We start from the raw sequence: 60,948 nt of genomic DNA on the forward strand, positions 1-60,948 counted from the left end.
TCCGGCTCGTTTTCAGTTTTTTGGGGCTAGTGGTGCAAACTGTGCCACTCGCTGGCACGCTCTCACCTTCCGTGCGTGCCCCGGTCTGCGTAGAACATTTCTTCAAACGTCCTGGAGGAGTCGGCCGTGTCGGATGACGTGCTGTCGCCCGACGAGGAGGGGATCTGCACGGGGAAGTACTTCACCGAGTCCGGCCTCGTTGGCTTGCTGGAGCAGGCGGCCGCCTCCTTCTCCATGGTGAGGGAGGTCGCCGCGCCACGAAGCGGCGTTCCCACGCGCCGCTCGGCGCAAGCGTTTTGACGGCAACCGCGGGCATGCGATCGAACGGGCGGGCGTCTGACTGGGTGCGCACGTTCAGGTGGGCGCATGCCCACTTCAGCCTCAAATGAGTGCCTGGTGCGGTGTGTAAACATTGCCACTGGGGAGACAAAGGCGGCCGGGCGTGGTGCTGGCCATCCACCTCATGTGCCATGCCGGCCTTCATAGATGCTCGCTAAGAGCACTTGCCCCAACAGTTTGTTCAGGCTATACGGGGGATCTGTTGTCTTGCGCAGGCTGGCATGTACGAGGCCGTGAACGAGGTTTACAAGATCCTAATCCCCGTCCACGAGGCGCATCGCGACGCCAAGAAGCTGGCTACGATCCACGGCAAGCTGCAGGACGCCTTCAGCAAGATTGTCCACCAGGTGACACAGCGCCCGGCAGGCGGCACGCAGTCACGCTGACAAGGACGTGGGGACGTGGAGCAAGGGGCCGTGTCGGACGGGACATAGGGACACAACACCTAGCCTGTGCTGAGCAGTACACGGCGTTACATAGGGAGTTGGGAAACATGAAGACCAATGGTATTGGACCTGACTGGGTGGGAAACAGGAGACATGGACGCTTGGTGTAAGATATCGAGTTTTAGGCTGTGTACCACCAAACAGTGGAGGACTTAAGACGAGGAAGGTTTGTGATGAGCGGTGTATGAATTATACGAGCCCTACCAGCCTACCAGTGTCATCCCCACAGCTGGACACGAGTAAAGACTCTCACGTAGGTGAAGACACATGCACGGTGGGGCGCGAGACACGGCGAGTCTCCCGCACACACGGAGGGCAGCGCGGGACAGGGTGCGGAGTCGGGCGGGCCGCGCCCGTGCGTTACTGTGTGCTTAACAATCGACATGTCGCCCCTTTCCCCTGTGTTAAAACTGTTCTTTGTGCAGAGCACCGGTTGGGAGGTAAGTGCCGATTTTGGAGAAAGGGTGTTGAGCTCACGCACGCACTCACGCCCAGCGTGGCGTAGCGGCGGTGCTCTTGCGCCGCGTGGTTCTCGAAGGCACGCGCCACGGCCGTGCCTTCCCCATCCTCTTCGGCCTGGTCAGGAGTGCACCAGCCTGGCTGTCGTGGCGGCCGGCAGCGCGCGGTGGTAACATTGATCGCGTTTGGCTGTAAGGCGGTTCATTTGCGCCAGGCTCCTTCCTGCCACCAGCTCTTCATCTTGTCATGCCTTCTGCACGCTCGCTCACTCACTCGCTCACTGTCCAGTTCTTTAATTCACCACGCAGCCCACGTGGATTTTACTGCCTTCGTCAAAGCCGCGCTAGTTACACGTGTCAGTGGAGTAGTTTGTCACTTTGTACTTCCGCGGTGTGATATTTTTAAGTTACCCTTTAGTTGATACGACTGAAGCTTGAAAAGTATTTATTCTACAATTGAAAATTATAATTTAATGTCAATCTTAACGAGGTGAGTGATTTCCAGCACTGGGCTCTTCATTAACACATGATACACGCGAGTCATAATCCTATCCATAATCATCCCATAATTCACCACGGAATAATCCTCTGCTCGTTCTCATGCCAATAAAACGGGCAGCACTTGCACCGAGTGCTCAATGCCGGCGCTCAATGAGTTTCGCGAAAGGGGCCGATCAGTCTCACCGACGGGCCTTAGCAAGGCTGCTGTGTCGGTAGGCACGGAGGGGGCACGGTGGTGGGCATGGTGCTGGAATCATCACATCGGCGGGTCCAAGACTCGGGACGCCTGTGTCTCTGATTATCACGTCAATGGTGTCGCGTTGAACCCAAGTCCCGATCGTAGTGCTTCGACCCCGGGCGTTTCAATCCCGTCTTTAGTTGTCGCCGTTTCTTACACCCCCTGTTTACCATTATAGTTTTACCCCCCCTCCCCCCCAAAATGCAATTATTTGTTTAATTTTATTTTGCAGCACAGGCGTCTTTAAGCAAGCAGACACAACAAAACTTTTACGTGGGGCATTAAACTGAGCCTTAACGTAAAGCTTTTAAACCCCACGTGTGCTTAAAGGCTTTGGGTAGCCTCCCGGCCGTCTGCGACGCTTCACGCTTGGAGTTTTTCATGCCCTGATTGATGCTCATCATTTTGCATGGAATCTATCCCTCACTCCCCCATCCCATTGTCTTTGGGTCTCTGTGTGTCGTGAGTATTTTATGTTCTTGCTGTGGCCCTTTTGTCTCCTGCATGCCGCGCGCTTGATGTGAATCCCTTGAGGCTGCCATCCACAAAAGTTGTACACGTTCCCATTCATTAACTGACATTTCCATTCTTGATGAACGTGGAACCCAGAGCTGCTAGACGCTGATTATCAGATCGTTGGATTAAACGCATGACCGTGAGCCTCGCAAAATGTCACCAAAACAGTACAGTACCATTACAGTTCGCATTCATAGAGGATTAAAATGCAACCGCGTCTCACGACGGCATACGGTATCTTGGGGCGCGTGCACTAGCACAGTGCTGCCATTTCTAAAACCGTTTTCCGTCAAACTCGTCGCTGTGTAAAGCGGAGCGAGCACCTACGCCGGCGTGTCTGCATAACGGCTGTCCAGCTGCTCTGTGGTTTTTTGATCTGTGGGTTGGACAGTCACTCGATTCACGCAGCCCCAGAGGCCTTGTTTATCTGTCCTGGTGTGTCATGCCAAAGCCAGCGGCTGCACAGAATAAGAGGGAAACCGGCCCACCCGCCCTCCCGCCTGCGGGACGGTCACGTCCATCCCCCCTTCGGAGGGGCGGGTGAGCTTTATCAATTAATGCCGCCATAAACCTTTTAATGTCCTCCATGGTACACAGTGTGTGCAGCATAGCGTAGCGCACGCTGTGTGTATGGTCGACTGCAGAGGCAGCAGCAGATTCGCTCGAGTTGAACCATTGCCGGCAGACACCTTGATGATCAAACATTGCCACCAATGGGATGCTTTCTTGTAGTCGTTACGTTGTTTTTAACATAGCCTGGCTTTGTGAATTATAATGTGTATAACCCCTTGTCCTGATTTGAAATGACCTCTCTCTTTTGCTCCCACCTCCCGGTCCCCAATCCGTCCCTGATCCCCTTCCTCCTCCCCCTTCCCCTCCCTACCCCTTCCATGGTGACCCCAAAACCCCCACTTTTGCTGTCTCCCGTGGTAAGTCCCTATTTTTGGTTTTACCCGTTTTTTTGTCCCAACCCTCCTTAACTCCTTCCCCAAAGTAACATGGTTGTTTGGGAGCCCTAAGCCCTCCATGATCTCACACGTGTTGGCGTCGGTCCCGGCAGTCCCTACGAGCGCTGTTAGAATTGTGTCGTCGGGGTCTCTGCGTGTGCTCATCGTGTACAATTTTGGGGGGTGGGGGGGTCTGCACTGTGCTGCGTTGTCGCAACTCTAGCTCCAGCGTGGGTCACAGTGGCCGTGTCATTGTCTTCCCGCGTGTCCACTCCCGCATGCTCTTCCCACAGCACTGAGTCGGCGCAAAGCCTCTCGTGGTTCCGGTGCGCCGAGTGAATATAACCCCTGACATTGTGTGTCGTTATGCGAGAAATATCATTTAATATGCATGTCTGATTCCAGGAGCTTTGACTCTTATCACTTGATTCACCACACCCTCCAGATGTGTTCCCGGTTTCAAGTGACAATCCAAGCCTCGTGTTCAGAGTTACCTCCCTGACTCCTTGACTTAGACCGACCTAATAAGATCTCGAGGTCGGGATGGCATCAGTTCCTGGATGCTGCGAGGGAGCAAATAAAAGTTAACCCTGCATTAACCTGAGGGTATAACCAAGTAATCTTTCAGAAATATTCCAACATTTATTAGAAAATGGTTTAACTACCGCTGAGAAGTCACTCTGGCGAGCAACGAATGCCCTTGTCCGTGGATGGATGAGTTTGGGCAGCGGTCTGGATGCTGGGCGAGGCCCGAGCGATTGGCCAAGTGTAGCGGACGGAGCGGTGTTGGTGCCCCGTGCCGCTCGTTACCGCGCCTGCCGCTCATTAATCCTCGCGCCACCGCCACCGCCGCACCCGCGTCTCTTCCTCGCCGCAGGGCGGAAAGCGTATGTTCGGGACGTACTTCCGCGTCGGTTTCTACGGCTCCAAATTTGGAGATCTCGACGAGCAGGAGTTCGTGTACAAGGAGCCGGCCATCACCAAGCTGGCAGAAATCTCTCACCGCCTCGAGGTGACCTCACACGCCAGTGGGCGCTGACCCTGGCGGCTCACGAAGGGGGCCCCTCGCACACAGTCTGATCGCTCACTCTCAGCCACTTTCATGATAATAAACCTGACTTTATGCAACATTTTTTTTTATCCTATTTGCCGACATAACTCATTGGCCGACCTAATAGCCACCAATTAAGCGAGTGCTAAATGTACCCATGTGCCCACACTAGGTAAAACATTTGTTGAAAGCCCCTTTTTGGATCTCACAACTAATTCCGTGATATATCTGCTTTCACGGGCCATTGCCGAACACGTGGGGCGGAGCGCTGGTCTGCGAGGATGGGTGCTTCGACTCGTGGCACGGCCCTTGAGTATAACTGGAATACAATTGGGAAAACGCATTCTTAAAGACTCCCTCATGGCCTGTCCAAGCCACACGGCATCCTAACGTGGTGTCCAGTTCACCCCTATAGGCACTGCCCTCAATCGCTCGTGAAGTCTGTTTCGTTCCGCACGTGATTGAGACGATGTTTTGTGTGTTTTTCAGGGGTTTTACTCTGAACGGTTTGGAGAAGAAAACATGGAGGTGATTAAAGACTCCAATCCGGTGGACCGGAACAAGCTTGATCCCAACAAGGTAACTGCGGAGAATTGACACGGTGCTCGTTTGGACTCCATTGTGCGCTGGTGTGGCTCGCATTCCCTAGGATTATGAAGGTTCTGAGGTCTTTCCCTAAGTGGCTCAGGGGCCTAAGTCGGCATTGCTCAGATCTTGTGTTTGAATCTGGTGATTAAACCGGGTTCATAAGTGTAGCAAGTTGATTGTCTCTATCAGTGGTTGTCCAAAAAACACATTAATGTTCGTTTTTTTATTTAAACTTTTTCGAATGCTGAGAAGTACAAATGTCGGCTTCATTGACATGCGTTAAACGCTGCTTAGGTCTCCTGAAGAAATTCAGAAATAGTTCTGTTATGTCAACTTCCAGACCCATTTCCTGAAATCCATCATCTCTGTATGGATATGACTTGAGTCTCAACCATGGTGTCTGTTTTGTGAATCCACGATGTGCTGTTACGCTGCTGGTTGTGAGAATGACGAATGAACGTTTATTGCCCTGACGTTGCTGGCTCTTGTGACATAATTTGTAAAACATAATCAGGATGGAATATCCCCAAAAGAAGGAGTGCTGCGGGGGTTCAAGGTCAGGGCGTCTCTCCAAGTTAATTTGTCTGAGTACACAATCAATGCTTTTTTTTGTATCGTTCTACACTTGATGAATGCCACCGTTCAGACGACCACTTTAGCTTCTCTCTTGTTCGTCTAATTTTTCATTATTTGTCAATGTACATGCAGTTGTTAACCGAGCGCAACTGAAACTGAAAGTGACTTAATACCATCATGCCCACTGCATAACTGTTAATGGTTGTGCTTTGTGCGTGCGGTGTTTTCCTGCCTGTGGGCTAGGAGACTGAAGCTTCGCCTCTTGGTGATTCGATGAATTGTAGCGATTAATTTCAAGAATTGATAATTTTTTTACAATCGCGGTGAATGTATTGGGTCTCTAGCGGCTGCGTGGGTCGCCTGAAGTCTACAAACATCGTATAGGAACTGACATTGATTCTTACACAGTCGATTCTATGCACATATATCGTGAGCAGAATCGGTCCTACCGCCAATGACTGCGATGAAAAAAACCTATCTCGTAAAATTTGTTTCCGTACTTAATTTGGCTGAATTCCAGCTGTGACAAATATAATAGGGGCTTGACTGTCATGTGACGAAAATAACTCTCATGTGGCAGGGTGGGCCCCACAATGGCGAGATGTTAAATACCTCGCCTGGTTTACAAGGGGTCGTGGGTTCGATCCGAATCCTGATGCCTGTGTGTTTGGGGTTTGTGTGTGCTCCTCGTGGTCGTGTGGATTTTTCTCCGTGTCCTCCGGTTTTCCCTTCCACATTTAGAAATGTGCGCTTACAGTATTTGACTGAGATACGTTTCCACGTGATGAGCCACTTCGTTGAGCTATCATTTGTGGCCAGGTCGCTTCTGAAAAATCTCTCTATAGCTCAGTGGGCCTTACCCGGTAAAATAACATTTAAAAAAAATACAAATTCTGCCCTCTGCTGTGTGGACCAGAGTTCAGTCGAAGGGAGTGACCTCGGAGGTAGCTCTGGTTTCCGCTTCCGAATGACGTTCTCGAACACAGTGGGTCCATTGCTCTGCGCCAAATCTGAATGGATTTTTTTTTTCAGGGCACGATTGCCGATAGCTCAATCAGGATACATTTGGGAGAGAAGTTAGAAACCTTTTAGAGAATCGATATTAATGGATTCACCAATGCGTCGTTATGCCCCCCCCCTCCCCTGTCACAGGCCTACATCCAGATCACGTACGTGGAGCCGTACTTCGACATGTACGAGCTGAAGGACCGCATCACGTACTTCGACAAGAACTACAACCTACGGCGATTCCTGTTCGCTACGCCCTTCACGCTGGACGGGCGTGCGCACGGCGATCTGCACGAGCAGTACAAGCGCAAGACGGTGCTCACCACCTCGCACGCCTTCCCCTACATCAAGACGCGCATCAACGTGGGACACAAGGAGGAAGTATGACCCCCCCCCCACACCTCCTAACCCCCCCCCCATCCTCTGAGCAACTCGTCACGGCCGCCGCTAAACTGCAAGTTGCGACATGCGACACGACTTTGTTGTACATTTTCAGAATGCCAGCTGCTCACTGATGCTGCTGCTGCTCACTGATGCTGCTGCTGCTGCTGACGATGAGGTTGGTGGTGACATTGATGGCGGGTGGGTATCGTTGCGATGGCACTAACGATGGACGCGGTGGGCGTGCGCTCCAGATCATCCTGACGCCCATGGAGGTGGCCATCGAGGACATGCAGAAGAAGACGCAGGAGCTGGCGTTTGCCACGCACCAGGAGCCGCCCGACCACAAGATGTTGCAGATGGTTCTGCAGGGCTCCGTGGGTACCACCGTGAACCAGGTGCTGCCTCCTCCCTCGGTCCGCCCGCATTCGCACCTCTAGCGTGATCACGTGCCCAGCTGGGATTCTCTCGAGGTCTGGGCCCTTCTTGTTCATACCTCGTGGCGCTGGTTGTAATCTGCAGCGAAACTTTTATACAAAATAGTAAAAACTAAAATTGTCAGTTTTAAACGTAACCGATTTGGTGAAAAACAATTAATTGACACTCTCTGCCATGTAATTACTTGATTCCATTGTTGTTGTGTCATGCAGTGGAGGGTTTTAGCTCTAAATAACATCATTCCCACACGATCTAACCCAAACAAATATAAATTAGCGGAGATTTTGTTTAATTTCTCTTTTAGTGCCCTACTCAGTGTTAAAGTTTAAAGTCATTGGTTGTTTAGTTTACATCAATCTGTTGGTAAGGGTTTTGAGTAATTTGGTGCGGTGGTAACAAAATAAGTTGGACGACCGAAAATGATGTATTGGTCAATTCCACGAACATGTCACGTAAATTACGGAAACATCAGTACATAGACAATCATTGTATGAGATTAAAATCGATAATCTTGTGGATATAGTTGCCATGAGTATGAAACCATTAATATTTTAGCATAATTGCCATGTCTACATCCTTCTCCCGTAACTGTAACCGCAGCATGCTCATGGAATTTTCCGTTCCCCCCCGAAAACGTTATTTATACAAGAAAACGTCATTTATTTAGACAAAAAAACGTCATTTATTTATACAAGAAAACGCAGAGCACCGCTGACTTGAGGCTGTGCGCGGCGCGTGCGCTTGGTGCCACCAACACACACAGGGCCCCCTGGAGGTGGCTCAAGTGTTTCTCGCCGAAATTCCCGACGATCCCAAGCTGTACCGCCACCACAACAAGCTGCGGCTCTGCTTCAAGGACTTCACCAAGAGGTGAGCGTGCGAGGCAGAGCCACGTCGCCTGGGGGCGCTCCTTGGCGAGTCCGGGACGGACAAGTGCTCAGTGTGGCTGTTGTGAACGCACTTTGCGCTGTGCCCACCCACCGAACCCTGAGTGTGTCACAAGGTTCTTTAGAACTGCTTTTCGTGTTTAGTTGGTTGTCCATTCCCCGCGGAGCTCGGATCAGCACGGTCGGATACGTACGGTGCGAAAGAAATTTTGCATACATTCGTGCCGCTTAGGTCGTATCATGGGAGGAAAAATATCTGACAGCACTGGAAGAGGTTTGGTGTATTAGTCGCGATGATAGTCATTTTTACACAACTGACAAAAACTTTTAATATCCCGGGAAGCGTGATAGATTTCTCACGACAGTAACCTCAACAAGATGATCCTGGGAAAGCGAGGACAGCTGGCGATCCTCGCGGTATCCACCAGCCCCAGGCTTCATTCAGCCTTTGTTTGTGTCAACGGCGCGAGTGACGCACGTGTTTGTGTCGCCGCGACGCGTGCAGGTGCGCAGACGCGCTGCGTAAGAACAAGGCGCTCATCGGGCCCGACCAGAAGGAGTATCAGCGAGAACTGGAGCGAAACTACCACCGGCTGACGGAAGCGCTGCAGCCCATGATTAGCCAGAAGATTGCACAACTCTACAAGCCACTCACGCCCACGCTGAGCAGGTGACAGCACCCTCGTTGCCTCTGTTGTTTAATGGCCGGCCAGATGAAGTTGAATTCGTAGTGCAGTTTCTGCACCTCTGCCCCTGGCCCTTCAGTCTCTTCGTTGATGTTCTACTTACTGGTTAATGTTGGTTGTGTTGGAAGGTGTCTGCCAAGCAGGCGCTTACCATATTGTTGGTTTCGCAGTGTGCATAACATTTGTGTGTTGCTCTTGTGCCATGCGGTTCAGGGAGTCTATCAACCGCTCCAGCCTGCGGAGGGTGGAGGCGTGACAACCCAGCTCGCCGGCCGGCAAAACTGCCAGCCCCAGTACACGTGCACACGTGCACAAACACACACATTCACCCACCCACACAAACATTCACCCACCCACACACAAGTACCATAGCTTCTACCTACACATTGAACAATCCCTCCTTACACCAACACACACACAAATCGTCAACACACACAATCCTACTCGCATGCCACCTCATCACATGCCAACCTACGCACACGCGGACACATCCACACACTAGGCCACCTGCACGTCCACCCATTCACTTGAGTAAGTTTTATAGATGTGCCAGGCTGTGAGCGTTAATGCTCGTCACACTCAAACGCACGCATCTGGGGTAATCCGAGCCCCGCATCGACGACTGTGATGATGTGACACGACTGCATACCGAGTCACTATGAGCCAAACCCCGTTGTAATCGAGGCCTCGGGCACACCGACTGGGGTTCAGCAGAGGCCGTCGAGGAAGCGAGCGGTGTGCCACTTGCACGTCCACACGATTTCGTCGCAAGCTTGGAATCGCATCGGTCGTTTTTCAAACCAAACTGTTTAACCGCGGTCTTGTTTACTCTGCGACTTTACACACTCGATTAATTTTGCACCTACGTTTTATTTGATCTCCTTTTTTAAACAGTGTTAGTGAAAACAATTTAGCATTCGTGGCAGAACACTAATTTACATGACTGCCTTATAGTAGGCCACCTAATTATTGTATGCACATGAATATTATATTTCTTTATCGCTTAAATCACTTTTAAGTACCGTGTTTAGTCGATTAACCTTTTTTTAACTTTATTTAAGACCTGGAATTTCCTGCATGAACTGTAACTTTGTAACACTTGACGGAGATTGCGATACAGCCGTAACACACGTGGGCAGAGGCGAGCAGTGTTATTTGATTTCTAAATTATTATTTTTTTATTCGAGTTAAAATTATTTTAAATGTCATTTTATTCGCTTGTTCATAATGACGGTTAACACGATAGATTTTGTTTTCCACTTGGGTCATAGGTCACGTAAAATAACACCTGGCAAATACGACCAAAGTGAGAGCTAACGGTTCCAAAAAGTAAAAGCACTCGCGCAAAGTTTTATTTATTTGCTACCAATACACGCCAAGGGGCAGGAGGAAAAATACTCGATTGGAAATTTGCGGGGGAAACGGCGGTTACATGATTAATCTCGCACGCCGGTCAACTTCCTTTTAATCTTCAAAATAGTTTTCAAGAGCGTCCGTTTGCAAGCGAGAAGAAGTAAATAGTGAATAAACAGCGTGGGATCGTTTTTACCGTCATGCTTAAGATACATTATGGGAGCGCGATGTCGGTGGCAGGGCAAGTTGTGGGGGCTGTTGGGGGGATTGCCGACGGTTGGTTCTCTGTGGAACAGGAGGTGTGATGATGGCGGTGGGCATTTGGGGACCTGGGTGAGATGGGGAATGGAATTTGAGAATCGATCTTGAAGAGACTTGGATAAGTTGACGGAGCTTGGGAATTGAGTTAAAGTTGGAACATTTGACGGATTTTTAGTAAGTAAATCCACAAACTTGAGTACTAAATTATAACTTGAGCGTGGAGACAGAGATTTGTCCATCTGGAATAGACGCATGCAGGGCTATGAAGTGTCTAAGGCATGTGTTGAGAGCCACTGTGGAAGTTAGAAAGGGAGTTTCCAATTAGTATTTTTTTTATATAGAACCTAACGTGTGAAGAGCTGCTTCAGTAATTTTGCTGTATGAGAATGTGCTACATGCAAATCATTGATGTATTAGCATGCCAGTACTGTATACTTTCTTTGAAAATGTTTTCTTTTTAATTAAACATTCGAATGTTCGTATATTTAAATTTGATGCCAGGTGGTCTAGTTTTAATTCAGGCTGCACACCTCTACAGGCACCCCGGCTCCAGGGATGCGTGCCAACACTAGCGTGCGCCCAGCAAGAAACACTAAGGGTCGTGTTTTAATCGGAAATGTCATGTGCTGGTTGTTATTAAAAAATAATATTGTTTAAATGCTTTTTTGTTCAATTCCTTTTTTCGTCACAGTTGCACGCGTTTAATACCTCTCGTTAAAGAAAGTTACGAAGTCCACTTGTGGCAACTGCTGTCCAAGTGCTTGTCCATTTGTCTCACCATGGATATTTTCACGTTTTATTGGGTCCCTCTGTGCCTGCCTCTGATGATGGCTCTGCGGGGTTAGGTTGCCCTTATACTGGTAGGAACCTCCTGGTTGCACCAGCCCACGGGATTATTGTGTCCGTCCATCCTGCATTAAAAATGGGAGGGGTGGGGCTGGGTGGGGAGGGGCTGGTCACCCTGTGGTGCCCTTATAAACTCAACGTTTAACCTACTCATGCCGGCTTGTGCCCGCCCTCAGTCGGCCATATTTGCGGAATACACCACGCCGCCGTTGACCCTGGCCATTGACCGAGCAACCCAACGTTCCTACCAGCTCCCTCCGCAGGAATGTGTTTGATTTTCGGGCAGTCGCCATGAATCATGAAGTCAGCCATTATCTCAATTGCTCAGGGAAGGCTTCCTCAAATCATTGCCATTTCTCAAGTTCATGGAGTTTTGTGAATTAGAATTGTATTTTCTGTGAGAAAAAACGCATTTTAAACACAATACGCATCACCGACACACATCTCGCATTTCAGCTTTATACGACTAGTTTTTTGACAATGTGATATTTTCAACATAAACACGTTAAGGCTCTTATCATAGTGTTACAATGATAAAAAAAATCTAATACCTGTAGTAAAAACATAGTCCTACGTAGATGTCACCTTAGGGTCACAATATATCAATATTTTTATATTTCAAATTGTACTATATTCATCATAATTTAGACGTTGTTTATATCAAAAGATAATAGCAAAAAATGTTTGGCCAATTTTAACACGAGTCCCCAAAAGTTAGCGCTGCACATTGTGTCCAAGTCACCCGATGGGTTGACTCCCTTTTCTCAAACACAACATGGGTTTTGAGACTCGCCACCAGTGCCTCCGAGAATCACCTCGACCCGGAGTGCGGACCCAGAGTGCGGACCCAGGGGCAATGGAGGGGAAACGCGCTCCCAGCTCGGCTGCGGAGGTACGGCATGGATACAGACGACCTCCGACCCGTGGCCCCTGTGCCTCACGAGAGACGCACCATTTTGCTGACGTAAATGGGCCCAAAGTTGGCGGCGACGTGCGGAATCACCGTCTCGCCAAAACGGTCCTCCTCCTCCTGGAAGGTGAATGCGTGCGAGAAGAGCGCCCGCATGCCGGACAGGTCGCACGCCTGCGCGTCCACGTTGTGATTTGTCGTCGCCAGACTGAGGGCCGCTTCCACCACAGAGCTGTTCTGCAGCTGCGACAGGGAGCAAGTGGAGTACACCACCACCCCGCCCGGGCGGCACGCCAGCAAACCCGCCCTGCAACGTGACAGACAAAGACAAAGATCCCCCGTATAGCCTTAACAGACTGTTGGGGAAAGTGCTGTTAGCGAGCACCTATGATGGCCGGTACGGCACACGAGGGGGTGGGTGTCCAGCAAACACGCCCGGCCGCCTTTGTCTCCCCAGGTTACTCAATTGAGGCTGAATCGACCTAGGGCAGGCTCAGGACCGGTTCAGATAATCACCACTGGTGTTGGCCGTGAGTGGGAATCTAACGCGCGTCGCTGGGTTCGTAGCGCAGCGTAGCGCTAACCGCTACACTACCGCTACAGTGTGACAAAGACAAAGATCCCCTGTATAGCCTTAACAGACTGCTGGGGCAAGTACTGTTAGCGAGCACCTATGATGGCCGGCACGGCACATGAGGGGGTGGGTGGCCAGCAAACACGCCCGGCCGCCTTTGTCTCCCTAGTGGCGATGTTTACTACACACCGCACCAGGTACTCGTTTGAGTCGACCGAGAGGAGGCCCATGGGGCCATGACCATGACTCACACACACACGCCCCGAGTCACACCCCACTGTCAAGTTATCTCCTTTAGAAAGACAACCTCTGCTGCGACTGTCAAGCAACCTCCATTAAAGCTGGGTGCGATTGCTTGAGAAATCCATTACAAATGATTTGTTCGATTAACTAGACGCATCAGATGACGCGAACAAGGCTGTAAAAAGTTTCACCTCTTCCCCGATGCGACAATGTGAGGATGACCACAATTACAACAATGTTTAGTCGACTCAACAAACTGTTCAATATCTTAATTGCCCACACCGCAGGCTACGGCTCCACAGTGGTCGGGTTCTTACAGCAGCAGCTGGGTCTGCAGCGCCGGCAAGTGCTGACGCTCCTTCATCCTGGAGCGGGAGAAGATGTTGTTCTCCTCCTCGTGCAGGGAGTGGCGGTCGTTGGTGCAGGGCGCGTCGACGAGCACGCGGTCGTACACGCCGCGCTCCTCCGTGGACTTGAGCCAGAAGATGCCGTCGCGCGTCCTCACGCTCACGCCACGCGCGGGAACGCCCGCCTCCCCGGCGTCACGCGGGACGTAGGTGCGCAGCACGCGCTGCAGGCGGGCGGTGCGGGACGCCGACACGTCGTTGGAAGTCAGGTGGTCTGCAACGCACGGGTGCCCCGTCTCGGTCAGTTTGGGTGAAATGCCGTTCGTTTTTGGCGGGGGAGGAGGGTTTGAATGTAAGTGTCTGTCGCGTTTAACGCTCCACACTCAACAGCTGGTGTGGTAATGCTGTTCTCGTAATTTGTGTTCGGAGTGGAGCAGTGGTTAGCACACTATTATGAGCCCGGCGAGGTGCGATTAATTTCCGGTCGGTGACGAGCGATATTCAAATCAGGTCCTGACACCACCTTCATTAAACCCGCACTGACCAGCGTGACGAAGCCAAACAACCCCCAGGACTCGCATGCGAGCTGTACATGTGCACAGGGTAGAGTCACACCATGTGTGTGTGCGTGCGTGCGTGTGTGCGTGTCATCTCGGTCAGTCGACCCGTGGCAACTGGGTCTGCCCCGTGACCTCCTGCCAGCGGGCGTTCGACACTTCACGTGGCCTCAAGGTGCACATGGCCTGGCGCAAGCGTCGTGGTGACGTCACCGCCACTTAGTGGCGAATGGCGGTTGTTGTTGTTGTTGTGTGCGTGTGTGCGTGCGTGCGTGCGTGCGAACGACGGGGTGTCCACGGTGCCAGCTTACCGCAGCACGCCGTCTGCAGCAGCGCGAGGGTTTTGCCGCCGGGAGCGGCACACAGGTCGAGCACGCGGTGCCCGAGCTGCACGTCCAGCGCCAGCACGGGCAGCAGCGACGCCGCGTCCAGGAGGTAGTGGCTCAGCAGCCGCAGCGCTCCTGCGGGCCTGCGCAGGAGCGCGGTGCAACAAACTTGGGTCAATTGCAAGATAACTGCATTGTGCTTTCAGAAAGAAATCCACTGTAAATGTCGTTGTAGTTGAGACCCCAGGCCTGCACAGGACAACAAGCATCATGACCACCGGGGGTGTAACGATGCAATCGATTGATATCTTCATATCGATTCAAAAGCTCACAACACATGCATTACATTTCCGAAGAGGTAATGATTTGAGAATCATAAAAATGTGCTGTTCTTAATCGTGTTGTGCCTGGACAGCGACCTGCACCGGGGCATCCCCTCACCTAGGCTGTGGGAACCGGGAAATATCGCCGCGGGGAAAAGTGAAGCATCTGATGTTGGGGCTAAGCCGGAGGGTGGACAAAACGCTGCCCTCCAGCAGCAAGGACTTTCCCAGCTCGCCCCCTTCATCAGCAGATGGAACAGATGGACACGGAGCGCTGTCTTCACGACTCTCTCGGCCGCCCTCATCACGCGGCCTCTCCGCAGTCGGCTCCACGGTGTCTCGCCCGGCGAGGCTCCTCGTCACCACGTCCCGCACCAGGTCGACCGCGCCGAGGCGCCGCAGCTCGTCGCCGGTGCCGTCAGTGTCGGCCCAAGCGTTGACGAGGGCCCCGTACTTGCGCTCGCACAGCAGCGCCAGGCGCGCCGGCTCCCACATGTGGCCCAGCTGGAGCCCGTAGGTCGCATCCATGAGCTGTATGGCTGCCTGCGTGTTGGGCACCTTGGTCCTCGTCGCGGCCTGGACATTGACGAGGCAGACGTTGCATTACGAATCAAATCGGTAAATGACGAGAAAAAAAAAACATTGTAACAGAATGTACGTATGTATGTGTTGAGCTTCTTTCGCACCGTACGTAGCCAAACGTGCTAATCAGAGGTGCGGGGGAAGGACAACAAACTAAACACACACAAAAACTGTTCTTGAAGAAAATGTTACCAATACGACCTGAGTTTGATTCCAGGCCACTACGAACATGATTGTGATTGACCTTTTCTCTCCACCTGATGAAGAGCGCTTTTGTTGCGATCGAAACGTCGTGGGGTTTTTTTGCTTTTAATTTAGATTTTTGTTTTCCATCTACGTGAATTTAACAAAAGAACTAAGAATATGAAGAGCGATACTAGAACCGGTCCGGGATCTCCCTGCTTTCACTAAACTGCACTGAACTGTATTAATCCACTGCTGGATCAAGGCCTCCCCGCGCTGTGCAGGGCGTGGGGGGGCGGTGGTGATTTAACCATACTTCACCAGAATGGTAAGTGCCGGGTCGGTGAATGCTGGCACTATAGACGTTGGCGCATCGTACTGTAGAGTAAAACAATGGAAATGTCTGCACTGCCCTTCTGCCGTCTGCCAAATCCCCCTTAGCCGCCTATGACAAGCTTGCATGCACGGTGGTTATGTATCCCAAGCACTATCCAGTCTCAATCCTGCTTAGCTTCTGAGAATTGCAGAGTCAGCAGCAGTGGCTGAGCTATAAACTGGTCGGGAGGGCTTAATTTCAGCCGGAGCTGTCCGTAAAACATGTCCCGTACCCGGTACATCACATCCAGTCCACAGTTCGCTACAGCCCGTGGTTTAGAGTGGTCACGGCGGCTATACCAGTTATAACAGTGGTTATACTCGTAGCCGTGCGACTACTGGTCAGCGTGAGTGCAACTAGTTACAGTGGTGAGTGTAACACCGATTACACTGTGTAACACTGGTCACACCACACCAGCCACACCACACCAGCCACACCACATCAGCCACACCACACCGGCCACACCGCACCAGCCACACCGCACCAGCCACACCGCACCAGTCACACCGCACCAGCCACACCGCACCAGTCACACCGCACCAGTCACACCGCACCAGTCACACCGCACCAGTCACACCACACCACACCAGCCACACCACACCACACACACCACACGAAGGCCACCACATCAGTCACACCACCCCAACCACACCACACCGGCCACACCAGCCACACCACACCACAGACACCACACCAGTCACACCACACGAGTCACACCACACCAGCCACACCACACCAGTCCCACCACACCACACCAGTCCCGCCACACCACACCAGTCCCACCACACCACACCAACCACACCACACCAGCCACACCACACCACAGACACCACACCAGTCACACCACACGAGTCACACCACACCAGCCACACCACACCAGTCCCGCCACACCACACCAGTCCCGCCACACCACACCAGTCCCACCACACCACACCAACCACACCACACCAGCCACACCACACCACAGACACCACACCACAGACACCACACCAGTCACACCACACGAGTCACACCACACCAGTCCCACCACACCACACCAACCACACCACACCACAGACACCACACCAGTCACACCACACCAGTCCTACCACACCACCCCAACCACACCACACCAACCACACACCACACCACACCAGTCCCACCACACCACACCAACCACACCACACCAGTCCCGCTACACCACACCAGTCCCGCTACACCACACCAGTCCCACCACACCACACCAGCCACACCACACCAGCCACACCACACCAGCCACACCACACCACACCAGCCATACCACACCAGCCACAACAGTCACACCAGCCACACCACACGAGCCACACCACACCACACCACTCAGCCACACCACACCACTCAGCCACACAACACCACCCCAGTCACACCACACCACCCCAGTCACACCACACCACCCCAGTCACACCACACCACACTCACCCACTTGTTCTTGACGCGGTGCCGCCTCTGCTCGTGGTCCCAGCCTCTCGCGGCGCGCGGCAGCGGCCGCAGCAGCAGCGGCCTCGCCAGCGGCCACATGGCCCACAGCGTCTCTGTGTTTATTATTACGATGTCGTTGTTGTTGTTGTAGATTGTTGTTGTAGATTGTTGTTGTGGATTGTTGTTGTAGATTGCTGCTGTTGTTGTTGTTAACGCTCGGCGTGGGCGACTGTACAACACTGCGATCTATCCGAGGGCCTTGGGGCCTCCCTCCCGGGTGACGTCACTGCTCGGCGCTGATTGGCTGCGGGCGTCATCCAGCGTGGGGAAGGCGACGCCGGGCGACAGCGGACGGTGGAGGAGAGGTCACGTGGTGGTGAGGTCACGGTGGGGGAGAGGTCACGTGGGGGAGAGGTCACGGTGGAGGAGAGGTCACGTGGGGGAGAGGTCACGTGGTGGAGAGGTCACGTGGTGGAAGAGAGGTCAGTGTAGTAGAAGTCACGGTGGTGGAGAGCTCACGTGGTGGAAGAGAGGTCAGTGTAGTAGAGGTCACTGTGGTGGAGAGGTCACGTGGTGGAGAGGTCACGTGGTGGAAGAGAGGTCAGTGTAGTAGAGGTCACGGTGGAGGAGAGGTCACGTGGTGGAGAGGTCACGGTGAAGGAGAGGTCAGTGGAGGAGAGGTCACGTGGTAGAGAGGTCAGTGGAGGAGAGGTCAGTGCAGTAGAGGTCACGGTGCAGTAGAGGTCACAGTGCAGTAGAGGTCACGGTGTAGTAACGGTCACGGTCGAGGAGAGGCCACGTTAGCAGCTGCATCATCGTCGTCAACAAAGATCCCCGGTATAGCCTCTAACAGACTGTTGGGGCAAGTGCTGATAGCGGCACACGAGGGGGTGGGTGGCCAACACCACACTCGGCCACCTTGATCTCCTTCAGTGGCTATGATCACACACCAGGCACTCATTTGAGATTGCGTCGACCTAGAGGAGGCGCAGGACCGGTTCAGATAATACCGGACGGAGTCACTGATGTTGGCCGTGAGTAGGAATCGAACTCGGATGGTCGGGTTTGGAGCGCAACGCACTACCACCACCGTCATCATCAACACCATCAACACTGAGAACGCTCATGAGAGACCACGATAAAGTCTCGTTCCCAAGAGTGACCTGCATCACCAAAATGTACTGAAGCAATCGCATGAAACAATACAACAATAAAGCAAATAGAAATCAGGGCAAAAACATCCGCTACGGAGGAAATCGAAACAGCACCAATTAATCTTCTTGGTTCTTTCGGTAAAGTCACGTAGAAGGGAAGTAATAAAATAAAATAATAAAAATAAAACATAACAATTATATTATTTTATTACTTCCCTTCTACGTGACTTTACCGAAAGAACCAAGAAGATGAATCCCTGCAGTCACGAAAGCTTTAAATCGAAACAGCACCAATTAATATTAAATACAATACATTTGTTGGCTTGGGCAAATTAATTTTAGAAACCATAGCAGAATTTAATGTACAGGAGCATCCACATACATGTTTATGGTAATATCAAAGGCAATTGCAATAAAGTATGACTTCACTATCATTCACAACACTATCACCATTATCAACATCACCAAACCTTATCAACATCACAGTCATCAATACCATTATCAACACGAACATAATCACTGTCAGCACCATGAATTACAATTAACGCCATCATTCTTTCTATCAACATTTAATCACTAATAACGTTGCTCTCATCAGTGCAGTTTAAACTGATAACAGCAACCACCGAACGTGATGACCATCAAGTTACAATCGACGCCACTACTCGAGGCGGCCAGCAGATGGCAGCGCATCAATGGGCCAAGTCCATTTGGATTCCGTGGCTGAGTCTTGCGAATTGATTTTAGATTTGAAGCTTTCGTGACTGCAAGGATTCATATTCTTAGGTTTTTTTCGGTAAATTCACGTAGGTAGGTAAAACATTTTAATTAATAAAAGTAAAATAAAATAAAAATCACGACGTTTCAGAGGCAACACAAGCTTCCGTCTTCAGGTGGAACCGTCACAGCACGACACCTGAAGACGGAAGCTTGTGTTGCCTCCGAAACGTCGTGATTTTTATTTTATTTTTATTTTACTTGTATTAATTAAAAATTTTTACCTACGTGACTTTACCCAAAAAACCTAAGAATATCTTGCGAATTGACTCCATCTGTGCAGAGCGTTGTGTGGCTGTCCTCTTCGTTTGCGTGGTGGGGCTTCTCATGCTCCTCTGGTTTCCTCCCATACGAGGCCAGATTCTCATCCCAATGTAGCAGGTCCCCTCTGAAGGTGTCAGTTTTGTACCAGTTTAAAGGGTAAAAACCTACTACTATATTTTGCCACTGGTAAAGGAGGTATCATAGCGTAAATGCTTACCCCGAGCTCTCAATGCTCTGATAGTGCACTGTTTTTGAGTTGTACGCCTTTTGGCGTCATCTGGTCCAACACCAATGGCGACTAGGCTCTAAGGAAAGCTGTCTCGGGTGTGGACCAATCAATTTCAAGGACGGTGCATATCATTACCATTATCAGAGTTGTTTCTTTTTGTTTGCATTTTGACTGCTTGTGTTGCGGTTATTACAAACATGATGCCTTGTATAAAGGTGTCAGTTTTGTACCAGTTTAAAGGGTAAAAACCTACTACTATATTTTGCCACTGGTAAAGGAGGTCTCATAATGTCAACAGTTGTGATACCATTAACAGGACAGCACTGTGTCAATCTACTGCTGGATGAAGAGCCACAAGACGCTCCCCTCCCCCACTTATTTCATACTGTGACAGTTGTGGGGGTTGTTTGGCCATCACCACGCTGGTCAATGTGATTTGGAAAATGCCAATGACCAGTTCGGACATCACTCGCCATTGATATCAGCCGTGGCTGAGAATTGGAACTCGGCTCGCCGGGTTGAGAGCTCGGTTATATAAACAAGACAGTACAGAAGCTGTTCAAAAAAGAAATAAACCATACAAGAAAATCCGAAACATTTATAATCGTTTTCTTTGATAAGGTTTGGTGATGTTGATAAGCAAATACCGCCACGTCAAGCTACAATGTATTTTTTTTTAAACCTATCTTCGTGAATTTACCTAAAGACACAAAGAATATGAATTCCTGCTGTCACGAAAGCTTTAAGTCAATTATAATCGTGCCCACGAATCGTGACAGTTGATGGGCGGTGGAAATGTCTTCTGCATGCGTGACAAGGGGAACAGCAGAGCAGAGCAAGCAGACACCGTCACGTCAGCACTCTTCCCACTCTTCACAGCCGAAAGCCACGTTGGTCGAGTAGAGGTGGGGATTTAATTTCATCCGGAAAATATGTCCACATCCCCGCACACCAACATCCAGTGCAAATCCCGCCCTGGTCGTGGCTACTCGTCATGTCCCAGCCTCCTGGGGAAATATTGGGCGAGACGTTTAAACCTCGGTGTGGGAATTAAGCAGGAAATGTCTGTAAATAAAAGCAAACATCCTAGCAGTGGCAGCGTGAAGGACAGACAAAACCCGACGTTTTGAAACAATGGCCTTGCACGGCCGTGTCGTAATGGTGTTGAACTTATAGTTCTAGATTTGAAACTTTCGTGACTGCAAGGATTCATATTCTTAGGTTTTGTCGGTAAAGTCACGTAGGTAAAATTTTTTAATTAATAAATGTAAAATAAAAATAAAAATCACGACGTTTCGGAGGCAACACAAGCTTCCGTCTTCAGGTGGAACCGTCACAGCACGATTGCTGTATCATACAGCTGTATGATACAGCGATCAGCTGTATGATACAGCAATCGTGCTGTGACGGTTCCACCTGAAGACGGAAGCTTGTGTTGCCTCCAAAACGTCGTGATTTTTATTTTATTTTTATTTTACTTCTATTAATTTGAACTTATAAGCCACAGGTCCGAGGCATGGGCGTGCGCGTTTCCCGTGCCTCCACGCCCCTCCCTGACACGCTCCTGCTCAGCACATTCCTGCACAGGTGAAATGTGCCGCGGCCACGATTCGAGGCCCTCAAAGAGTCCGTGGCTCGCGATTCACTCCTGCACATGAAGGTCACAAAGCCTCAAGGCACTCAGCCACTCACACGCAAAGACAAAGATCCCCCCTCCCCCGTATAGTCTCGACAGAACGTTGGGGCAAGTGCTCGCCATTCGCAAGTATCTACGGAGGCCAACACAGCACATGACGGAATTGTGTGGTCAGCACCACGCGGGGCCAGGTGCTCACTTAAGGGTGAGTCGACCTAAGGGAGGCTCAGGACCGGTTCTCGTATTTGTCGATGGCGTTGTTAACAACCATCATCATCATCATCACTCAACCACGAACAAAACGCCCCGCGCGAGTGCGTGTGTTACATCCCACACGCTGCGCCAGCCATTAGCCACTGCTCACGTGTCGTGACGAGCCATGACCTATCCACTGCTAGACGAAGTCGTCAATATCATCGTGCTCCTGCGATGCCGCAAGCCATCTCACTCCCGCACGTGAGCTCATCGATCAGCTGCTTGACTATTACTGTACATCTTCTTGGTTAATAATACAAATAAAACATAATAAAATAGTTATTGTATTATGCTTTATTTTATTATTTTATTATTTCCCTTCTACGTGACTTTACCGAAAGAACCAAGAAGATGAATCCCTGCAGTCACGAAAGCTTTAAATCGAAATTTATTACTGTACACTCAATCAATACATACATTTTGTTTGTCTAAGATGATATTCTTAGGTTTTTTCGGTAAAGTCACCATGTAGGTAAAACATCAAAATTAATGAAAATAAAATAAAACAAAAATCACGACGTTTCGGAGGCAACACAAGTCTCCGTCATCAGGTGGGACCGTCACATCCGAAATAGCTGCATCAAGTGAGGCAATGATTCAAGAAGTAATCCCTTATAAGCAAGTTGAAGGGGGGAGGAGAGGGGGGGGGGAGCTCATCAGAATGTGGTAGCCAATGAATGGAACGTATCGGGAGGGAGGGGGGCAGGAGGGGGAGGGCCTTGGGTGCTTTGTAGCCTGGGGAAACTTACTTTGGCGGTGACATGAATGAATTGTTTAACTTGTAATTATGGCCCAATGAGTGACTCCCAGCATACAGAACTTGACGGATCAGTCCCCACAAAGCTGCACCTCCCCATCACCGGGCGTGATCGATCCACTGCTGAATGAAAGCCTTCCCAAGCCGTCACCCCATGCAGACGATCAATCCTCGCGGGGGAGCTGCGTCCGAGCGAGTCGCATCGCTCCGTCCGAGCGAGTCGCATCGCTCCGTCTCCGCAGGGGACGTCCTCGCGGGTCGCCTCCCTTCGTGTGTCTGCCATGGTGATGTTCGAGACAGCGAGATTCGGGATGATGCTCGTGGGTTTTCACTTTGGACCCTTCCTCCTGCTGCCCACGCAGAGACGTGACATGGGTACACTTCGGGTTTGGGTTGTTTGAGGATTGGTGGGTTTTTTCTCGTGTGTGGTTCTTTGTTGAATTTCCTTTTGAAAAAGATAACATACAGAGAAGTAGTATACATTAGCCTGGGATCGATTAACTGCGTTTGTGTTGTATTCGCACGTATTGTGTGGGTGTGTGTTTGTATGGCTCGTTTGTTCAATACAATACTGTAACTGTATTGTATTGAACGCCTTCTGGTGTCATCTGGCCCTACACCAATGGGGACTAGGCTCTAAAGAAAGCCGTCTCGGGTGTGGGCCAATCAACTTCAAGGACAGTGCATATTATTATCCTTATCAGAGTTGCTTCTTTTTGTTTGCTTTATTGACTACTTGTGTTGTGGTCATTGCAAACATGATGCCTTGAATAAAGGTGTCAGTTTTGTACCAGTTAAAAGGGTAAAAACCTACCATTATATTTTGCCACTGGTAAAAGAGATCTCATAGTGTAACTGCTTTTGTGTTTGCTTCTCTGTAGCCCGGGTCTACCTCGCCAAATACGCAGCACAATATAACCCCAGCGACCTCCACCTACACGTGCAGCCCTCTGTGTCAATCCACTGCTGGATGAGGGCCCCTCCCTCCCCTGTAGGTGCCGAAGTGGGCAGAGCCACGCCTGCTGCTGATGTGTACACCCCGCGGCAGCTGCTCGCTTGAAGTCCCGAGTGGACTTTGGGGGTGTTCAAGACCAGTTCAGGTGTTCGTCACCGATGTTGGCCGTGCGCGGGAATCGAACTTAGGTGACCGGGGTTCGTGGCGCGCTGCGCTAACCACTGCACTACCCCCCCCCCCCCACATATGCACCCAGAAACAAAACACACACACACTCACTCAATCGCAGACACACCGAGGGACGCATACAAAGACATGTCCAAAGAAAAGTGCATAAATGCCCAAGAGACAAAGATCCCCCGTGTAGCCCACGTCGAGAGTGGGGCCGGCCGCTGTTGACCGTGAAATGGAACTCGGGTTGTGTGTTCGCTCACCACTCTGCCACCGCACACAGACGCAGACACATTAAGTATACACAGACACATTAAGTATACACAAACACATTACGTATACACACCCACGAAAGCGCGCGGACACAAAGACCTTTTGGGGCAAGTGCTGTTAGCGAACACATATGAAGGCCAGCACCACGCCCGGCTGGCTTTGTCATCCTAGTGACGATATTTACACACAGGACCAGGTACTCGTTTGAGGCTGAGTCGACCTAGGGAAGGGACAAGGACCGGTTCCTATAATCGTCACTGGTGCCGGCCGTGAGCGGGAATCGAACTCGGGTCACCAGGTTCGTAGCGCAATGCGGCACCACCGCTCCCTCGACACGCAAAGACACACCCAGACACACACACACACACCCAGACACACACACACACACACACAGACACACCCACACACACACCCAGACACACATAGACACACACACGCACACCCAGACACACACAGACACGCACACCCACAGACACACACAGACGCACACCCAGACACACACACACACCCAGACACGCACACCCAAACGCACACCCAGACACACACACACAGTCACACACAGACACACGCACACCAAGACACACGCACCCCCAGACACACCCAGACACACGCGCGAGGAATTCCAAGTCACGCCCGCCCTAGTTACACGTGTACAAGCGGCGATGACGCGCGCCCACGCGACCTGCTGATGATGATGATGCCCCACGCAGCGCCACTCCGCCGTGCACACTCCCATCGTCACTCCCATCACTCGGTCCATCGCAGCCAGGGCTAAGGCGACGACGGATAACCGCGGGGGCACCCCCTCTTGCCCGTTCCCCACTCGCCCTCCTCCTCCTCCGTCCCGTCTCGGGTAGGGACGCGAACCGTCGGCCCTCGCCCGCCTGGATCACAGCGCAGCGAAGATGCGCACCGCCGCGTGGATCTTCGTGCTCGCTCTTGGAGTCTGGCTGCACCCCCTCGCAGACGCCCGTGAGTGACCCCCTGGGCACCCCCCTCCTGCACCACCCACCCCGCAGACACTTGGGCTAACGCAGCCTCTCCCGCACGCTCGACGCGAACTGCGTGCGCGCGACCCGAGGGATTCGTTTCTCGCTCGAAATGTTGTCGCGAACGCGGCGCGGCCGACCTGCGAGGCGGGGATTATTAGGTGTGTATGGCACTGCGGCTGGAGTTCACGCGGTATGTCGATCTGTCCCAATGGACCGGCAGTGTTTGACCATATGTTGCTATGATCCTGGCAAGCTCAGCATCGCGAGGACAGAATGAGTCGAGGTGGATGCGCGGTCCGAACAAAGCGCACGGGAAAGAGCGATCCGGACTGTCACGGCCGAAATAAAGCGCCGATCTTAGCTGAAACTCACCCCCCAAACCCACCCCTGAGACTCGCACGCAGAGTGCGCTGCGCGTATCTGACTTACAACTCGCCCCAAACCTTACCCTCCGAGATTCCTGACTATTAAAGTTAACCCTGAGGGTAACCTACGGCAAACCTCCGAGCCCATATCCCTCACCCTAAGTAGCTCCGGCCCTGACCCTGACCCTGACACCTGACTCGGAGCACTCACCTACCCACTCACCTACCCACTCACCTACCCACTCTCAACCACTCACCTACCCACTCTCACCCACTCACCTACCCACCCTCTCACCTAAGCTCATCGTAGCTGCTCGGCTGTGTACGCGTCACTCGACGCTCTGGAGACCCTTGCATACGAGATGTTTTCTTTTAAACGCTTTGTTCTTCCATGAAAAAATAAAATAATAATCGTTCAGTTCCGCTTTCGCTACGCAAACCGAAATAGAATCCAGTATCTACCTTCATCATCATCATCACTCAACCACTGTTGGATGATGGTCGCAGTCCGCTCTCGCGATCCTGCGATGTGATGACCCACACGGCACCTGCCTCTCTACGCGAGGAGCTGATTTCATTGCTCCATCTCCCCGGTCGACGTACTTTTGTGTGCGTTTCGTTCCGAATGTAACCATAATCACAAAGCAACAATAATCCTGGCCACACCATCACCATTCACCATTATAGGGGAGCGGGAATCGTGAGCGGAGGCGCGTGTACAGATACAAAGTATCCCAAATACAGGTGTAGCCTTTAACAGACTGTTGGGGAAAGTGCTGTTAGCGAGCACCTATGAAGGCCAGCACACGAGGGGGTGGGTGGCCAACACGATGCCCGGCCGCCTTTGTCTCCCCAGCAGTGATGTTTACACACCGCACCAGGTACTCATTTGAGGCTGAGTCGACCTAGGGAAGGGTCAAGAACCGGTTCAGAATCTCTATTTATCCTGGAGAAATCCGAGGAGCCATGAGGCTCTTTTTCACAGATGATGTCCAGTCGAGGCGGGTCAGAAAGTAGCAACAGCGAACGACACAGAAACACGACAGATGCCCACAGATGCCCGTCACTGGTGTTGGCCGTGAGCGGGAATCGAACTCGGGTCGCTGGGTTCGTAGCGCAGCGTAGCACTAACCTCTACACTACCGCACCCCACATCACACAGCACCGTGTGTGTACACACACACACACGTGTACACACACACACACACGTGTACACTTGCACGTGTGTGTGTGTGTACAGACACACACGTGTACACAACACACATACACTTGTACACACGTGTACACAACACACATACACTTGTACACACGTGTACACAACACACATACACTTGTACACACGTGTACACAACACACATACACTTGTACACACGTGTACACAACACACATACACTTGTACACACGTGTACACAACACACATACACTTGTACACACGTGTACACAACACACATACACTTGTACACACGTGTACACAACACACATACACTTGTACACACGTGTACACTTGTACGCACACGTGCGCACAGAGGAACGCGTGTCAGCAGAAACGTCTCGGCCGACGCGGGGAGTGATGGGATGAGCAACTCGTCCATTGTGTGTTGTCGGGGGGGGGGGGGGGCTGCCTGTAGCAGCAGCAGCAGCCACGCGTTGTGCATCCTCGGGCTACACACAGAGAGAGAGAGGGATCGAGGGAGGGGTTCATTGGGCACTGGCGTACAGCAGCAGATACGATGCCGATGAGTCCCAGTGCGATGCATGTACGTTGAACTTCTTTCGCACCGTACGTAACCAACCGTGCTAATCGGAGGTGCGGGGGAAGGAGTGACAACTCACCTCAGCACTAAAGAGCACATCGCAGTACTTTACAGTATAAATTAAACTAAGGTAGTCCTTCCTATAAAATCAAGACACGTAAAAATATAAATAAACACAAAAAGGAGTTCAGGTGAAATGGGTTGTCAATGTTGATTCAAAAGTGCATGGCTCCAGTGGTTATGTTGTTTATTTTTCACCAGAAATCCCGTCGAGGAGCGAGTTGCTAGAATCGATCCTTGTCGATACGTTGCTACACGCCACCCGTGTTGGCTCTGTCGCGACTCAATAGTGATCGAATGTGTCAGACAGCCCCGATATGAAAATTGCAGGACCTGACCGCGCTATCTTTACTCCAATTCCTGCACTCGCTAAATCCTCACCGGGTCCACGGTGCGGTGGAAGGAGACCAAAGACAAAGATATCCCCTATAGCCTTCATAGACTTTTGGGGCAAGTGCTGTCAGCGAGTGTGTCTATGATGAGAATGCGGCCCCCCCCCCGTAAAGACTCCCAACGCCACGCGTACAGACACGGATGAACACGATTTGTAAACAGTTCCGCACAGATGCGTTCACGAACCCAATGTGCTGTGCCCGATAGCTGCTGCTGCTGCTGGTGGGTCAACCTCGCAGCAAAATCGGTACAAATCCTACGGCAATACTCTTAGGTTTTTTCGGTAAAGTCACGTAGGTAAAAAAAATAATAGTAGAAGTAAAAGTATTATTATTTATATTATTTTTATTTTTTATTTGTTACCTACGCGACTTTAACGAAAAAACCTAAGAGTATGAATCCTTGCAGTCACGAAAGCCTCAAATCTAGAATCCTACGGCAATATATCCACCGTCTCTGTAAATGCGCCTTAGAGACACAACCGCAAGACTGTGGACGCACGCGCACACGACAAAAAACACACAAGGCGACTGTAATTTTTGGTGGGTTTTTTTTTCTTAATCAAAAATAAATCGTTCGGCAAGGTGACGTCACCGCTGAGAAGTGCTGAGCGTGGAACAGTCAACAACAGCGCCCATGCGCACAGTTCGGTAAAGTCACGTAGAAGGGAAATAATAAAAGATTAAAAATAAAACATAATAAAATACAATTCTCACGACGTTTCGGCCACGACGCAAGCAGCAGTCCTCAGGTGAAGAACAGGTCTGTCGGAAAGACTGCTTATGCATAAAAAGTACAGAAAGTGGCTGTAATTCCCCACAAACTTTGCTTTTGTGACCAGGACAGTGATATTTTGAAATTGACCTATTTTCAATGAGAAAACGGGCGAATTTGTGTCTTTTCGTTTACATAAAGTCAGAAAAAAAACATTTGAATTAAAATTAACATGTATTTATACTAAAGTAATAAAAAAAATACTACAAAATATTTAGACACCAAGGTGCTTTATGTGAACGAAAAGACACAAATTCGTACGTTTTCTCATTGAAAATAGGACAATTTCAAAATATCAATGTTCTGGTCACAAAAGCAACGTTTGTGGGGAATAATATCAACTTTCTTTACTTTTGAGTCATAAGCAATTAGGAAATAACACTTACTACCCAGGAACAAAACACATTTTTGTTACACAGTGTTATCAATGGTGTCGTAACTACATTATCAGTGGCGTAGTAACTACATTACCAGTGACGTAGTAACTACATTATCAGTGACGTAGTAACTACATTATCAGTGGCGTAGTAACGACATTATCAGTGGCGTAGTAACGACATTATCAGTGGTGTAGTAACTACATTACCAGTGACGTAGTAACTACATTATCAGTGACGTAGTAACTACATTATCAGTGGCGTAGTAACTACATTACCAGTGACGTAGTAACGACATTATCAGTGGCGTAGTAACGACATTATCAGTGGTGTAGTAACTACATTACCAGTGACGTAGTAACTACATTATCAGTGACGTAGTAACTACATTATCAGTGACGTAGTAACTACATTATCAGTGACGTAGTAACGACATTACCAGTGACGTAGTAACGACATTATCAGTGACGTAGTAACGACATTATCAGTGACGTAGTAACGACATTATCAGTGGTGTAGTAACTACATTATCAGTGGTGTAGTAACTACATTATCAGTGGTGTAGTAACTACATTACCAGTGACGTAGTAACGACATTATCAGTGGCGTAGTAACGACATTATCAGTGGCGTAGTAACTACATTACCAGTGACGTAGTAACTACATTATCAGTGACGTAGTAACTACATTATCAGTGACGTAGTAACTACATTATCAGTGACGTAGTAACGACATTACCAGTGACGTAGTAACGACATTATCAGTGACGTAGTAACGACATTATCAGTGACGTAGTAACGACATTATCAGTGGTGTAGTAACTACATTATCAGTGGTGTAGTAACTACATTATCAGTGGTGTAGTAACTACATTACCAGTGACGTAGTAACGACATTATCAGTGGCGTAGTAACGACATTATCAGTGACGTAGTAACGACATTATCAGTGACGTAGTAACGACATTATCAGTGACGTAGTAACGACATTATCAGTGGTGTAGTAACTACATTATCAGTGGTGTAGTAACTACATTACCAGTGACGTAGTAACTACATTATCAGTGGTGTAGTAACTACATTATCAGTGACGTAGTAACTACATTATCAGTGGCGTAGTAACTACATTACCAGTGACGTAGTAACTACATTATCAGTGGCGTAGTAACGACATTATCAGTGACGTAGTAACGACATTATCAGTGACGTAGTAACGACATTATCAGTGGTGTAGTAACTACATTATCAGTGGTGTAGTAACTACATTACCAGTGACGTAGTAACTACATTATCAGTGGTGTAGTAACTACATTATCAGTGACGTAGTAACTACATTATCAGTGGCGTAGTAACTACATTACCAGTGACGTAGTAACTACATTATCAGTGGCGTAGTAACGACATTACCAGTGGCGTAGTAACGACATTACCAGTGACGTAGTAACGACATTATCAGTGACGTAGTAACTACATTATCAGTGGCGTAGTAACGACATTATCAGTGACGTTGTAACGACATTACTAGTGACGTAGTAACGACATCATCAGTGACGTGGTAACGACATTACCAGTGACGTAGTAACGACATCATCAGTGACGTAGTAACGACATTGTCAGCCCAGTGGGTGCGGCAATCGGTCAGGATGGGGGCCCCCCAATATTTGATTTGCCTCGCACGGTCGCACCGAGGCCATTATACATCCCACCTCCTCTTGCCTAGTCACATCGTTACATAAGTGTTTGTGCTCTTTTCACGCCGTCATGGTGGTTGGCAAATATGAGGGGGGGTGGGGTGCAACTTTTTGGCGCGCGTTCCCCGCTTATTGCAGAGGTTCACGGTTCGAAACCAGCAGCCGCCCTGGTTATCACTGCGATGTTTCACAGTGCACGTTAATAAACGCCTGACGTCATTCGCAAAAGGATAGGGGGGGTGTTATTGTGTTGCCGGTGTCAGGATTCCATTTTGCCAAAATTAGAAATTACAGTCCAGCACACAATTGTTATTAGCACAAAGATCCCCCGTATAGCCTTAATAGACTGTTGGGGCAAGTGCTGCAAGCGAGTAGCACCTATGAAGGCCGGCACGGCACTCGAGGGGGTTGGGTGGCCAGCACCACACCCGAGTCACCCTTTGTCTCCCTAGCGGCGATGTTCACAGACCGCCGCAGGTACTCATTTGATGCTGAGTCGACCTAGGGGAGGCCCAGGCTCGGTTCGGATAATCGCACACAGACAGACAGCGGCAGATATCCACGTTCACCCGCTGCCGGCAGCAGACGAATGCCCCAAGTCACTCGTGCAAACGAGACTCTTCCCCAGGTCCCCGGAGTTCTCACCACCTGGGCGACACAATGCCGCGTCTCAAGTCACGCGCTGACTCGACACACGTACACGTCACGTGGACTTCGTGACGTCACAATGCCCCCCCCCCCCCCCACATCGGCGTGGGAGCGAGACGCGGGCCGTTCCCCCGACCTTCAAGTGCTGTTAGCGAGCACCTCTGAAGGCCGGCACACGAGGGGGTGGGTGGCCAACACAATGCCCGGCCGCATTTGTCTCCCCAGTGGTGATGTTTACACACCGCACCAGGTACTCATTTGAGGCTGGGTCGACCTAGGGAAGGGACAAGGACCGGTTCAGAATCTCTATTTATCCGGGAGAAATCCGATGAGCCATGAAGCTCTTTTTCACAGATGATGTCCAGTCGAGGCGGGTCAGAAAGTAGCAACAGCAAACGATACAGAAACACGACGGATGCCCACAGATGCCCGTCACTGGTGTTGGCCGTGAGCGGGAATCGAACTCGGGTCGCCGGCTGTGTACACACACGGTGGGTGCTGTGTGCTGTGGGGAGCGGTAGTGCAGCGGTTAGCGCGCCTGGCGAAAGGGGCGGCAATTCCCCGACCTCCCGGTGTGCCACAGGCCAAGTTGGTCTTATCGCTTAAGGGAGCAGCGGGTTTCAGAGCAACGGGTTTATTTACCTGGCTCACAAGTTAATTACTTGATCATTATCAACTCATTGCACGCGGTTACTTCACAATGCAGTATTATTGGCATGGACCTACAACGCGCCTCTCCATGTCTATCAGTGTTCGCCGTTCGAATACACATTCTGTCATTACACGCTCCACGACCCTGATGATTGCGAATAGATGTCGTGTGTGCGTGCGTGCGTGCGCGCTCGTCTCCCATGTGACGTAGAGACCGGTGTAAATTTGAATCGGGAGCTCGACGCATCACGTGGAGATATTGTTGACGAATCATCTGACGCGCACAGCGCGCGCAGACTCTTTGTACCTGAGACGCAAAAAAGATTGGCGAGCGTGGAAAGGCAGAGGCGTTGTGGGTTGTGAGGACTGGAGTCTGGGAAACCTTTGAGTAGAGCCATTCGGGAGTCATTCCCTTGCTGATTCGAACACTGAACTCACGTGACCTGGAGTTGGGGTTTAACTCTGCGCTTCTGTCCTCACCACCCCCTCACAGAAACCACCATAACTACACTGGCGACATCAACTGCGGTTCCATCCAGCACGGTGGCAACAACAATAACAGCCGTGACGATTCCCAGCACCACCACCACCACCGCCACCACCACCGCTGCTGCCACCACCACCGCCGCCACCACCACCGCCGCCACCACCTCTGCTGCTACCACCACCACCGCCGCTACCGCTGTCCCCACTTCGGCCATGCCCCCAGGTGCTTCGACAGCAACAACCACTGCACTTTCTTCCCCTACAATATCCACTTCAGCCACATCCACCACTACACTTGCAAATGCATCCACCACGACACTTGCAAATGCATCCACCACGACACCTTCAATTGAATCCAATACTACAACTTTAAATGCATCCACCACGACACCTTCAATTGCACCCAATACTACAACTTCAAATGCATCCACCACTATACCTTCAATTGCACCCAATACTACATCTTCAAATGCATCCACCACCACACCTTCAAATACATCCACCACTACACCTTCAATTTCACCCAATACTACATCTTCAAATGCATCCACCACCACACCTTCAAATACATCCATCACCACACCTACAAATGCATCCACCACCACACCTTCAAATACATCCACCGCTACACCTACAAATACATCCACCGCTACACCTACAAATACATCCACCGCTACACCTTCAAATGCATCCACATCTCCAAATTCTACTGCAGCATCGCCCTCGATGGCACCGACCCCAGTACCAGGGAGCGAGCCGTCGGCCACCAGCACCACGGCCAACCAGACCACAGGTGAGGAGGGCCTTGCCTGGGCCCTGGGGTTCACGTGGGGCTGGGGGAGGGGTTAGGGACCTTGGATTGAAGGGGTTCCTCAACACACATATTGTACAGTTTTATGTGCAGTGGTACAAACTCTCACTGCACGTAAAACAATGATCTTCACTAACTTGCTTCCGTTCCTCCATTAAAACAACCCCCATCTCTTCTCCCCAGCCCATGTTGCTACTGCTGCTCCCTGCCCCCCCCCAGCTATAACCAGGCCTACCCCAACCCCCATCACTACTCCTACACCTATCATTACCCCCATCACTACCCCTACCCAAATCACTATCCCTATCACTACTCCAACCCCCATCACTACCCCTACCCAAATCACTATCACTACCCCAACCCCCATCACTATCCCTACCCAAATCACTACCTCTATCACTACCCCAACCTCTATCACTACCCATACCCAAATCACTACCCCCATCACTACCCCTATCACTACCCATACCCAAATCACGATCCCTACCCAAGTCACTACCCCTATCACTACCCCGACCCATTTCACTACCCCTACCCCTATCACTACCCCTATCACTAACCCTATCACTACCCCTACACCTATCACTACCCCTATCACTACCCCGACACCTATCACAACCCCTATCACTACCCCTGCACCTATCACAACCCCTATCACTACCCCTGCACCTATCACAACCCCTATCACTACCCCTACACCTACCACTACCCCTGCCCTTTTTAACCTCTCCCACCTGTTCTCCCTTCACCAGAACTACATCACCACTTTTAATAACCCCACTCTTTGTTTCAACCATTATCATGTTATGTACAATTTTATAACCGTTTAAAGCGCCTTGGATTAAGGCACTGTATAAATATGTATAAATGTGTATATAATATAAGATACACAAATAGATAACTTTAAAATGGTTGAAGAAAAAACCTGCAGCACTTTGATAAATGCCCCTGATCAATTGGCAATGAAAACCTGCTGCATCGCCGTGGGTTATGAGCCAAAGTTAAACGTTTTGTTCATTTTAACTTTGATTTAGCTTTACAATTCGTCTATCACGTTTACATAAGAGCACTGAAATAGCCTGCAGGGTGAATAACGATGGGAGTGTTTGGCATCATTGGGGCAAGGGTCGGGGTTAAAAAGGTTAATGGAAAAAAGAGTAAAAAGTTAAGGGAAATTGAATTCTATAAACAGAGAGCCCCCCCCCCTCCCAAAAAACAAACAACAACCTTGGCCCCCACCCCCAGAATCAAATTTAATTTAGCATCAGGGTGTTGCCACCTGTTCTGCCACGTGCATTTGGGAGAGGCACATTGGCCCACGTGGGTCGGCTTTCACGTTTGTCTGCCGAGTGAACCATCGGCACCCAGCCTTACTTGTGCGTGCGCGCGTTTTCTTCCCCTCTCCCCCAGTGAACGGCACGGGAGAATCGGGTAAGACGTTTCGCGCTTTGGAGCGATCTCCGGGAGCGTTCCATTTCAGCACGGGGTTCGAACCGTCGACTTAGGGTCAGGGCTGGTGCAATGGGAGACGGTTAACAGAAATCTCTGAAGGTGGTCTTTGTTGGAAATGTAACGCGATTGAGGTGGCTTTAATGGAACTCGCTTTAATAATTGGACCTCAATTAAAGTTGACAGCAGTGCACCGTGTTCTGCTCGGCGACGGAGGGGTGTGGGAAGAGAAACCCGATAACTCCACGTGTATAGAACTCGCGCGACCTTCATCGGTGCCCTCTACAACCCGCTGTTGTTTGTATTGCCATCGCCCCACAGATGGCCGCACAACGATCTTAATTATTGACATGCACTCAATCCGCTTACTGTCACAAACACCCGACCGTGTGGGCAATGAGTTTGTGGGTTATCAAAGTTATTTTTCCAGGGCATCTCACAACTGTAACTTGTAACGTTTCAGCCGAATATGTAGCCCCAGATGCAGGTTGCGTAGGACACGTGAAGTTCATCCCTTTACTTGTACTTACCTTAAGTGTTAAAGATTTAACTATTTGAGGTGTTTTCACGCAACCGGCCACAGTCCTCGCCGTGTCTCAGTCGGCTCTCACCTGGCTCTAAGCAGGAGTGATCGACGTACGGCTTACACGCCAACAGCCACGTGAGGCCTTCCACTTCGAATCGCCCTGAAAACGGCATTTAGCCGTCGCCGCAAGTCTCCGAGTCGCACGAATCGAGCGTCAGAGGGGAACATTTTCCACCTGCCAGCACCGTGTTTAATTACGTTTTATCACGCTCGGTCATTTGTTGTGTTTCAAGTAAATCTGAGCACACAAGTCATTACATAGCGGCCTAGCCAGGCTTCAAGTTATCACTGAATATTTTCCCGGGTGGCACTGAGCAGTAGCCACCGGCCATGGTGAGAGCTACCGGGGTTGTGGTGTGCAAATATCCTTTGCGTTGCTGATCCGGTCAAATATTTGAAAGCACTATTCGGCCTTCGGAAAGGGTGCCCCCATCTGTGGTGTGGTGCGATGGCAATCGGTGGCTCGTGAAGCCTCGCCCAGTGACCGTACCCCCCGCCGCCGCCCCCATCACGTGCGCCGGTGTGCCACGGATGCAGGTGCCACCGTGGATGACCGGGGCGGCTCCTTCCCGCCCGTGGCGACGGCACTCATCGTGCTGCTGTCTCTCGGCGTGATCGCCGCTCTCGGCTTCATCGCCTATCGACACCTCGGTCCGCAGAAGGGGCCCGAGTTTGAGCGGCTCACGGACCTGCCCATGGTGAGCACACGGCAGTGGCTGAGGTTGTCACCTGGTCCCCATGACCTCTCGGGCCTTTGGGGCGTTACCACCTCCTACCACCGAAACCTCCTTGCACTCCACGCCCATCTCCAGCCCAACCTGTCCCCTGTGAACCCTTCATGGTTATGCCGAGTCCCACTAACATGCCCACTAATGTGTCCTGTGGCTCCCAAAATAATTTCTGCATTTTTTTGAAATCGCTGGGACTCAGGATGAAAAATTAAATGCCCCAGAAAAACAGTCCACTATATACGACAAATATACACCAACTAGCCTTTTGTCTGTCCAAGGACGGGTGTACTGCAGTAAATCTGAAACTTGCAAGCGAAAAGCAGACCGCGACGTGATATTCATTGCATCAATTCGTGTGCACTTTGTAAGGCCGTGGTGACACAGACCTACTTCATTTAAAGGTTATAATCCCTTGTTCATCATGACGTCCTTTTTACTTTGATGTCTCAATAGTGCTACGGAGATCGCGTGACGTGAGGGTTCTGCCTTTGTAGTGAGGGCTGTGAGTTGACGCTCACAGCCCTCACTCACCCGCGAATTATTAATGAGGGGGGGGGGGGTCCATTTGGAGGACGTCACCTGCTCATGATTATTAATGAGGGGGGCTGGTCGACGTGGAGTGACGTCACACACGGGCCATACAGACATTCTTGGCTCATAACAGTAGTAGTCCTTCTTGGGGAAAGAGTTGTCACTGTGCACAGCAGCAGCAGCAGCAGCGTGTCTCCCCATTGTTCACGTCCACACACGTCACAGCAGCAGGAACTCGATGAAGGTGGAGGTTTGACGTCACTGCGAGTCAACAGCAGTGTGCAAACACTCGCCCAAAGTGGATCCCCCTCAACCCCACGAAACCCCACTCCACATCCCCATGACAGATACGTACGTGTGACCGAAAATCGCGATCACACACACGACGCTGTGTCTGTGTGCGCTCTCTTTCAGAACACCCTTAAGGAGGAATCGCCGTTTGCTCGCTACGGGAAATGAGCGGCTGCAACGCCCCTCTCGCAAGGCACGCTCAAGTGTCGCCCCCCGCACTCGCTCACCTCCAAAATCATGTCACCTACACACTCGTGTCACCTACACAATGTCACCTACACAATCGCGTCACCAACACAATCGCGTCACCTACACAATCGCGTCACCAACAAAATCGCGTCACCTACACAATCACGTCACCTACACAATCGCGTCAACCAAAGCCATGGCCGAACAAATTTAAACACAAGCATCCCAAGCGTAAGATCTGGGCATGGACGTTGAATTCCTCAATACTTAACTTGCGTTGCCAAATTCAAAAGTTTGCGACTACTACACGCGCCTGAATGTATGTATATATTGCGGAAAATAGCACTCGTTGTGTACACTCCCACATGGGAACTTTGTTATCTGCTGGGTTTTTCTGGGTCAAGAGGAACTTTATGAGACGTTACCTTTCAGCTTTTCCTTTCTTTTAGGATCGAGGGGGGGCGGTGGTCGTGGGTTAGGGTGGCAATGTCACCTCTCGGGGCCTCGGGATGGTGGCGATGGCTCGTATGCTCCGCACACGCCGGTAGAGGATGGCACAGATTGCGCTCGTTGTCAAATTAAACGAGCTCTTTGCCCTGCTCGCCAAGGGGATCTCTCCTGCAGGATGTGGCGTGTTTCACTGGGTTCCTGCAGGACAGGGGATACAAGTGGGAATCCTTCTCCTTCAGCCGATGGCCACGATGCCGGCCGAACGTGACGGGCACTTAAGAAATAAAAACGGAGCCGTCATCCGGGATAATCGTGGACTCTCGTTCAAACGAGCGTCGACCCGTCAGAGTTGCCTTCTCGAGTGGTGTGCCTGTCTAGGTGGGTTTCCATGTAAAGAAAGTTTGACTTTTCCATCGGATGAATTACAAACACATCCCAACTCGTGCGCCGTTTACGTTGATCTGCGCGTTCAGGTGGTGCACGGCGCACAGGCTTGATTGGCACGGTTGGCTATGTATGGTGCGAAAGAAGTTCAGCATACATTGATGAGGGGTTGTCAAACATACCATGAAAATATGCAAAGAACATTTGCCAATCCATAAAGTTCAACATGGTTTATTTCACGTAGACGCACACCAGGCCCGCTACGCATTATCCGATGCATGACTGTACTTGGTAAGTGTACTTGGGCCAGGAATTACACTCCAAAACACTGAGCAGCTCCCATATCCTGCCCTGGACAGTGTGTTTGATTACCCCTCATAGTGAAGACATCCAACGCAGAGCATGAACACAAGCCTGCGTGTCATCATGAGGCATCATAGCCACGTCGTGGCACGTCGATTCATATGCTCACAAAAACATGCCTCTACATCACACGTAAAATAACTGATCCGTATTGGCACTTTAAGGTGAATGAACCGCGCCAGCTACTGAAGGGGATATTCACCGCAAAGTTAAAAAAGAACACGTGTACAGCTCTTGTCATTCTACTGTTGAATGAGGGCCTTCCCATGCCGTGCTTGGGAGGGGGTTATTTGACCATACTTCACCGCGCTGGTCACTGCAGGTTAGTTGAAAGCGTATAGCATAAACATTGGTGCGTAGAAGTACAGCGCAATGGGAATTCGCTGCGCTGCCCCTCTGCTGCCCACCACACAGCTCCGCAGCACGTAACACCTGTTTTAGATGATGCTCGTTCATTCAAGTACTGTACCTATATCCAGGCTCAACCCTGGACAGTTTCCGAGATATGACTAGATCCGACGACGCATTCCAGGCGATTTGGACATAGGCCTCATTCTTAAATCGAATCAAGATGCCCCCCGCCAGCCCAAATCACCAGCGCAGCACGCGAACGCGATGTGTGGATAAGGGGCAGCAACGGGGGTGTTGGCGATGGTGGCTTGGAGAGTGGTGGGGGAACGGGGCCACTTTCCAGCGGAACGATTCACGTGGCATTCATCGCCCGGGGAACTGGGTCCGACAGCACGGCCAAGCGCGTGAGAGAGAGAGCGAGTTCACCGCCCGCTCTCGGCAGGGGCTCAAAGTTCGAATCGAGCGGCCTCCCTGATTAACACTGCCGAGTGTGTTCGTAAATAAATTAAGAAATAATGCGCGCTGTCTGTTTCACGGCGGACGTTGAAGATTCCGTGACGGTACAAATGAAAAAAAATGCACCCGCAAATTACAGCGCGCTACTCACTTGGCATTCCACCCCGACGAATTATCGCTCCCCACCCCACCCCAACTGCGAAATATATTGGCAGGACGCTTCCTGAAAAAGTCACGAGAACTCGTCGACGCTCTCTCCCGGATAAACAAAGTGTCGGCAACGGCAATCAAAGCAAGGTGGCCACGCGTCGTGAAGCACGTTAAAAGTTTTATTATTTCGGGGGGGGGGGGGGGCGGGGGGCGGGGGGCGTAAGTGAATCTCCTCCGGAACGTACGGCACCGAATTCGCACACAAGGACGACGGAGGGTTGGGGGCGGGGGGGCACGACAGCAAACGGAAGCCGGGGGACTCCTTCCTTTCCCGAGGCAATCCCGAGGAGTGCTGGGGGGGGGGGGGGGGGGGGAGACGCATGCAAGGGCCCCCCCCCCCTTCCCCCTCCTCTCTGCGCCTCTCGACAGCGCACAAACTAAACCCCCTCGACTGGGAGAGCAACGGGAGGGGGGGGGGAAGGTGCCAGCGCTGTTGTCACAAAAGGCAATGAACGGAAAAGGCAAACGACGACGCAACTTTACGTTAATAGTATAATAATCGAATCGCAGAAGTAAACATCACGAATAAAAAGGAATGCGTTTCGAGGGCACGTAAATGATCTGGAGTAAGAAATTAAATAGCGCGTCATAAGTGGCTATGGCCCTGGACGAACCCACCTTGCAGTAGTTCCAAAAGGGAACAGACCCCAATTCAATGTCTCCAGGTGGGGTGGGACTAACAAGCAAAACTTTTGCTAGGATCCAAAAACTAAATTTATTTACAATTATAAAAGCTATGACCAACCACGTGGAAGGGATTCCTGACAACAAGTCTATGCTTTTTAACCTCATAACAAGAGTGTAAGTGTTACTCAACGGACTGTAGGCTCGTTAATGTACTTTTCCTTCAATTTGCTCAATAAAAGTGGCGGCCACATGCAGACGTCACAGTATTTGGTTAGGATCTGTAGTCAAGTACATTTAGGTTAATTTGTATTATCTTATTTAAATAAAACTACCGTCACAATGTTATTGCATTACAATTAAAACACTGAAATGGTTAAATTACGAGGCCCCATATGCAACTCCAAAAACGACAGAAATGTTTATGCGACATTGGGAACGTGACGGACTTCAGATCATCTTCAAGTTTGATTTAACGACAATAATACAGACCATTTAAATCACGCGTTTTTTTTTTTTACAAGGGCATCAACTCGGTGCACACACAAAACTCCACCTTACCGAGATGGACAGCGACTCGATCACGTGCTAAAGGTCTGGGCCGAGCGAGCGAGCGAGCGTGCGCAGTACCCTGTAAGATCGCTACCTGGCCATGGGCTCGCCCTCCCGGGTTGGTGGTGGGCTCATTATTAAAATTTAAATCACCACCAGTGCCGACACAAACCAGAAGCTGGAGCGACTACGGTCGTAAGGTACACGAGGATCCTCAAAGGGGGCGCGCGCGCCCATCGAGTGAACGGGGCCAGAAGCTACGCAAGGTGGAGAGGGGCGCGTGTAGTAATGTAGTAAACGACGCGCAGCCCAGAACGAGACGGGCGATGATGGCCACAGCACACGGGGGGGGGGGGGGGGGGGGAAGGGAGCTCGCACACGAACGGCTGCGTCGATGTCTGCACAACGCAAAGCCGGCGGGGTGGGTGGGAGAGGGTGAACGACGTCAGGCTCGGTAAAAACGACACGCACCGCACACGCCACCATTCGGCACGACTGTTTGCGCCGCATTAACCGTAGGTTCTCGCGAGAAATTGTTTACGGCAAACTACGGGCGTGGTGGTTAAGTAGGGCCGCCCTGCTTGCGATGGCAACGCCTCGCTCATTTTTGCAATAAGTGCAAGTTTTTCTTGACGCATTTCGAACCGGGACAACCTGTTCATGTTCATTTGTCAAAAAAAAACAACACGTGGCACTAAAATCACGCAGCAACACGCAGACAAGTAAATCCAGTTGGTCGACGTCGGGTAATGTTTTCATCGACCTTGATAAATAAAAAATTTGAACAACGAAGATGCCGATCGATGAAGTGTTTCTCGTCGCTCAACTTGCAGTTATTCCAAAAATAAAATGCTGATGCTGCCGACGAGAGGACAAAGAGTCCATCTGACCCTGGAGGCCTTCCGGGGGCGGCGCCAACGGGTGGCTCGGGGTGGGGCAGATCACGCCTGGGGCCGCCGCTGGCCTCCGATCTGCCGGCTCGCCTGCTCCTCGTCCTGCAGCGCGGCCCGGAAGGCTTTCACCTTCTCTGTAGGGGAACATGGCAGCCCCGCCACGTGTCACCCACGTCCCCCTAAACGTCCTCTCATCCCGCCACCACTCCTCAAAGCAGCAAGGGTGTGTCCGGCATAGTGACGCCTCTGCGCAGACCTTATGAGATCAAGCAGAGACGTCTCGGCTAAAATCCCTCGTCAGTGCCTTTAGTGCGTTGACCCAGAACATCTATTTCACGTCTCAATAAAACTTTAGTTGGAAATAATGAATAGTTTTCAGTCCTTTTTCAATCCACTGGTGAACGCCTCTCCACGCCTTTTGGTCATGCAGGTTGTTTGACCATACCTCACCACGTTGGTCAGTGGAGGCTGGTGGAGGGTGGGGGCGGGGGCGGGGGGAGCCCAGGACCGATTCATTTATCAGTCACCACTGATGTGAGCCATGGTGGCGAATCGAACGTAGGTCATCAGGTTTCAAGGCCACGATGCAACACCTGACCTATAAGTTTAGGCCATTTGTCTTCTCACTTACGAACGTTCAACATCGTGCCGGGCAGCCCGGGACAAAAACCCCAGGTGGTATCGAGTACAGAGCAGACAGAGTTAGTGGTGGTGGTGGCGGCGGCGGCGGCAGGGAAACTCACCCTGCATGGTGGAGAAGAGTTCGAGCTTCTGAGTGAGGATGAGCTCCAGCTGGGAGGCGTACGCGTCGACGTCGTAGTCCACCTCCTCTGTCATCTCCAGCAACGTCTTCTCCTCCTCCAGCCACTGGATCGATTCCTGCCGGGGGCGGACGCATGTAGCGTTGGCACGCGAGTGTGTGTGCGTGCGTGCCTTCGGCATGTCATCATTCACTCCAAAACCCTCTCCTGCCTCCTCTCACTCACTTAAGGGTCGCAATTCAAGTCAACAATCGATTCTTTGCAGTTTCGTTTTGACCATTTTATTTTTTTATTGTTTGCAAGGTTTTGCTTGCGCAGTTTACTGACATTCAACATTAACGCACATCTCGGATTTCTACGTGGGCGGTTCCACACGTGGCGGATTAAGCGAGCGCGCGTGGGTGCGCCGGAGTGTGGTCGCGCGTGACCCCATTCCCATTGGCTCGGAGCAGAGCAGACCCCCGCAAGCAAGGTGGGCGTGTGCGCGCCGCACCGCTCACTCTCTGCCGCGACCGTCTACGCGGCAACGAACCTCGAAGGCAGCCTTGTGATCCTCCACAAGCTCCTCCTCCATCTCCACCAGGTGCGACACCGCCTCGTGGAACGTGAAGAGCTGGGGGGACACCTCCTCCTCCTGACACGCGTGCGCAAGTGCAAGCCGCAGGAGGCACACACGCGTACAAAAGACAAAGGATCGCCCGTGTAGCCTTCACAGACTGTTGGGGCAAGTGCTGTTAGCGAGCACCTGTGAAGACCGGCACGGCATACGAGGGGGTGGGTGGCCAGCACCAGGCTCGGCCGCCTTTGTCTCCCTAGTGGCAATGTTAACACACTGCACCAGGTACTCATTTGAGGCTCAGTCGACCTAGGCAAGACCCAGGATCGGTTCAGATAATCGTCACCGTTGTTGGTCATGAGCGAGAATCGAACTCGGGCCGCCGGGTTCGTAGGGCAGCGCGCTAACTGCTACACTACCGCGTACACGCACGCACACACACGCACGCAAACACACACAAGCGCATGTTGGCAAGCCATCAGGGTGGTTTTGTGAGGAACTAATCTGTCGAATAAAGCCTGTGGATCTTATTCGAGGAATGTGTTAATGATTGTATGCATGTATGTTGATCTTATTCCGCCAACCGTGCTAATCGGAGGTGCGGGGGGGGGAGGACAACAAATTAAACACAAAAAGCGGTTTTAAAGAAATGAGTTGCGCGGGGGGGGGGAAACTCGACTGGTCGAAATCTTTTACAGAGCAAATGGCGTTGCTGCTAGCCGTGCGGATCGTGATTGTGTTACCAGTACAGCACTACCATCAACTTCACCTCAAGCCTGCCCACTGTCAAACGAAAAGGATTCCCACTGTACTCGCTGCCACCGTTTGCAACGAGAACAAGTCGATTAACACCCTTTTGAAAATGTAAAACAAATTGCCATATACGGTGGCTCCAATATTGCAAGTTCTCTTGGTGCCTTGCGTGAAATGTAAATGGTGAGATGTTTTTCAGAGCGAGCATGCGAATAAGCAGCGCCCACATCGCCAGGTCACGAGCTCAAGGGAGGCATTTAAAATCCTTTTCGCTTGACAGTGTCGTCTAAGCTGTGGATTCGTTTGTTTGGGCCCGAGTCGGCTGAGAAGAGAATGGGCATGGAACACAATGCAAACTAAATACATAAATAAAACGTGCACCTTTAGAAATGTGCAAAAGGACGAGAGTTCAGGAGGGCATTACGTGAAGACTCTGAAATGTTTTTAAACTTGTTGTTTTTTTCAAAACATTTTGTGTTTTTGTTTTTCACTCAATGGTGCCCAAACAAATGGCGCCCAAACAAACGGTCCCATTGCAAGCGCTGAAAAAAGCAAGGGAAGAGCCTGGGGCCTAACCTGCAGTCCTTTCAAAGTAAAATAGCCATCGCACAGCTTGATGAGCTCGACACTGTCATCTAGCAGGTCGAGTGATCCCATCTTCAAAATAAAACAACACGCAACAAGACCAACAGAGGCCGTCACCATCCGCACGCGGTCAAACGAGTGCCGTCAAAAAGCCAGCACAAAGCATCCTGTGCACTGTGGCCAATTTTTTCTCAAACGTACAGCTTTTGTCTTGCGCGTGTAGAGGACAGAGAGAGAAATAAGCCCCACGGCTGACCCAAGGCATTTGGTTTGCTACTTAATTAAAGTGAAGAACCTTAAAAAGTTGATGTAACAAAGTGCTGTATAATCAGGCTAACTGCATGATGCTTGTTAATGTGCTTCGGGATTAGTCGCTAGGTTACAATTATGCATTCAGAAATTTATTCGGCAGAACCCAGGTTCTTGACCGCTCTAAGCGCACCGCGTCAACACAACTCCACCCACAGTTAAACTACACCGGAGCAATCAAAGAGAAGTCTCCGCGAATATGCACGCAAGACCTCAAAAAATTAAGTGCGGTGCAAAAGCGCAAGCGCGTGACATGCACAGATAACAACAAATAACGACACGTGCAAAAGTGTGGTGGAGGCGTGCGCCACTCGCGCCGACACGACAAGAGGCCGTATTGGCCGTGCGGGCTGTGAGCGCGCGAGGCCGGGCACCAGGCGAGGGCTTACGTTCTGCTCGCACAGGATCTTGAGGTCGTCGCGACCGGGCGACGCGCCCACGCTCCTGGGCGCCGACACGCTGGGAGCGTCGCCGGGGCTGTGGGCACCGCCCACGCCCGGCACCGAAGGGTCCACCCCCAGTTCCTTCACCCTGTGCCGCACGCGCGTACAGACGTGCACGAATGATGAGTGCGCGCGTGGACCAACGGAACTCATCATCGGCGGGCGAGCGACTCGTAGATGGCGCGCACATTGACCGGGTTTGCTGCTCGTTGCGCGCAGGTAGCATGCGGGAATCATTCGCAGGGTCAGCACGCGCACATGAAGCAATCAAGTAAAACACAGTGCGATGTCTTTTGTGAAATGGTTCACTCACACACACATAAGTTGCATGCTATAGTTTCAGCTTGGGGTAATATGAACACGACACAGTCCAGACCCTAAGTCACTCTCAGTGACCTCAAGTAGAACTGTACCTAATTATTAGTCTCGAAAAAAATTCCCTCCCTGAAGTGTTTAATAACACCGTTAAGTACGAGCAGGAGGGAAAGAGGTACAGCCAGGGGTTGGTCCTGGCATGTGGGTAGGTCAATGGGTATCTAGATTTGAAGCTTTCGTGACTGCAAGGATTCATACTCTTAGTTCTTTCGGTAAAGTCATGTAGTTAAAAAATAAAAAAATTTTTTTTTTCATTTTTTACCTAAGTGACTTTACCGAAAGAACTAAGAGTATCAATGGGTATCTCTCCGGGGTCCCACCATGCCCCATCTCATGACACATAGCGGGCCTGTTCTCCAGCCATAAACGTCAAGCCACGTCAGCAGCGTTAAGCCTTCGTGTCGCAGGCAGCGCGGAAGGCCACAGCGCTCAGCGTGCGCTCGCAAACCGATGCGATGAATGAGCCCCGAACGATGCACGAATCATGGTCGTCCCCCCCTAGGGGAGATGCCTACGATGCACGCCCCCCACCCCCGCACAGAGCATACTCAGAGTCGGACAGCGCAGAGGGAGAGAGGTCGGACTGGGTGCTTCCGGCTGACAGGAAAGGGATGTCCATGGGGTTAATTCCAAACTCCTTCACCCTGAGCCCAGGGCGCAGGGCACAGGGCGGGCGGCGTGCGCGCAAGCGGTGAGGAGAGGCGAGAGAAACGACAGCTCATGACAACGGGAGATGCAACAGCCGCGGATCGCGTTATGACATTTCCGGTAGCAGGACGCTCGGCGTTGCTTAACGAGACAGACCAATAGACGATTGCAGCAAGCTCGGGCTCACGACACTGTCACAGCGACGTCAGGCGTTGGGTCTCAGGGTTAGAGCAGGGTTATGCCAATAACAATGCTCTCAAGCAAAACATTACTTGACAGCAATAATGCATCTTAACATCATTATTATGAGCCACTACTTTACAATACGGTTATTCATAATCATTTAAAAACAGTTTTTTTGTACACAGTAACAAGCTGTTTTAAATAACTTACATCATTATTCAGACGTATCCTTATGGGCATTTCAGTAATGCTGAAAGACGTTCAAAACTTTGAGAACAGGGGACAATAATAGGTGTAAGCTTTACCTGTCAGCGTATCGGAGCGTGTTGAGAGTGTGCTCGCAGGAGCTCATCCCTGGGGAAATCATGGCGATCTGGTCACAGTGAACAAAAGCCAGCCACATGTACACGGAGATGCCTCCAGGTCAGTTAAATGGCAACTTCGCTTGAACAGCGCCAGCTTCGGTGGCACATTCAGCGCAATCGAGCCACCGTGAATACCAAACATTCTCGTAGTTGTTGCCCGTTCGTCGCACTGGGTGGGTGATGAATGGCATGCAACCGCCACTCACACAATGTCAGGGAGTGTGTGCAACAGTGAGTTGTGCACACTCTCTAATATTCGACCCCTATTGATTGCTGTGCAACTCGCAAAAGGCAGTTAGACGGTGCACACCGAGAGCTGTTAGTTTTCTCCATTATAGGTTTTTGCCTGCTCTACAAGGTCAGGTCATGACCTATTAAAAAAACCACACAAACTCGCAATCCGGATGGGGAATTACTTTACAGATTTTACGGTGTGTTACTCAACCTTGCCACTAATGGAAGACAATATATTTCAAGAACCTAACGGTAGTTTGTGCGACAGCTGCGCTTCGAGCCGGCCCGGCCCATGCACCGAGTGCCGTTGTCTCACCATGCACGTGCGGGAGTTCTCGCCGATGAAGGAGTCCCGCAGCACCTGCGTCAGCTTGCTGGCGCGAAACGGCGTGTGCGGCTTGTTCTGGCCGAGGGCACGTATGCACTCCTGCACGCCCACCACACGCACGCCCACCACACGCACGCAAAGACGGAGATCCCCCGTGCAGCCTACACCCAATGTTGGGCCGAATGCTGCTCGCAAACGCCGCTGAAGGCCAGGATACGGCACGAGGAGAGCGGCGTGGGCCTGCGCTACGTCTAGCCGCTTTCGTCTCCTCATTCATCACGTTTAAACCACCGCACCACGTATGCATCATTTAAAACGAACCACGTGCGCACATACACGCACACACATGCGTGAAAATGCGCTCTCACTGAGAGCGGGACGTGCGGCAGGACCCCTATATACACCAACAATCTAATAAACCTACAGCCACTTAACGTTCAGCACAGTTGGATTTGACCTCGCGCTGCATGACAGACGGCTTGTCGTATTAACAACAAGCATGGCGGCAACTGAACTGGGTCTGGGGCCAATGCTGCCAATGGGGCAGGAGCATCGAATCAGAATGTTTAATTATACTGGAGAAATACGATGAGCTATAAAGCTCTTTCACAGATGTCCAGCAGAGCGAGCGCATGGGCACGCGGTCGTCACCTTGAGCGCCAGCAGGCTCTTGTTGATCTCGGCGCCCTCCAAGCGCGTCTGCCGATCGGCGCTGGCCGTGTCGGCGCCGCGCTCGTTGCCGGCCAGGTCGATGAGCGAAAACTTGCCGTGCATGCGTCCCGCGCGCCGCAGGATGAGCTGGAAGACGGCGTGCGAGCGCGACGACTGCGCGTTCGCCGACGTCTGCCCAGACGTTCTACAAGGGAACACGGCAACGGAATATAATGGGGCTTGTAACCGACACTCATTGCATGGCACGACAATAACTTTACCCGATCATTACGCGCAACCTTGATTTAAATCAACGAATTGATGCGTTGTCTTATGCTACGTATGGTTGAAGCCTTCCATCTAGTGGTGATGGCAGGAATAGCCACTACACGGCACGACGCCAAACCTGTTTTAACCTCATTAAAGTGAGCGGTGGAGAATTTACCATGGGAATTGCCCATAGAAGAACGGCAATTTGAAGATGATCCCGAAAGAAATAGCCCAGCGGGACCAGTCGCTCACGTTAACAACTAAAAAGACACGCAATCTCCTCTTAGATTCTGTCGGAGTGGGAAGGATCGCAGCACACAAGGAGGTGAGAGGAACTCGGCTTTGTGGCGTTAACTCGTTGGGGACGACGCAGCACCTGCAGTTGTTGCCCATCTCGATGAGCCGCAGCACCTCCTCCACATTGGACACCTCCTTCTCCTGCAGCCCCACCACTTGGACCTGCTGTCGCCCGTCCTCCAGCACGCGCAGCTTCGCCTTCCTGTTGAGCAGGTCAAACACCTGCCAGAGAGAAAACCACGGAGCGTGGTTCAGACTCTCACCCATCACGAGACCGGGCAAATTTATGTCGCGTGTCCGAGGTGGTTCCCCAAGCTGCTAGCTCGACGCCGCACAAAAATAACAGATCATTCTTAAATTAGTTTTTTTAAAAGAAATTTGGCCAATTCCAGCTCTGAGAATCAACACAAAATGTGGTTTGACATGTGACGAACACTCTTTGCAAGTCATGTAAAAACAGTGCCTCTGGTATGGAAGTAACTTCAGTACTAATTCTGTCACATCATCTTGCAGGGTTCATTGTTTGACTGCAAGCTGTGAGAGTTTCGAATGTAAACGTATTCGTCTTGTGACATGACGCCATCACAAATCGAATTTGACTTGATATCAATCACACACACACGGACAACCACACATGCACAGCCCTCACAATGCTCACTGCTGCTTGCTAAGCAGCTGAACCATCTACGATGGACGACGAAGACAAATTTGCAAGTTTATGCACACGAAACTAGAAAATCAATGGATACAACCACCGCCCACGACACATTTTTCTATGTCAGCGTCTGAAAGGAAACAAAACATCCATTGTGCCCATCAATATGGGTATTTGTGGTAGACTGAAAAAAGCAATTTGTGGGTAAGAGTTTCTCATTTAAATCTCACCTTTCCGCTGTAGATCTCAAAGAAGGTGGCGTTCACTTGGAGGTTTAACTGCCGGTAGCGAGGCTGCTTTAAAAACTGGAACACATCCCGTGCTGTCAAAAAACAAAAAGCAATAAGTAATGTTCCTTGGCGATTGCCAACCATGTGTGATGCCTGAACAATAGCCAAACAAGGGCATACTGGAAGGTACATATGAATGCATCCTTATCGCATACACACAGCTACAACACTCGCATGCATACAATAGCATGCGATTCAAAATAATTTACACTCATTAATAAATCCAATCGTGGATGAATAGCCTCCCCCCCAAGTCGTGTCCATCACGGGAGTTTTGTTGACCACACTTTACCACGTTGGTCAGTGTGGATTGGTGATGGAGAGATCAGCATCCGTTCGGGAATTACTCGCAACCGATGTTAGCCGTGGCCGGGAATCGAACTCAGGCGGGAAGATTCATTGCGCGGTGCGCTAACCACTATGCCGCTACTCCACTCCAGTATTAAAATATCGAAAGTCATCACTTGGTTACGTCTCACCTGCTAGGGCATAAATGCCTTTAGCGCAGTCCTGAGTCTTCCCAGAGAACACACCGCCCATGGTCTGTGTGGGAAGGTGAAGCGGTGATGGTTAACACTCGTGCAAGGATGAATGTATGCATGTTGAATTTCTTCTGCCCCGTACGTAGCCAATTGTGATCATGGTGCAAGTGGGCATCAGGGCGTGCAACAGGCAACAAAAAGCAGCACTCACATGGGTTTTCCCACTTCCTGTCTGTCCGTACGCAAAGCACGTGGCCATCCCCTTCTCAAAGATCGTCTCCACCAGAGGACGGGCCGTGAATCTGTACCACAGAGCAGCAATGGCATCAAGACGAGCAGCGTTTGTATAATTCGGGGCAATTCTCACAGCACAGGTTTGTGTGACCAGTTCTTTTTTTACATATACTAGCCTTGCTTGAATGCACAAATGCAGTCACACATTATTACAACTTACACATTGTGTCAGTTTTAGCTGTAGGATAAGCAGCCTCACGGAACATCGATACAATTCCAAACCTCCACAAATATCCATCGACTCCAACAGAAATGGAGGATGTTCATGTCAGGACAGGGTAAAAGCAACTTGAAAATGAAGACTCATCATGTAGTCAGAAAGTATTGCAGACGCAGTCGCGATCACAGGTTACGGTGGGTGGAACCACGTGCGCAGGGTGGAGGAGCGTGGGTCACTGAGAAAGGCATGACAGTAGCGTCCAGAGGTTGGCAACCACGGGAAAGACAAAGCCAGATGGTGGTGGGATACTGTCAAGAGTGGTGGGTGTTGACTGTTTGACAGCCGTGAGACCTCTCGCAGATGGAATAAATGGCGCGGTGTGGTGGGCATCAACGACATCAGACACAAAGACCTCTTGACCTTGGCCTCTACAGCAGCAGACATCTGCTGCAAGTTTGCCCCGGCCGGTCCTCCCGTTTGCCCCAAGCCCACCCACCTGTAGACCATCTCGTTGGTGGTGGTCTCGTCGAAAGCGTAGTCAAAGCGGAACGTCTGGTTCTCCAGGTACTTGGTGAGGTCCACCTTGAGCTTGGGCTCGTGCACCATCACGATGTCCTTGCTAGGGACGGTGATGACGTCGATCTCCTTCCGGCCCAGCTCTGTTGCACAGCATGATGGGGTGAGGTTCGAGTGAAAACTCGGCCATCGTTGTTGTTGGTAGTTGTTTTACCACCGCTCTTCACAGTAAACTCTCACGATTATCCGTGCGAAGATTAATCCTGTTTGCAGATCGAACCTTCTTTTTGAAAATAAGTACACCTTTAACCCTGCACCGGGTCATATTCTGCTCCACACTCATCAAGCGTCGGTGACACACTGCCCACGTGACCACAAACATGTCACCACCTAGTAATCCGATTACTTTGAGGAGCAACGAACACAGACGATGTGTTGTATGGCTTCAGCCCATTACACATGGTGTAATGGTGTGTAATCGTTCACCCAACCCCCACTGCACACCCCCCATCCCAGGGTGATTCAATGAGACGTTACAAATTGAGGGTCACAATTCTCTCTCAAGAATTCAGTGGTTTTTATCTTGGTACCCTCTCGGTTGTATTGTCTGTCGCGTATTTACGCCGTCTTGTTTGCGCCACTGCCATGAAGGTTTATCAGCATATGCTTTGGGTAATTCGTAAACAATCGATCCTTACACGTACACACACAATTAAATGTATTGTGGGCACAAAACTTATTTTAATCACCGAATTGTTACATGCCTAGTTTTAAGCTCACGTCGTTCCAATGCTACGTTTTATGATCTCTGTTTGGAGTGGAATATGCTCAACCAACTGTGCACGTCACAGGACAACAGCACACACTTAACATTTTTAATGAACTCTGACGAAAACTTTAAACTATACATAAGTGGGATGTGATCTTACGTCCACTTTACCTTTCTTGTTCAGTGGTCTCTTTCTGACACAGACGCATATCCGGCTTTCCTCTATCTGCAAGAAAAATGCGACGACTTCAACTGTCGAGCTCAAGCCACGTCACATACCGTGCACCGTCACCACGCAGTCGGATGAACACACGCGCGCATCCGCACTTACAGAGTCGCTGAGACACAGCGGCTGGTAGTCGAGGCTCGATCGGAATTCCTTAATCATCACCAAGAACTCCCAGTTGGGGTAGCTCACGTCGTAGTCCTGCGACACAAGACGCGCAGCAACACAGGACCAGCGTCAGCGAGCGCCGCCGCGGCGAGCATTTCTTGCCGGAGCAACTTCAATGCCACGCTCCCCTCCTGCTCACTCCCCGCTACAGGTGTCCCACCCCTGCCACGGGGCCGTGCTCCGTGTGTCACGAGTCGCCAGAGGCCGCCAGGGCAGCCAGCCCCACCTGTGCCCGTTTCTCCCGGATCTCCTGGTGCTGCGCCCGTCGCTCCTCGCGATTCCGCCTCATCTTCTCCACCTCCTTTACGCAGTTGGACTTTCTGCGAGCTGTCACGACGCGAGAATTGCCAAAGGGTCATGTAAGTGGCCTGTGACATCTGCCTCAATTCCATCCACATATTGGGGAGTCATTTGATAGTTTAAGATATATATTTTAAAAGCAATTTTTTTTTGCAAAAACACATGATCTCTGATACTTTGGCTTATCTGCTCTGCTACTTATCTGTGCTGACAATTACAAAATCACGGTGTAATTATGCGAGTTCTATTTAAAAATCATTCAACAAATAGGCATGACCCGAACAACTGAATACCAACGAGCGTCCCACCAGTAACTTATACACAAGCAGCATTACGACGGAAAACTATTTCTGAAGCCAACATTAGCTTCAGAGTTAAAGATTCCATTTAGTCGTGTCACCTGTCACGGCTGGGGCAAAGCCAAGGAATATAAAACATTATTAAAGGAATAATTGATACAAAAATTTACAACAGTGAAATTTCAATGTTATTAACCCCCCAGAGATTACTATATGGGAGTTGTCATCACTATTGTAAAATAATGCCCGAACATCAACGCAAGTCTGTGACAGTCAAAACAATGTTAGAGCAGTTAGTTGTACTTGGTTAACCGAGGTGGGGTCAGTGGCAAGGTCTCAATAATCGGCCGTCTTCAAGACAAGCAGCTTTATTGTACGATTGCTGAACGATGTCAGCGGTAGGCGACTGTTGCGTATGACATCACCATCTCAATACACCAATGGTTTTTTTCCAGCTTCAACGTGGAGCGCCAACATCTGCTGCGACGACCTACGTCTAGTGCAGGCTTCAATGTTGAATGTAAATATTCAGGCCGATTTTAACTCGAACAAAGCAACCATTGTCTGCGCTTAGAAAATGGGCTTTTCTGATATTTGCAACAAAGAACACTGAAGCATAAACCCCACGTTAAACCACGACAGTCACCAGGGCATACAGCGCAGCCGCTGTGCCTTCATTGTGTCTCCATTGTGGCCGGGATAATTGAGAATTATTCTCACAAGACAGATGGCACAGGGGTGAAGGTCACAAGAGCACTGTTAGCAGTCACGTCACTCGGCTACCATCACGACGACGTTTGCCTCTGCCCTTTAAGGCTTCGCCAAACAAACGCCTCTCCCCGGGGCAGAAACACGAGAAGCCACGTCTAAGACGCTCGCAGGCGGCAGGGGGCTTCCAAGCCCTTCCAGGCCGTCAAACCGGCCTGCTTGCGCCCCTTCACTTTACAATATTTCACGGCTGTGTCAATACGATGACAGTATTGCACAATTTGCAGTTAATCCATTTTGACCAGACCTGACCTTGGAATAAAGATTTTTTGGACCCAAGTGACTTCTAGCTACTAATCAACATATTCATCAAGTGATTTAATTACCACACATTACCAGGAAAAAAAAACTATAGCTTTTTACTTATTCAAGACACGCTACACCCAGGTTTCGGTTTTACATGTTCGACTGTGCCTTCCCACACTCACGTTGCTGCTGCTGTCCCGGTAACTCCTTCTTGCCGAGCTGGCCGGCGCCGGCGGGAGATCCTTCCCCGTGGTTGCCATTCTGTGGCGCTGACACCACCCCCTGCTCCATCACTGTGCTGGGCCGCCTGCGCACCGGTAGTGCTGCAGCAGTGCAACACGACGCCACCACCGGCAGCCCCACAATCGGCACCACCACCGGCACCCACCCACAAGCAGGAGGCCATCATGTCAACCCAATGGTCAGCTAGCATGGTTAAACAGCATTGAAGCAGCATTAATTGTGCCAAATTCCTACTCTACAGAACCGTGATCAATTATACAGCATCATCTTTCACTGTAAATTACATTATTATTTGAGAAATTACCCTTGATAATGCGTGGTTATAATGGTTTAGCAATAGGCATTAAAACGTGGCACATAACCGTACATACAGCCAACGTGCAGCTGCTCTATTATGAAAAGATAGTTGACACAATGCACATATTAAAATGGAGGGCTTGTATACAAAGTACTATTAATGCTTCTTTGGCAGATATTGAATCCCACCCGAACAAGAGATTAATGAATGTTGGCAGCTGGGTAACAGCTTTCAGTGTACACACAAATGCAACGAAACACAAACGGTGGCTATGACCTCGTTTTCAGACACCGATGATGAATACGGAATTGTAGAACATTTCCCACACTGTCAGTGGACAGGGTAGGCATGTAACGCTTCAGCGATTACAACCTACTCTTCTCCTCCTGACAGATGCATCAAATGTGTATAAGATTTGATGAATAATTATGCGTACACATTGTATGTGATTAGTTGATGTGACTTCACTACCCCGAAAGAGAATCAATTCTTAATTAGTATTGTGACCATGAATCGTGACAATTCTTCCAATCACAAAGAGGTTGGTGGGGAGGAGTTATTAATTCCAGTCAATACAAATCAGACAGTAAAAACGAGATTAAAAAAAATATTCTTGACGGAATATCCTCAATGATGACAATTCGTCAAATTTCGGAGAGGATGAATTGTTACACGGCTAGAGTAGGGGCCACCTGACTGCCTGACCCAAAGCCATCCACAGCGGTGAGAGAGTGGGCGAGTGACAAACCTGAGATTCTACTCTCCTTAACAGGGACTTCATTCCGAAGGGGGATCATGGTACGCCGGGTCTGGAAAAAAAACCACATTGGCTTAAGCAACAAACATCTCTGCACACGGATCAAAACATCAAGGAATACCTTCTTACTACAAATTAGCATGCATACACTGATTCCAATACTATATTCCTACAAAGATAAAGACCTCCCAGGTAGCCTTTACAGATTTTGCTGTTCGCGAGCACCTATGAAGGCCGGCACGACTATATCCGTAAACACATACAGTACTATAATAATGAGCCTGCATGCTTTGCTTTAAAATACCACCTTAAATCAACTGTGAAGAAATCAACAATGCAGATATCAGATGCAGCAGCTACACATGCATAAACAATGACACACACAAACACAGAACATGCCCGTGCAGTACTTTAGGCTCAAACACATGTTGGTATGCCGAACATAAATTACCACTTTGTTGTAAATACCGCTGCCTGAAATGTAAACCTACCGTTTTGTTTGTTCTATAGCAGAGTTAATGTTGAAGGTTGTGAATTTGTTGATCGGTGAAAGCAGATCACTTATGAAAGGCTCCCATCTAGAAGAAACAATCTACTCTTACAGTAGGTACGGATGAGCCCTCACCTTCCCGGGTCTCCCAGCCTTCACAGAAGGCGTGGCGGGTGGCGGCATCTCGGGGTCCGGCTCGGAACCGGCGTCTGAGCTCACCGACGTCAGCTCGGGGTTCAGAGAGAAAATACTCTCCAGGTCGATCTGCAGGAAGACAGCGGTCTCATCACCATCTCCACTTGCCGCACCGAGGTTGAACGGCGATCCATGCACGAGCCGGCACCAGCACATCGACTCAGCAGTCCGAGCAATTCCCCAACAATCAGCATACACACCAAGCAACCACCACGGTCGGACATCATTCATTCAGTACCTCCCTCCATTGTCTGCAGGATTGGAAGCTCTGGTAGCCACTTGAAGCGCAGGCAATCTCTACTCACTTCTACACTGCGTCGTTCGCAGTCCACTTTTTCACATCATATAACCATGCGCCTTTCTTGGATGACCTCTACCGAGCAGTGAGTGCGCACACAGAACCGCCGCATTCGCCCATCAGTCCAGATGAATGCCAGGCGGCTGACCGTCTCACAAAGCACTTGTTCAGTTTCCAGAGCATCGGTTTACTTGTCTGGCAGTTTGCAGTCTCGACGCATAAGAAGATTTAACAGTGCGCCATGCAGCTGTAAAGACAGCTGAATGTCTGTAAAATAATATTGCTTCGGGGTAATAGTGTGTGGAAGGGATATTTTTATATTTATGACTACGTAAGCGTGCCATCTAAGTGTCTTTCGATCAGCAGTTGTAAATAAATCAATAGAGGATATGATTTAAAACACATGCATTACACTGACTGAAGAGGTCTAAACTACCTGCTGAATGGACAGTCTTCAACCTAACAATCCTTCAGGGGGTTCCAAAAGCTTTTAACTGTAATCTCCACCATCCATTATACATACGACACAGCGACGTATATTACAAACCAAAATGAAACGAGGATTTCCCCCGCGAGGGGAAAACTGAACGGAGACAATATTTAAAAATGTATGCATCGTGGCTCCATCTAGGCTGTGCATGTGGCAAGTAAGCAGAGGCGGCAGCAAGCTTGTGTGTTGCCCTCAACACTGTGCCCGATTCTGTACAAACAGGGTAGGAACCAGTTGTAAAGCAACGACTTTTTGGCAGGGTTCCTAACTCTCTACACAAACGCATTCTCAATGAATGGCTGCTGCCCTTTCCCTCTGTAACTACGAGCAGCGCAGACACACAGTGCAGGCGCCACAGCCCTGCTTACTGGGAACGCGGACAAGGTTTTTTTATCACCAGTTTGGAGTAGTATGTCACCAGCAGCATATAAATCCGATTTGGCCATGACACTTCTTACATGTAATACTTTACAGACATGTGTCAATCACTGCTGGATAAAGATCTCCCCATATTGTTGATTCAAGGGAGTTGGTTGGCCATACTTCACAATGGTGGTCAGTGGGTTGTGGTGATTCACATATCCCGAATATTACTCATTCCTTTCAAATATGTACTGGCTTAAAACTGACTTGTGATGTCCAAGTGCATGTAAACACCCTCATGGGCCGACAGTAAAATCCTCGTTTACAATTATTTGCAGGAAAAGACCCCAAAGTTAATCATGTAAGCATGATGAAGGTTAGCGAAGGAGACACCGAGCATTTCCCACAAATCCCTCGGGAGAGGTGGCGGTCTGCACTGCTGGGCTAATCCAGGACAGCTGTTCGAGACAGTGCAATCAGTGCATTAGCAACCTCAGCAGCAGAGACTCCACAGCCTCATCCCTTTCTTCGGCAGGTGTGCGGCCTGGGCTAAAGCGAGGACGACCAACACTTAAGCCTCATGTGCCTCCAGCAATCATCATTCAGGGACAAGGATTTTATTAATCTTCATCCAGCCTACAGTTGCGACCAAAGCAAACATTAAATGAAATACACCTTCAGAAATGTGGGCTCTTTTAAAATGGCAAAAGGCATTGTACAGAGAAAAAGCACAATGGTGAACTTAGGTCCTAGACTTGTCAAGCTGAGCCGATTCTATTTTCATCAAGTGGACTCGAGTCAAGTGGTGCAACTATATTTCCGTGGCAGACCTCAATTTAGATCATCCAGGAAACTATGCCATAACACAGCTGTACGTGTTTATTAAGGGCCCAGTTTTGTTTTTGAGAATATCACCACTTGGTGATTACGTACAATTAATTTTACAATGACACTGGTGAACACTGGCAGTCTTTCTTGAAGATTTTTTTTTATATGTAACACTTGTGAGCACATGACCTTCTTTATAATTCACTACTGTCCATAGATCAATACTGACCAACCAGTAACATACAAGATGCAAAACACAAACTTTGAATTATGCGAGGCTTACTCAAACTGCTTAAACACAAGTGGTGGAAACCTCACCTCTTTTCCCTTCGTCTCCCCATTCTCAAACCACTCCACGGTCACACTTTCACTGTCCTCATTCAGTGCTGTCACCATGGCCTGATGAACTCTTCCTGTGGGCATATGGACACAAGGACACACTTGAGCATGGCGTGATGGCTACAAGCCACACTATGTCGGCCCACAAAAACCCAAATCGTTCTCACGGCACATACGTTGAGAAGGGCACAAACTCGTCAAAGGAAGAGTCGTAAACGTGGAATGTACCAATCTTACATTATTAATTCCCTTGTATATTGTCAGGCATATTTAGGATGACATGACTGACGCATGTTTCGTTTGATAAGTGGTTGTTTCAATTTTTATGCTGAAATTTATTTTAGACAAAACTAATGGCAGACATGCGCATGATTCATCAGTATTTCTGAAAGCTGACACTACATTTTCCTCCCACAAGCGCACAATATTTCACGTTAAATATGTATCACCAAGCGACAAAAGGATCTGATGATACACCGACAACGCTACCTCGACTACCACTGGTTGGTATCAAGTGTCTCCCTACATTACGGAGACAAACCAACAAAAGTGGGCTTGTATTCAGCGGCAGGAATACCAGTGTGGTGGGCAGGTAGCAACACAGCCTGCCTCGAACCGTAACTGGTAAACTTGGCTGCTGAAACTGCACCCAGACCTGGCCGTTGAAAGTAAATAAAAAAAGTCTCGAGTGAGGGGCTGTTGGTGGTGGGTGGAGTTGTAAACGTACTCGTGCCCGAAGGGTCAAAGGATTACATGGCGTGATACCACGGCAACCACAAGTACACACACCATGCCGGCGGTAAAGGATAATACTGCACAATAAATTGGGTGCGGCGGTCAGTGTTGCAACTAAGACAAAGATTCCCCGTATAGCCTCCTAACAGACTGTTGGCCAAAGCTGCACTCGCACCGCGACGCGTACTCCCCTTTCAATCCCATGGAAGATTCGGTGGTGGAGGAATTGAAGGTTGCAATTACAGAACAGAATGCAACGCACACGTTTTCTGCGCTAAATGTGGAACGGAGCTGCAGAGGAGATTTTTGATCTCGCTCCAGCGAGCTGCTGCCGCTCACGATCGCGCTTAATTTGGGGGGGGGGGGGGGTTAGTAGCGCAGCATTTCTATATTTAATCGACCGGGAATGTCGCCAGCCAGCTCGAGATTGACTTCATCGAGCCGCTTTGACAAGGTGAACGCGATCAATAACACCAACGCGTTGCGCGCGAGTGGGCCAACTGCTGAGCTCACCACGTCTTACAAGACATTCGTCATCACGCTTACGCTTTGCAAAACAAAAACACGCCATCACAACCCCTTATAGTTTCGCTTGCAATGGTTTGACTCGCAGAACTTTGAAAACGCTGACAAATCCTCACAAAGCATCGTGAAAAGTGCAAAACCATCCGCACGCTTTACAATGTATCGACGTACACAATCACGCAGATTCAAGAATGCAACGGTCCCAACAACAACAACAAACTATCAGGTTCCTACCACCAGAATGCCGGTCTCCCTTGGCTTCGAACCCACGTGTGGTGGGTCCGCAGCTTGCATGGCGAGCGAGCATCATGCTTACGTTGCGCGCACAAAGCTGATTCGATCCGGTTCGTGTTTGTTACGGTAATTAGCAGAGGCGATCGACTGCGTGGCCGGGAAGTCGCCAATAACAAGTGACCGTCCGTCCTCCCCCCTCCTGTCACCTCTCGGCTCCACGGGACAACATCACGGACCGATTCGCATTAAAGATTTACACGCGCAAGGAGAAACCGGCACGGCGCGGCCAAGTACGAACCCGCCTTCAGGCAAATTGGTCACCATCTCGCTTGTCAACATCAATTACTGTACACGCTTATTGCATTATTCCTTGCATTGGGCATCGCATCATTAGCGAGGCGTCGTATTGGTTTCAGACTATGAAGCACAGGGGAAGATTGTACATTTTCTTTGGGTCTTTCGGTAAAGTCACGTAGATAGGTTCAAAGAAAATAACAAACAAAAAACTACGAGGTTTCGATCGCAACACAAAGCGGTCCTGATGACGACCGCTTGTGTTGCGATCGAAACGTCGTAGTTTTTTGTTTATTTGTATTAATTTGAACTTATCTACGGGACTTTACCGACAGACCCAAAAGAATATGAATTCCTGCAGTCACGAAAGCTTTAAGTCAAGATGTAAGATTGTAAATGTTGTGGATTTGCTCTCCAACACACCGTTGTGCTGTAACGAATTGGCATGTTCTGTGACAATCATTACTAATTGGCTGTGTCGGCTGGTTTAACGATACATTCATATTTACACAATCTAACCCCAACATAAACCCTATATTATGGATATCGGTCGCGAAAGCCTGACGTGTTAAAACTACGCCGCAACCACAGGCAATGCTCACTGGCGAGTCGCCGCGCCGTTTTCTATCGATTTATCGACAGAACCACGTCACGGTGTCGTTCACATAAAAGTTGCCACGCTCGCTTTGCAGTAAATGCGTTGCCGGTCAAGACTTAAGCCGTCGGTTACGCTGTGGGGGGACGCACTAAAATGTTCAGTTGTACAAATGTTCTCGTGTTAACATGGCCTCGTACGCTGCCGATAGGTGCAAGAAGCCCGTTACAGCAGCAGTTGGGGGGTGGATTCAATGCTGACGAGCAATGATCATTCATGAAAACAACAACGCGGCATTTAAAAAGTACGTTTATGCGAAAATGTGTTGAATTTAATGTCTCGCGTTTGTGTTGTAGTTAAGGCATCACAGGGGAAGGGGCTGGCCGGGAAGGCGTCTCGGCCGGTATTGTTGATCCTCTCTCTCACAGCAGAAAGCTCTGGTCAAGCATGTAGCGTCTTGTCTAAATCAAAACGCAACTCACTTCAGGTGGCAGTGTTCAAACACTGGTCACGGACCCCGCTTAAGACACTGCATCACCCGGCCCGACCCCACCTCTCCCTCCCGGGGGACACAGCCCCGTCCCGGGCAGGCTTTCTAGGCAACACCGACGCTTCAGACATCACACCTAGGCCCGCGCAGGCTGCTAGAATCAACACTTCACATGCGCAACGCGGACCTTCGGTTGGCTGCTCCGTATCACGTGATCCAACCAAGCGCTGACGCAATTGGCCATGCCGACATCACGTGGGGGACCGTGCTACTTGTACGCGCGACCAAATACAATCGGAGTAGCGGCGAGAGCCCCCCCCGCGGGGCGCGGCCCCCCGGGGTCTCCCCGCCGCCGTCGCTTCGCGCCGCCTGCCCCTCGCGCTCCTCTCACCGTCGCTGCGCTGGATCTCCACGTAGCTTCCCACGTTAATGCGTCCGAAGTCCATGTTGGCGGTGGTCGCAAACGGTGTCGGCTCTGGGCTTAAACCTTCGCTCCCGCGCCGCGGCGCCGCTGCCAGGGAACCGCGCAACCCCGCCCCTCTCCCCCCCCCCACACGCTCCCCCCGCCCCTCCCCCTCTTTCCCCCCGCCCCTCCGCGATACAATTCCCACAGCGCATGCGCATCGCCGCTCTCATCACCACGCCCCCCAACCCTCCCCTGCACGCCCCCGCCCCGAGCGCGGAGCATGTGACGCGCTTGATCCAATCGGCTTGCAAGCCAGAGGTCACGTGCCGAACCGGCAGCCAATGGTGGCCAGGCGCGCTGTCGGTGTGTAGTGGGAATCAAACGGCGCGCCGACAGACGCCGCCGCGACCGTTAGGGTTTGAATGGGGTTCGCGCGCATGCGCAGTGCGCGGACGTGCCCAGCATGCGGGCGCGTGCCGGTGGGCGTGAGTAGGGAGGAGGCGTGGTCGGGAGGGGGCGTGACCGGAA

At 50.5% G+C, this 60,948-nt stretch overlaps 4 protein-coding genes across 22 annotated transcripts in view; 2 read left to right on the forward strand and 2 right to left on the reverse strand.

Moving 5' to 3' along the window:
• Positions 1–11,321, forward strand: part of LOC144941152 (dedicator of cytokinesis protein 7-like) — a 72,699-nt gene extending 61,378 nt beyond the window's left edge. For 11 of the 16 annotated variants that reach the window (XM_078867685.1, XM_078867689.1, XM_078867692.1 and 8 more), the window contains 10 exons: positions 94–237; positions 555–686; positions 1,211–1,225; positions 4,332–4,457; positions 4,986–5,075; positions 6,813–7,049; positions 7,304–7,447; positions 8,251–8,357; positions 8,880–9,044; positions 9,274–11,321. In XM_078867685.1, coding sequence (XP_078723811.1) covers positions 94–237; positions 555–686; positions 1,211–1,225; positions 4,332–4,457; positions 4,986–5,075; positions 6,813–7,049; positions 7,304–7,447; positions 8,251–8,357; positions 8,880–9,044; positions 9,274–9,316 — 1,203 coding nt within the window. In that variant the 3' untranslated portion in view covers positions 9,317–11,321. Of the gene's footprint in view, positions 1–93; positions 238–554; positions 687–1,210; positions 3,428–4,322; positions 4,458–4,985; positions 5,076–6,812; positions 7,050–7,303; positions 7,448–8,250; positions 8,358–8,879; positions 9,045–9,273 lie in introns of those variants that run through there. The other 5 variants (XM_078867687.1, XM_078867690.1, XM_078867697.1 and 2 more) reach the window with 2 other exon arrangements.
• On the reverse strand, positions 9,928–17,661 carry NSUN4 (NOP2/Sun RNA methyltransferase 4). Its single transcript, XM_078867701.1, has 5 exons — positions 17,379–17,661; positions 14,919–15,376; positions 14,463–14,620; positions 13,565–13,868; positions 9,928–12,737 (listed from the first exon to the last, which is right to left on the reverse strand). The coding sequence occupies exons 1-5, from the start codon at positions 17,475–17,477 to the stop codon at positions 12,458–12,460; spliced, it is 1,299 nt and encodes a 432-aa protein (XP_078723827.1). The 5' UTR covers positions 17,478–17,661; the 3' UTR covers positions 9,928–12,457.
• A 6,788-nt stretch (positions 17,662–24,449) lies between these two features.
• LOC144941156 (uncharacterized) lies at positions 24,450–38,944 on the forward strand. The gene is made up of 6 exons (XM_078867706.1): positions 24,450–24,821; positions 32,046–32,261; positions 32,754–32,831; positions 34,260–34,280; positions 35,422–35,582; positions 36,561–38,944. The coding sequence occupies exons 1-6, from the start codon at positions 24,755–24,757 to the stop codon at positions 36,603–36,605; spliced, it is 588 nt and encodes a 195-aa protein (XP_078723832.1). The 5' UTR covers positions 24,450–24,754; the 3' UTR covers positions 36,606–38,944.
• A 41-nt stretch (positions 38,945–38,985) lies between these two features.
• LOC144941154 (kinesin-like protein KIF2A) lies at positions 38,986–60,571 on the reverse strand. 4 transcript variants are annotated; one of them, XM_078867702.1, is made up of 22 exons: positions 60,406–60,571; positions 57,121–57,215; positions 54,764–54,892; positions 54,130–54,190; positions 53,023–53,163; positions 51,454–51,554; positions 51,165–51,260; positions 51,005–51,059; positions 50,045–50,207; positions 49,306–49,396; positions 49,092–49,155; positions 48,553–48,644; positions 47,747–47,889; positions 47,101–47,305; positions 46,438–46,548; positions 45,828–45,895; positions 45,240–45,335; positions 44,263–44,404; positions 43,556–43,636; positions 42,203–42,304; positions 41,653–41,788; positions 38,986–41,043 (listed from the first exon to the last, which is right to left on the reverse strand). In XM_078867702.1, exons 1-22 carry the CDS (start codon positions 60,458–60,460, stop codon positions 40,958–40,960), a joined length of 2,313 nt encoding a protein of 770 aa, XP_078723828.1. In that variant the 5' UTR covers positions 60,461–60,571; the 3' UTR covers positions 38,986–40,957. The 4 variants fall into 4 exon arrangements, with proteins under 4 accessions (XP_078723828.1, XP_078723830.1, XP_078723829.1 ...); XM_078867704.1 differs by lacking the exon at positions 45,240–45,335 and having other exon boundaries at positions 38,987–41,043; XM_078867703.1 differs by lacking the exon at positions 43,556–43,636 and having other exon boundaries at positions 38,987–41,043.
• Positions 60,572–60,948: the final 377 nt, after the last annotated feature.

The sequence above is a fragment of the Lampetra fluviatilis genome, chromosome 24 (genome assembly GCF_964198595.1).
Source record: "Lampetra fluviatilis chromosome 24, kcLamFluv1.1, whole genome shotgun sequence".
Classification (NCBI taxonomy): domain Eukaryota; kingdom Metazoa; phylum Chordata; class Hyperoartia; order Petromyzontiformes; family Petromyzontidae; genus Lampetra; species Lampetra fluviatilis.

Excerpts from the sequence above, each read along its gene's own strand:
- NSUN4 (XM_078867701.1), bottom strand. The coding sequence starts at position 17,477 with ATGTGGCCGCTGGCGAGGCCGCTGCTGCTGCGGCCGCTGCCGCGCGCC. Across the intron at positions 14,621-14,918 it reads TCCCGGTTCCCACAGCCTAG|GCCCGCAGGAGCGCTGCGGC; the intron begins GTGAGGGGATGC and ends GCTCCTGCGCAG. Across the intron at positions 13,869-14,462 it reads GCTGCAGACGGCGTGCTGCG|ACCACCTGACTTCCAACGAC; the intron begins GTAAGCTGGCAC and ends CGTGCGTTGCAG.
- LOC144941156 (XM_078867706.1), top strand. The coding sequence starts at position 24,755 with ATGCGCACCGCCGCGTGGATCTTCGTGCTCGCTCTTGGAGTCTGGCTG. Across the intron at positions 34,281-35,421 it reads GAACGGCACGGGAGAATCGG|GTGCCACCGTGGATGACCGG; the intron begins GTAAGACGTTTC and ends CCACGGATGCAG. Across the intron at positions 35,583-36,560 it reads GGCTCACGGACCTGCCCATG|AACACCCTTAAGGAGGAATC; the intron begins GTGAGCACACGG and ends GCTCTCTTTCAG.
- LOC144941154 (XM_078867702.1), bottom strand. The coding sequence starts at position 60,460 with ATGGACTTCGGACGCATTAACGTGGGAAGCTACGTGGAGATCCAGCGC. Across the intron at positions 49,156-49,305 it reads CAGGAAGTGGGAAAACCCAT|ACCATGGGCGGTGTGTTCTC; the intron begins GTGAGTGCTGCT and ends CTTCCCACACAG. Across the intron at positions 47,890-48,552 it reads TTGAGATCTACAGCGGAAAG|GTGTTTGACCTGCTCAACAG; the intron begins GTGAGATTTAAA and ends TCTCTCTGGCAG.